General features: G+C 36.0%; 1 protein-coding gene and 1 long non-coding RNA gene across 9 annotated transcripts; one reads left to right on the top strand and one right to left on the bottom strand.

The window, feature by feature from the left end:
* The first annotated feature begins 1,165 nt into the window (after positions 1-1,165).
* LOC127873330 (vasodilator-stimulated phosphoprotein-like) lies at positions 1,166-57,844 on the top strand. 8 transcript variants are annotated; one of them, XM_052417174.1, is made up of 13 exons: positions 1,166-1,312; positions 31,500-31,665; positions 34,411-34,576; positions 36,437-36,563; positions 39,080-39,105; positions 39,816-40,141; positions 41,923-42,069; positions 43,921-44,069; positions 49,649-49,666; positions 50,434-50,454; positions 52,655-52,681; positions 56,622-56,788; positions 57,722-57,844. In XM_052417174.1, exons 1-13 carry the CDS (start codon positions 1,308-1,310, stop codon positions 57,742-57,744), a joined length of 1,368 nt encoding a protein of 455 aa, XP_052273134.1. In that variant the 5' UTR covers positions 1,166-1,307; the 3' UTR covers positions 57,745-57,844. The 8 variants fall into 8 exon arrangements, with proteins under 8 accessions (XP_052273134.1, XP_052273132.1, XP_052273126.1 ...); XM_052417172.1 differs by lacking the exon at positions 1,166-1,312 and adding an exon at positions 18,674-18,932; XM_052417166.1 differs by lacking the exon at positions 1,166-1,312 and adding an exon at positions 19,257-20,502.
* LOC127873335 (uncharacterized) lies at positions 42,336-43,927 on the bottom strand. Its single transcript, XR_008046109.1, has 2 exons — positions 43,752-43,927; positions 42,336-43,139 (listed from the first exon to the last, which is right to left on the bottom strand). It is a non-coding gene; the product is annotated as an uncharacterized LOC127873335 (long non-coding RNA).
* Positions 57,845-72,089: the final 14,245 nt, after the last annotated feature.

Genomic DNA, 72,089 nt, shown 5'->3' on the forward strand with positions numbered 1-72,089 from the left:
AATGTAAAACGTGCGCACGCAGAACGTTAAACATGCGCACATAAACATCAATACGTGCGCACATACATGTAATTCGTGCGCAAATAAAAGCAAAACGTCCGCACGTGTATTGTAAAATATATTGTCCTTTTGTCTATGCCCCCGTACACTGTATTATGACTCCACAAATTATAGTAACACATCACCTATAAAAAAGCAGATCTAAACATGCGTATTTTTATTTTGTTTTCCTTTTTTATCTGTGTGCTCTGACTTTTACATAAATACCAGTTACTGAAAGTGGGGCTATGATCAACATTTATGGAAATGGGGGTTAATTTTCGAATGTTGATGCATATATTGCGATTGCCTGTTGGAAGCATCCTGGCGTTCATGCAAGGTAAACTATGATAGCTCTTGAGTCCACCTTTGCATGAAAACTGCTGAGAAAACCTTATATATGGCATAATAATGCACATACATTGAAGCGTGTAAATCGTAAACAAAGGGATACTTGCGTATTAAGTCTTCAATAACTTTTTAAATATTGATAATGCATCAACAGGTTTTATACCGAGGTTAAATGGATATCAGTAGATCGTCCTGCGCGTAAGTGTAATATCAAATAAGTATGGTAAATGTACAAACCTTTAAAAAAATTCCGACGAAAACATTAAAAAATCATTCGTTAACCGCCATTTTGAACAACAGTTACTATTTTTCTCACTTAAGCCACGCCAGTTACTTGCGTACGATCCACCCCCTGAACTACGGTTTACCAACGAAATGACTTTTTGTTACTTAAACATTCGCGACATTGAAAAGTGGTAATGTCGTTCAACTTTACTTACGTATAATGGATTGCAATTAATGAATAACTAGCAAACTATTACAATAATATAAATAAACGTTATTTATACGTTTCTTATGTTAACACTTAGAACATAAATAGGTCAGTACATAAACAAGGGTCGCAGGTCCTAACGCGATGACGCGGTAAAAAAAATACTTAGTTGTTTGCAACCTGTTGCGATAGTGTAAAAATAAAATTATAAAAAAGAAAAACTCTATACAAACTAATAGTTTATTTAAATATTGAAATACTATCATGAATATATAGAACATTATCATTGTTGTTGTTTTTTTTTTGTATGAAATTTAGTTATTATTCACTGCATGAATAAATTCAATATGGCGTCTGAGTAAAATCAACACGGAAGACTAATACAACTATAACTATTGATTTTAATTTATACGCATATATCTTTGTTTTACGAAATTTGGATGACTTCATTTAAGCTTTGTGCGAATTGGTGGATTTTTTCAAAATGAGGTAATATATGTTAATGTTGTCTTTTGATTTCATGATTAATAATTAGTAATAGCAATGCACAGATGTCAGAAGACAGAACGCCATAGATTAGCCAGTTGTATATCATGCATAGTCATAATAACGGGTAATGTTATTTACTATTGCATCACAATTTTGTCTTAGAAAGGGAATATTGGTCTTGGAAATTCCATAATCCGCATGTTCACTGTTTTCTAATACTTCAATTTCAAGGTGAAAAAATAAATAAATCAGGAAGGCTCGATTGGTCATTGTCTGGTTACCCGTCATTGTCTGCTCAGGTACTACTTAAATGTACCCCGGGTACTCTTAAGTATAGTGAAATGTTTTCCGGTTACGGAAAATATACTGAAACATATCCGGGAATTCTAATGCTAAATTGGTCGTTGTTGGCTATTTTTTCAAATTAATTATGTTAATATTTATGTCAATACTTTGTTAAATGAACTCTATATTATCGAAATCCTAATAAAAAAACATGTTGAGGCAGGTTTTGTTCAAAGAAAATTTTCTTTCGTATTTCGTAGCGCGTTTAACAACATCAGATTTTGGACGAGAATAAACCTCTGGTTCAGTCTAAATTGGCCGGGTACTTGTTAGTATATTTTCAGTACCTGGGGTACATTTAAGTATACTTAAGCAGTGCTCCAGCTAGGATTTGAAAAGGGCAGGGGGGCTTTTTTGTCAAAAGGGCACTTCGACTCGCAGTATTTTGTGAAAAGGGCACTTTCGACACGCAGTATTTTGTGAAAAGGGCATGTTCGAGCGCGCGGGTCTTTCTGGAATGCTTTCTATTGCATGTTCATTTATATGTTATAAATAATTGTATTATTCCCATTATTATTAAACCATTCAAATATAATGTCTACAATGAAGATTAAACTAATTACAATGTAATAAGAGATTTATGAATTATCATATGTAAAAAAAAATAAAAAAAATTTTTTTTTTTGTGGGGGGGGGGTGGGGGCAGGGCGGAGGTTCGGGGGGGCAGGGCGGAGGTTCGGGAGGGCAGGGCGCAGCGCCCTTCGATTTAGGCCTAGCTGGAGCACTGCTTAAGAGTATCTGGGCAGTGTTTTTTTTTATGGCAATTTCGTGGCCGATATTCGGACCCATTCCCCTCCAAAAATAGTATATATTTTCCCCCAAATTTGTTGAAAAAATCCCCTTCAAAAGTAAACAAAAAGAAATTATTTTTTTTTATTTTTTTTATTTTTTTTATTTTTTAGAAACAACTGCCTCATGATAGATATATCTCAAATTCATTTTATAAACAACTAACAAGGTATATAACTTTAATTAATATGATTTTTTATTATTAAACAGGGCCCTCAATCTATTAAATCTGCCTCCGAAATTCGGCGGCAATCCCCCACCTGAAAAGTATACTTTTTTCCCCTTTTGGGGGGAAAAATTCCCCCTAAAAAAAAAAAAAAAAAATTTTTTTTTTTTTTTTTTTTAAATAGAAAGATGTGTCTCATGATTATTATATCTCAATTCTATTTCAATTTGATCTTTGCAAACATCTTAAATTATGAAAAATGCAATGAATATAGTGCAAACATGTACAAATGTAATAGTGCAAGATTAATTTTAAAATACCCCAAAAAGGGAAACGCCGCGAAAATTCCCCCTCCTAAGGGCGGCGGACCCCTTCCCCCAAAGTAGTGTGAGGGCGCTGTTATAAAGAGTTATATTAAATTAGGTTTTCCCAAATCAGTGGACTTCATGAATTACAAATTTTTCCAAAATGGCCAAGAAAAGGCCTGATGTATCTATATTGTGTCAATATTTGTTGATAAAAACATTTCCAATTTGGCCTCACATTTGCCATTTTATTGATTAAAAAAATCCCAATTGGACTAATTGGCTTGGAAAACTGATACTGTGCATGACAGCTGAATTGACTGAAACTAAATTGTTGAACAAATCATTGATATATATTTAAGAAAAAGAACAGAGACATTCAGCTGTGAATATTACATTCATACATACATGTGTATTCATGTAATAAATATCATTACATGTAAAAGAATGACTTCTTAATTTTCCCCTTTGCCTAAAAAAGGACGCGTTTTTCCCCTTTGGACCGGCCCCGCCACCATTCCCCTATAGGTGAAAAAAAACACTGCTGGGGTACATTTAAGCAGTACCCGAACCAACAATGACCAGTTGAGCCTTAGTAAGGGGACAACATTTGAATGGTAAACTTGAAATCATACATGCAAAAGGTCCAGATCTACATGTAGGCGAGACATTCCCGTTTTTTTAGAATACACTGTTACTCCAATATAACCAATAAATGGGGTCCAAGCCACGAAACAGCATTATAAACGGATCCGCGTTATAAATTTTGAGCTCATTTATTGCAGGGAGCTGTAAAAAACAGGTAAAGTATACCCTATAATATAGGTCATGTTTATTGCCATGCTGTGCTGTCATCGGCATATATACCGAATCGTATTGTTAACAGTATACATACCGCTTTTCTAATGTCTTCATTTATCCGATAATCCGATAAAGTAACAATATCAGTTTAAAAAATAATAATCTTGAACATTTATGATGATAAATATGTTTAAAACTTTCATAAACACAACCATATAAATATGCCATTTTTAGAAGTGTAAAGAGAACAGTGCATTATGGGGAAGAGCTTTCATTGGACGAGCGAATTTAAATATAGATTGAATGCAATACGATACATGTACAAAGAAGTGTTTTATTTCGACATACCCATGCAAAAAACGTGGTTCACGGGGACTTTCTGTTACAGGGCAAAAATGAAAGTGAATACTGCGTTAGCATGTAAATAAATTGTCTAGATTAGGCCATCCTTAAAAATTCTTTTGTTTGGCATAACCGGACCGACCCACTAAAATCGGCCCGACTGAATGTTTTTTTTTGTTACTTTCTAAAAAAAAATTTTTGGCTCGCCGAAAATTTCCGCTAAATTTTTTCTTTCCGCTTTTTATCCTTTGCGTCATTTAATTGAATGCTCTTTCAAGGATATCTAGAATAGCAATGAACATAACGCGTTCCAGTATTTATTTGAGTCGCCTATTTATTTGACATATGCATATGCGATTAATTAGACTTTAAATACAATTTAACCGCTCTTGTTTTTCTCGTATCCCTTTAATTAAAATACACTGCTGTCGTTCAGGATAGTTTGGGAGTAAAAAAACTAATTAATTAATTATCACCGTTCATTTCAATTCAGCAATCGGCAGAGATGTGTAATATTATCACCATATTACTAATTATTTAATTATCACTCTGTAATTCAGATCGGTAAATATTCGGTAGAAAGATAAAAAGTGGTCAGTTTAGAAATATTTATTGATGGGTATTGTCACGTTTTTGTTTCATTTGCTTATCTCTTTATACAACTTTCCGACCGGTCGCTATTTTGGAGGCAGACGGCGATATTAAATGTGTATTCAAATTATACAACATCTGCCTATGAATGACCCAATATTATCCGATAGCTCCACCCGTTCTCACGTGTCATTCGACAACGTCATGTCATGTGTAAGGGAGCTCAATGCTGATTGGCCAGCTACCATGCGCACTTCATTAACAATAAGGTCGAGCATGTTTAATCGGGTACAGACCGGGTTTCTTTAACTGTTCAAATTGCGAACACTTTCATTGAAACAAAGAGACAAATATAGAATACCAGTCCGGATTAAAATGGCGGATGTTTTCAACGAAATTTTACTAGATTTTCACATTTTCGCAATTTAGATTTTTCTTGAGCCAAATTCTCAATAGTTTCGCAAATGACTCAAATGGCGAACGACAGCGCGAGCATTGCGAACGTGTTATTATTGGAATAAATGCTCACTATTACATGGCTCGCGCTGTCGTTCGCCATTTGCGAAAGTATAGCGAATTTGGCTCAAGAAAAATATAATTTGCAAATATGCGTAAATCTCGTTAAATTTCATGGAAAACAACAGCCATTTTAATTCTGAGTGTTTTTTTTTAAAACTATTTTTAGCTCATCTATTTTTTGAAAAAAAATTATGAGCTATTGTCATCACCTTGGCGTTGGGGTTGGCGTCCGGTTAAGTTTTGCGTTTAGGTCCACTTTTCTCAGAAAGTATCAATGCTATTGCATTCAAACTTGGTACACTTACTTACTATCATGAGGGGACTGGGCAGGCAAAGTTAGATAACTCTGGCGTGCATTTTGACAGAATTATGTGCCCTTTTTATACTTAGAAAATTGAAAATTATGGTTAAGTTTTGCGTTTAGGTCCACTTTTCTCAGTGAGTAACAATGCTATTGCATTCAAACTTGTTACACTTACTTACTATCATGAGGGGACTGGGCAGGCAAAGTTAGATAACTCTGGCATGCATTTTGACAGAATTATGTGCCCTTTTTATACTAGGAAATTGAAAATTTTGGATTAAGTTTTGTGTTTAGGTCCATTTTATTCCTTAAGCATCAAAGCTATTGCTTTCATACTTGCAACACTTACTAACTATCATAAGGGGACTGTGCAGGCAAAGTAATGTAACTCTGACTGGCATTTTGACAGAATTATGTGCCCTTTTTATACTTAGAAAATTGAAAATTTGATTAAGTTTTGTGTTTAGGTCCACTTTATTCCTACAGTATCAAAGCTATTGCTTTCATACTTGCAACACTTATTAACTATCATAAGGGGACCGTGCAGGCAAAGTTATGTAACTCTGACTGGCATTTGGTCGGAATTATGGGCCCTTTATACTTAGAAAATTGAAAATTTGGTTAAGATTTATGTTTTGGTCCACTTTACCCCTAAAGTATCATAGATATTGCTTTCATACTTGGAATCACTCAAAAACTATCATAAGGGTACAGTAAAAGGACATGTTGCATAACTCTGGTTGTCATTGTTACGGAATTATGGCCCTTTTTTGACTTAGTAACTTTTAATATATGGTTAAATTTTGTGTTTCGATCCACTTTACTTCTTAAGTATCAAGGCTATTGCTTTAAAACTTCAAATACTTTCATGCTATCATGAGGTTACTGTACCTGGCAAGTTGAATTTTACCTTGACCTTTGAATGACCTTGACTCTCAAGGTCAAATTATTAAATTTTGCTAAAATTGCCATAACTTCTTTATTTATGATTAGGTTTGATTGATACTTTGACGAAACTAGTCTTACCTGACATACCACAATAGACTCCACCCAAACCGTCCCCCGTGCCCTACCCCCCCTCCCCCCCCACCTCCCCCCCCCCCCTATTTTTTATTTTTTTTAAGATCATCTCACAAATGACCACCACACCCTCACACTATACCCCCCCCCACCCCACCCCCCCCCCCCCAATTTTTTTTTTTTACATTTTTTTTTTTTTTTTTTTTAAGATCATCTCACCAATTACCACCACACCCTCACACTATACCCCACCCCCCCCCCCATTTTTTTTTTAAACGGTTATGTTTGAAATACTGTCCAACCATCGCACCCAAAAATCCCCCCCCCCCCCCCCATCGCCCACATCCCCCCCCCCCCCGCCCCCGAATTTTTTTTTTTTTTCGCTTTTTTGGAAGATAATGTAATAAATGTCCACAACCCCACACTATACACCCTTCTTCACTCCACCCCTCCCTCCTTTGTGATTGAAAATGAGAGTCCCTTCACCTTTAAAAAGAAAATAGATGAGCAGTCTGCACCCACAAGGCGGTGCTCTTCTTCTCTTTGTTTCCATGAACAATTTGAAGCGCATATGGTAGCTGGCCAATCACCATTGAGTTCGCTATTGGGTAATATTGGGTCATTCATGCGCAGATAATGGAATACACAGTTGATATTGTCGTCTGCCTACAATATAACGGCCGATGGCAAAAGTCGTATAAAAAATAAGCAAATGAAAAGAAGCGTAACACTCAATAAATTATCTTTAAGCTGATCACTTTACAAATTTCTACCGACTATCGATCTGAATTAAAGGATGATAATTAAAAAAATACTTACATGTCGAAGATGTTGCATCTTTCTGTTCTTGATTGAAATTAAAATGTTATAATTACTTTGTTGTTTTTACTCACAAACTATGCTATTGTAAAGTAATATGTCAACCAAATAGTTCATATTAATTACGTATTTGCTAGGTTACTTGTTTTCATTTTCTGTAGTCAAACGATATGCACATTTTATTTCATGTGCAAAATGCGTACAATTTTTTGGACTGTCGTTTTCAGATAAAGTATTTTTCGTCGATTATATTATATTTTCGAAGTTCTTTATAGAAAAAAATAGACTTACGAATACACGTGCGGTGATAATGACGGTGCAGAAAAATCTTTACCAATTTCCTTTCATGAGGCAGAAGACTTGGAGCTCAATTTGATAATTACCTTTCAGTTTGGTATATGTCGGATTTCAATGTCAGAAAAAAAAATTACAAAAAAAAAAATCCCTACCTAACTACCCACCCAAATTTACCTGGGTCGGGTTATGCCAAACAAACAATTTTTTAAGGATGGCCTTATTTAATTAATTTTTCGTACACGAGACTGAAAGATTAAATGCCTAAATACTAGAATGATAATGAAATGACAGAAAAACGTGTTTCATACTGTGTGCAGTATATTTCACAGCCGCTCTTTTAATATAGTCAAACTGCAAGCATATAAAAGTAAGAATGTTTTAATCTTTTTGAACAACTTTAATTTGATAATTATCCCGCTTGCACTAACTTATTGAAATTAGCGCACCGAACCACTCTGATAAGGAATACATGTAATAAACACTGACACACGAGTTTTTCACACCTTTATTGACATTACACAACAGATTAACATCAATTAGCTGTCGGTGTTGTTTAACCTTAAAGCGATTAAACTCGGATAAATGGACGATTGAATAAAGTAATCAAGTTGTGATCGCTGCCATCTTTGAGTTTTCTGAAAATACATGAAGTTGCATGGATTTGAATCAGAAATGGAAGGTTGGAGAAAAAACAGGATCCAAGCACCCCCCGCGTTATATTGGATTCAGCGTTATAACGGAGCGCTTTATATTGGAGTTACAGTGTAGATGTTTCTGTAATTTCTTAATTAAATATGCTATTCAAGCAATATCTGACTTTAACTTAAATTTTCTTAGCTTTTTATTTCCCCCTTTTTACAACCCACTTTTACTACTCTAGTGCACCCGTATGATTGTTGACATCTTTTCAGCGAGCTTTCGATATATATATAACTGATTTTGGTGTACGGAAGAAACCTCCACTGGAAGAAACACCCTTACCTAAAAACGGCATAGCGGAAGAAACCCCCTTTCACATTTTGTAATAGCAGAAGAAACACCCTCGCTAGTTTTGCATATGCGGAATAAACCCCCTTCCATAGCGGAACAAACCCAATTCCATAATGAAATGATGTGTATGCAAAATGTGAAAGGGGGTTTCTTCCGCTATGCCGTTTTTAGGGATTCAAGTAAGAATAAGAAAGTAATTTTGAGTGTTTACGGAGAGTATGCACGATTTTGTCAAATATTTATGAAATTATATAAAATGCGTAAAAACCGATATCTATTCATACGACACACAAACACTTGGTCCAATCCTAATAAAAAGACAAATGCATCGGTTATTGTAGGAAAATATGTAAGAAATATCTTCGTCACAATCAGCTCGGGGCGCTAATTTGTCTTTGCTGCATTTTATGAAATTTGTCTTCCAATGTTTAATTTTTCTTGCCTAGTTTGTGTTATTGTAACATATTTTTATGCCCCCGAAGGAGGGCATATAGTGATCGGATTGTCTGTCTGTCTGTCCGTCACACTTTGCGTTTACGTTTCGAAAAAATGCTCATTACTTCTATGTTGCTTCAGATACAATTTCATATTTGGCATGCATGTGTATATGGACAAGGCCTTTCCATTTGCATACAAATTTTGACCCCTGTGACCTTGACCTTGAACTTAGGGTCCGCGTTTAGGTTTTGAAATCTCGTTTAGGTTTTGAAAAAAGCTCATAACTTCTATCAAGCGTTTATAGGGGGCATAAGTCATCCTATTGTGACAGCTGTTGTTATCAATATAGTACAATTTAACACATATAAAAATCATATAATCTCACTTTAAATTGTGCGAGACAAATTCACACAAGCATCTCATCATTAACAACTTGTGAACAAAAGGCCGGTACACTTCTTTAATCAGCACAAGGCAGTTTGGAAATATGTTCTCGCACCTTAATTTAATTATATTCAAGGTCCTTTAATGTACTGGCTATTTTAGATAATGATGAGAAGTTGTGTCATGATCGGCGCCTTTCATTAATTTTCGAAAAAGTGCGGCTCATGTGAATTTAGACAGAAGAGGAAGACCAGGACAACTCACCAGAGTACGCTATTGACTTTATGCCAACAGTACAGCAATGGAGATAAGACCATCCGCGAGTTCCTGCAGGCAGTCGGTTATAGCATTCGGCTATAATTGTGTGTTTGTAGGGAAGGGTGTTGTTAATTTCTTGTCGTTCACGGCTTTTAATGCATCTGCAATAGTTTGTTTTTAGCTCACCTGTCACGATGTGACATGGTGAGCTTATGTGACCGTGTGATGTCAAGCGTCCGTATGTGTGTGTGTGTGTCCGTCAACAATTTGTTTGTGTAGACAGTAGAGGTCACAGTTTTCATCCAATCTTTATGAAATTTGGTCTGAATGAATATCTTGATGAAATCTGGGTTGGGATTGTATTTGGGTTATCTGGGTTCAAAAACTAGGTCACTAGGTCAAATACTAGGTCACATAATTATAGTCAAATAATAGAAAAACCTTGTGTAGACAATAGAGGTCGCAGTTTTCATCCAACCTTCATGAAATTTGGTCAGAATGTTTATCTTGATGAAATCTGGGTAGGGATTGTATTTGGGTCATCTGGGGTCAAAAACTAGGTCACTAGGTCAAATACTAGGTCATATAATAGAAAAACCTTGTGTAGACAGTAGAGATCACAGTTTTCATCCAATCTTTATGAAATTTGGTCAGAATGTTTATCTTGATAATTTCTGGGTTGGGATTGTATTTGGGTCATCTGGGGTCAAAAACTAGGTCACTAGGTCAAAAACTAGGTCAAAAAGTAGAAAAACCTTGTTTAGACAGTAGAGGTCACAGTTTTCATCCAATCTTTATGAAATTTGGTCTGAATGAATATCGTGATGAAATCTGGGTTGGGATTGTATTTGGGTTATCTGGGTTCAAAAACTAGGTCACTAGGTCAAATACTAGGTCACATAATTATAGTCAAATAATAGAAAAACCTTGTGCAGACAATAGAGGTCGCAGTTTTCATCCAACCTTCATGAAATTTGGTCAGAATGTTTATCTTGATGAAATCTGGGTAGGGATTGTATTTGGGTCATCTGGGGTCAAAAACAAGGTCACTAGGTCAAAAACTAGGTCATATAATAGAAAAACCTTGTGTAGACAGTAGAGGTCACAGTTTTCATCCAATCTTTATGAAATTTGGTCAGAATGTTTATCTTGATAATTTCTGGGTTGGGATTGTATTTGGGTCATCTGGGGTGAAAAACTAGGTCACTAGGTCAAAAACTAGGTCAAAAAGTAGAAAAACCTTGTGTAGACAGTAGAGGTCACAGTTTTCATCCAATCTTTATGAAATTTGGTCAGAATGTTTATCTTGATAAAATCTGGGTTGGGATTGTATTTGGGTCATATGGGGTCAAAAACTAGGCCACTAGGTCAAAAACTAGGTCAAATAATAGAACAATCTTGTGTAGACAATAGAGGTCGCAGTTTTCATCCAATCTTTATGAAATTTGGTCAGAATGTTTATCTTGATAAAATCTGGGTTGGGATTGTATTTGGGTCATCTTGGGTCAAAAACTATGTCACTAGGTCAAAAACTAGGTCAAATAATAGAAAAACCTTGTTTAGACAGTAGAGGTCACAGTTTTCATCCAATCTTTATGAAATTTGGTCAAAATGTTTATCTTGATGAAATCTGGGTTGGGATTGTATTTGTGTCATATAGGGTCAAAAACTAGGTCAATAGGTAGAAAAGTAGGTCAACAAGTAGAAAAACCTTGTGTAGACAGTAGAGGTCACAGTTTTCACCCAATCTACATGAAATTTTGTCAGAATGTTTATCTTGATAAAATCTGGGTTGGGATTGTATTTGGGTCATCTGGCGTAAAAGACTAGGTCACTAGGTCAAAAACTAGGTCAAATAATAGAAAAAACTTCACTAGGTCACTAGGTCAAAAACTAGGTCACTAGGTCAAATAATAGAAAAACCTTGTATAGACAATAGAGGTCACAGTTTTCATCCAATCTTTATGAAATTTGGTCAGAATGTTTAGCTTGATGAAAACTGGGTTGGGATTGTATTTGGGTCATCTGGGGTCAAAAACTAGGTCACTAGGTCAAATAATAGAAAAACCTTGTGTAGACAATAGAGGTCACAGTTTTCGTCCAATCTTTATAAAATTAGATCAGAATGTTTATCTTGATGAAATCTGGGTTGGGATTGTATTTGGGTCACCTGGGTTCAAACACTTGGTCACTAGGTCAAATAATAGAAAAACCTTGTGTAGACAATAGAGGTCACAGTTTTCGTCCAATCTTTATAAAATTAGATCAGAATGTTTATCTTGATGAAATCTGGGTTGGGATTGTATTTGGGTCACCTGGGTTCAAACACTTGGTCACTAGGTCAAATAATAGAAAAACCTTGTGTAGACAATAGAGGTCACAGTTTTCATCTAATCTTTATAAAATTTGGTCACAATGTTTATCTTGATACAATCTGGGTTGGGATTGTATTTGGTTAGTCAGGTGAGCGATTCAGGGCCATCATGGCCCTCTTGTTTATGTATTGTTTGCCTGTTTTATTCGTTAATAAATGCGTGTCTTTACTCTTTTTTCATCAACAATTTGTTTATTGCTTTATAATATATGCTTGGTTGATCTTAGTAAATAAATGTCAATATATATTATTATATTTTTGTCTATTTTATCCTTCAATAATAATTATTTTCCCCCATCATAATTTTTAGCCGGATTTTTTTCGAAAAAATCTCGGCTTATAGATTGATGTTGTCGGGCGGGCGGGGGGGGGGGCGGGCGGGCGATCGGGGTGGCGGCGTGCTCGAAAATGTTTAAGTTCTTATTTCATGGTATAACTTTGGTATGCTTGGACCTAGAGTCTTCAAACTTGACATGAAGGTTGGCCAGGATTAACAGATGACCACTGGTCATTTCAAGGTCATTCATTTGAAGGTCAAGGTCACTGTGACCTTCAATATAAAAAATGTTAAAGTTCTTATAACTTTGGTATGCTTGGACCTAGAGTCTTGAAACTTGACATGAAGGTTGGCCATAACTAGTTAGTAACCACTGGTCATTTCAAGGTCATTCATTTGAAGGTCAAGGTCACTGTGACCTTGAATGTAAAAATGTTAAAGTTCTTATTTCATGGTATAACTTTGGTATGCTTGGACCTAGAGTCTTCAAACTTGACATGAAGGTTGGCCAGGATTAACAGATGACCACTGGTCATTTCAAGGTCATTCATTTGAAGGTGAAGGTCACTGTGACCTTCAATATAAAAATGTTAAAGTTGTTATAACTTTGGTATGCTTGGACCTAGAGTATTGAAACTTGACATGAAGGTTGGCCAGAACTAGTAAGTAACCACTGGACATTTCAAGGTCATTCATTTGAAGGTCAAGGTCACTGTGACCTTGAATGTAAAAATGTTAAAGTTGTTATAACTTTGGTATGCTTGGACCTAGAGTCTTGAAACTTGACATGAAGGTTGGCCAGAACTAGTAAGTAACCACTGGACATTTCAAGGTCATTCATTTGAAGGTCAAGGTCACTGTGACCTTGAATGTAAAAATGTTAAAGTTCTTATTTCATGTTATAACTTTGGTATGCTTGTACCTAGAGTCTTCAAACTTGAAATAAAGATTGGCCAGTACTAGAAGATGACCACTGGTCATTTCAATGTCATTCATTTGAAGGTCAAGGTCACTGTGACCTTAAATGTTAAAATGTTAAAATTGTTATAACTTTGGTATGCTTGGACATAGAGTCTTCAAACTTGACATGAAGGTTTGCAAGCACACTTAGATGACCACTGGTCATTTCAAGGTCATTCATTCTAAGGTCAAGGTCACTGTGACCTTGAATGTAAAAATGTTAAAGTTCTTATAACTTTGGTAGGTAAAAATGTTAAAGTTCTTATTCCATGTTATAACTTTGGTATGCTTGTACCTAGAGTCTTCAAACTTGACATAAAGGTTGGCCAGTACTAGAAGATCACCACTGCTCATTTCAATGTCATTCATTTGAAGGTCAAGGTCACTGTGACCTTCAATGTTAAAATGTTAAAATTGTTATAACTTTGGTATGCTTGGACCTAGAATCTCAAACTTGACGTAAAGGTTTGCAAGCACACTTAGATGACCACTGGTCATTTCAAGGTCATTCATTTCAATGTCATTCATTTGAAGGTCAAGGTCACTGTGAACTTAAATGTTAAAATGTTAAAATTGTTGTAACTTTGGTATGCTTGGACCTAGAATCTCAAACTTGACGTAAAGGTTTGCAAGCACACTTAGATGACCACTGGTCATTTCAAGGTCATTCATTTGAAGGTCGAGGTCACTGGGTTTGCTCATGCCTTGAAAAGTACTTACATTTCATTTTGACCTTTGAACAATATTTCAGTAATTTAAGTATTGCATTGACAAAAACACGAAAGGTACTTTCCTGTCATTTAAATCAAAAATCCGGCTTCAATTCGGTCATCTCCGACCGCGGAACTCTTGTTTTGTTTTATTACCATCTTGATTAATTCTAACTACCAAGTATCTTTCAAATGGGTCAATTATCACAATAACAATGTTTGAGATTCACAGCTTGAATATTTAATGTGTATCATTAACAACTTGTGAACAAACAGCCAGTACACTTCTTTAATCAGATTTTCGCACCTTCATTTAATTATGGATTTAGGATAACAATTAGGAAGGGGGTTTATTCCGCCTGTCTGAAAACTTGAAGGGGGTTTGTTCTGCTATGGAAGGGTGTTTCTTCCGTGTATGCAAAGTGTGAAAGGGGGTTTCTTCCGCTATGCCATTTTAAGGGAAGGGTGTTTCTTCTAAAGGGGATTTATTCCGGTAATCACTGATTTTATCAGGCATTCACAGCATTCACATCATGGTGCAGCGATTTTTATTTCTTCTTTTAAAGTTACGGAAAACGACACTTTCCCAATAAGAATAAAAATTACAATTTTTTATGCCCCCCGGATCGAATTCTTTTAAAGTACCGGAAAACGACACTTTCCCAATAAGAATAAAAATTACAATTTTTTTATGCCCCCGGATCGAATGATCAGGGGTATATTGTTTTTGACCTGTCTGTCATTGTACAATGAACAGTACAGCCAACGCAGAAAAAACATATTTCTCGATCCGCGGCGTCAAGGCGCAATGAGTCAATGCCGATGAAGCCGTATCCGTATGCGGCGGCATGGTGCATTCTTCCGAGGCAAGCTGCAATCCGCGACATAACGCCGAGTTGATGCGCATCATAAAATAAAAATCTTTTTAAAATGACATGTTAGTTAATAAATTTTAACAGAACAATTATAATAATATTTAAAATCATAATTAATTTAATGTATCTATTACTGCATACTTACTATTTTTCTCGTCGCTACTCATTACCCGATAATCCAATATATTCCAGTTAAAAAGCAAATTCTGGTAAATATTTATGATAAAAGTTCTCATGAATTTCAAGAAATACGAACATTCGCCAATTTTCTTAAGTGTCAAATAAATGTTGGCATTTGTTTCTATTTTAAGATGTGATGCAATAATGTCCAATCGGGGATAAAGCACTGTTTATTTGACGCTAGAATTTAAATGTCACCTACTGGTTTCACCGGAGGGGACTTATATGTGCTCTGTGTGTCCGTCAGTCTGTGAGTTTGTCATACTTTTCTGGATCCTGCGATAACTTTTAAAGTTCTTAATATTTTTTCATGAAACTTGAAACATGGATAAATTGCAATATGGACATTATGCACGTCATTTCATTTTGTTCCTACGTCAAAAATTCTGGTTGCTATGGCAACAAATAGACTAGAAATACTGCTGAAAATGGTGGTTTTCTGGATCCTGCGAAAACTTTAAAAGTTCTTCATATTTTTTCATGAATCTTTTGAAACATGGATAGATGACAATATGGACATTATGCACGTGATTTCATTTTGTTCTTACGTCAAAAATTCTGGTTGCTATGGCAAAAAATATGAAAAAATTCAAAAAATTCTGACAATGGTGGATTTTCTGACAATGGTGGAGCTGGTAGGGGACATATATTGCTTGGCAATAGTCTTGTTGTTAATATCGCGTTAGCATTAAAATTTGGAAGCGTGCTTCGGATTACAAATTGAATAATGCTCATTTGAGAATCGAACGAAACTTTACAGCTGTGCGTAATTAATTCAACGATAATTTGTTAAGGCGCATTACTTGTCGAATATATTTGAGAACGTGATATTATATCAGGGAATAATCTAGAATTTACTATCTATGGGTCTCTGAACTCGCAGATTTTAGACCAATGAGACCAAGGCCAAAATTAATGAGTCCACCTTGTAGAAGAATGGGTCCCAAATTTTTAAATGATACCAAGAAGTGTAGAAAAATGAGTCTAAATCACACTAGCTCAATAACTATATTTTGCATTAAACTGTTAATAATCTCAAAAACATGTTGAACCAAAAAAACAAATTCAGGGTTATCACTATCTTGCTTGCCTTCACATAGGCTATAACATTATCTGTTACATGAATGTAACCTGTTTCAACATTTCCACTTGATTCAAATCGATGATAATATTATTGTTAACATCCAAATTGCGAGCTTGATAATATTATTGTTAACGACCCAATTGCGAGCCATTGACCTACCGTTATTTAGTTTAGAGTTGTTTGTTTTGGATTCAGCTTCAACACCTTATTTCGGAGGCATTTTTTCTGTATTATTTATGACTAAGTTAGAAAAAGTTAAAGCAGGTTTACATCCGGGGACTCTAGAAAATATCATACCACACTCTATTTAAAAGGTGGATTCTAATTGGTTCGTATTATACAGCAGCGGCTCGACTAGAGCCAATCAAAAGACTTGTTGCAGTCTTCAAGCCTCATTCCGTTAAACTCAGCGTTCATCGCTACACTTTTGACTCAAACCCAAGATGGTTTGTACTTATCGTGATTCGCGTATGCGTTAACGGATTCGTTTCAGCAATGCGTCTGAGTGGACGCACATATTTCAAAACTATGCGTCTATTTCGATATTTGTGCGTCATAGACGCGGGACGCGCATGTAGATTATTTTCTGTTATATAAATAGTCTATAAATCATATCCGCTTATTAAAAGGTGAAAATAATAACTATGAACGTAGCGTAAATCTAGGTTTCGACGCTTCACAAATGTACATGTAGGTGTATATCTTTGCACTCGATCCGCCGCGTACATATGCGGCGGATTTATGCTTCGAAAGTACGCGAGGTTAATACAGACTCGGCGTCGTTGCGCTGATCGATGCTGCGTGCCTCGGCGATACGTCGCGTGAACACACGACGCGGCCGCTGATTACTAATGTTCTGGCCGTGGCGTAACCGAGGATAATGCTTGTTCCGCGTTGGCTGTACTGTATGTGTCCCAAAATTTTAACCAAAACTTCAACTTTGGTCATAACTTTTGCAATATTGAAGATAGCAACTTAATATTTGGCATGCATGTGTATCACATGGTATCTCATTTTCAGCCATAAAACAGATTATACATTTCTCTGCCATAATTTTAAGGTATATGTACATTGATGAATTTAAAAATAACTTGGCACAAATGGAAAACATCATAAGACAATTCTTATTCATCACATGTAACATTTGTCTCACTACTGAAAGTTCAAGGTAACACTTAAAGTCTAATTTAGCCATAAAACTGTATACCGGTAAAAATTCCTTGCTCAGCCATTACTTTGCCATATATTTATGGGTTTTAAAATAACTTGGCAGAAATGTAAACATTTATAAGACAAACAAAACTGTCTCCCAACCTGTTACCTCAAAGGTCAATGTGTCACATTGGGAGGTTGAAGGTAGAATTTGACCTTAAAAAGCTTGTCCAGACTGTAACTTTGGGAATCATCATACAATTTTAATATAACTTACCTGAAATTACCACCACTAAGAGACGATGCATCCCATGTATTACCTGCCTCCCTACATCAAAGGTCAAGGTCACGCTTAGAGGTGCAAAGTCAAATTTTGCCAAAAAATAGCTTGTATTTGACATTAGTCGAGTTTTGAGACAAAGTGAATTGTGGGGTCAAAATGTTCCCAGGATACATCCCTATGTTCAAATGTACAAAACATGTATTCTATTTAAAAATAATTAAAACCAAAAATCCATTTTTATGAGAATTTCAATTTGCACTGCATCTTTTGCAAATGCAACATGCATACATCTGAAGAATGTACAGTGTATTTACCTGCAGCAAATTGTTATTAAAATGCCCCAGGTGTTAATTGTCTGCTATCTACTGTAATATCTCAAGATGAAAGTTGTGTGTATTACCTAAAAACATGTGCTCTAATCAAGATGATCAGATTAGTTACCATGTGTTCAAATGATCCAGTATTTAGCACCAGGTAAAGTTGAACAAAGAGTATACAATATAAACCATTACCATTCATTATAGTGTTGTTGTTTTTTCATTAAAACAAACACTGCTAAGATCACATTATACAAAGTTATCAAACAATGAAAACTAACTCACCTGCAAAATTGTTTTAATATCCCATTTGAAAAAAAGTATTTTTCTCCAAAGACTGCCTAAATTTCCCAGTTGAAAGTTTTCGACAAAGAAATAAATAAAATAGAAGAAAGATTTATTTTTTAATTGAAACATTTAGTTTATCTCAGTATCCAGGTCCATCACAGGAACCTGTGTGGGTATAATATTAAAATCACTGTTATTCCCAAGTTTTTGTTAGCAAACAAAGCAAACACCAATTTCCAATTTTATACTAGAGATTTAATAGTTCCCAATCAAAACGGCGCGACCCATTTCCAAAATGAAAAAACACTGCTTTTGTAGAAGCACTTTAATAAAACTATTGAATTGATTATAAATTGAATGCCTGACCTGTCATCTATAATAAGCCAACCACTTTATAGTATTTTTCATGGATGACTTATTAATCACATTTCTGGATTTTACCAGCTTTTTATTGCAAATACTTAAACACATGTTTACCTGAAGTTTGTTTTGGGACATTTTGTCATTGTAACATGAGACCTATGGACTATTGTTGGCTAGGATAAATATCTACTGCAGAGTGTATAGGTTACAGATACAATGTATGTGTTAAACTTCAATTGTTTCCTTATTTATTGAATTTATATTCCTGGAGTCAGTACATGTAGATAGACAAAGTCAAAACTTAGAAGATAGTCATTTTGTGTGTACAAATTTCTGCTGGAAGGAATTTATTTAATATTGGACATGGACACATCAGGGGAGAATACAAGGTAATTCTGACCAATATGTTTCAATTCTGAATGAAATTTATTAGTTTAAGAAAATAGTTATAAAGTTCATAATATTATATACAGTGGTATTGTACCTTTGTTAATAATAAGCACAGGCTTGTCAGGAACAACACTTTTTGCCAAAAACTGAAGAATTTAAATGAAAAATACCATAAAAGTGGAAAGTTTTGTCCCCGATTGGACTGTGCTGATCTGTGATGACATTACGCACATGCATTCAACCCAGTTCTCCTTGAGTGAAACTCAATTTAATTAATGACATGTTACTTAGACATGTACACAAGTTGAATACAGAAACCATCAGACCAGAACCAGGTCTGGTATGCTGCTGTACTCACAAGCCGTTGTATGTGAGTCTGAACTTGTGTGAGACTTATTTTGTGTGAGTCTGAACTAGTGCTTAAGAAATGAACAACCAGTGTTATGTTTGTAGACTTCAGGAAGTGCAGAATTCCTATGCGTGCATACATGTAGCAGTTTTTTTTAACTCTTCAGTGAAGAAGGTGTAAATCACTGGATTTACAATGTGATGTACTGTTTGCTGGTGGTGCTGTTAGTTACAGTGTGTTGTGGCATTTTTAATACAATATTATTTTGCATTTGTGCTGCGCTGCTTACACTTTTCAAATAGTGAATTTTTGGGGATTTCATCATGGTGGATAGAAGTTGACTTGTAGTAACAGTATAACATATGCTGTTGAATGATTTGATTAATGAAAACAGATTTAACAAAAAAGGATAAGAAAAATAGCTAATAAATTAACTATATTGTGTTCAATTGTTAACATAAGTTAATAAATTAATAGAATACTATTAATGTGCTACTGGTGATAGTTGGGCAGTTTGGAACATCTTTAATTAATCTAACTTAAAATATTTGGTTAGGTTGTATTTTGTATGCTAAAAAAGTGCATAAAATAGACAGTATTGCGGAGACTGTACAATAACTCACTGGGCACTTGAAAAGCCTTGTTATCAGTTAATATGCTGTAATCAAGTGGATAGTTCTGTTTTTTCTCATGCATTTTTTACTAAATTGCATGAAGGTCAACTGCATCACAGGTTTTATGATGTTTTGTGGTGATTAATGACAGCTACTGTGATAGATGCAGATATAACAACAGAACTGCTTGTCAGCAAAATTGATTGGTTGTGGTTATGTGTAAACCTGTAGGAAATATCTTTATATGTCTCTGCAAAGGACAATCATAGGCAAAATCACAAAGATACACGGTTTTCATTCTGACGGAGAAATGTAATTGTATCGATTTTTACTAGGATTTCAAATTTAACTTAAAGATGTCAGATTCCAGTGACACAGCATTTTTAAGTGTATTAATATCTTCTATTTTTTATATGGCAAGTAAGCTACTTTGAACTGTCCAGTACATTTAGTATTAATTGTGTTATGCTTATAAATAAGTTGTGATCCAATGGATTAAGTGATTACTACTACTGAAATTGTAACCATGACAACTATGTACCCATATATGGCGGGCGCAGACAGTTGGTATCAGGATGAGGAAGACCCGTATACCTCACCATACGGGTATGTACATACCATTGTCATGCATGTGTAGTCCTACATTAGCCTGTGCAGTCTACTCCACCATACGGGTATGTACATACCATTGTCATGCATATGTAGTCCTACATTAGCCTGTGCAGTCTACAGGAAGACCCGTATACCTTACCATACGGGTATGTACATACCATTGTCATGCATATGTAGTCCTACATTAGCCTGTGCAGTCTACAGGAAGACCCGTATACCTCACCATACGGGTATGTACATACCATTGTCATGCATGTGTAGTCCTACATTAGCCTGTATACCTCACCATACGGGTATGTACATACCATTGTCATGCATGTGTAGTCCTACATTAGCCTGTGCAGGATGACGAAGACCTGTATACCTCACCATACGGGTATGTACATACCATTGTCATGCATGTGTAGTCCTACATTAGCCTGTGCAGTCTACAGGAAGACCCGTATACCTTACCATAAGGGTATGTACATACCATTGTCATGCATGTGTAGTCCTACATTAGCCTGTGCAGTCTACAGGAAGACCTGTATACCTTACCATACGGGTATGTACATACCATTGTCATGCATGTGTAGTCCTACATTAGCCTGTGCAGTCTACAGGAAGACCCGTATACCTTACCATACGGGTATGTACATACATTTGTCATGCATGTGTAGTCCTACATTAGCCTGTATACCTCACCATACGGGTATGTACATACCATTGTCATGCATGTGTAGTCCTACATTAGCCTGTGCAGTCTACAGAAAGACCCGTATACCTTACCATACGGGTATGTACATACCATTGTCATGCATGTGTAGTCCTACATTAGCCTGTGCAGTCTACAGGAAGACCCGTATACCTCACCATACGGGTATGTACATACCATTGTCATGCATGTGTAGTCCTACTTTAGCCTGTGCAGTCTACAGGAAGACCCGTATACCTTACCATACGGGTATGTACATACCATTGTCATGCATGTGTAGTCCTACATTAGCCTGTGCAGTCTACAGGAAGACCCGTATACCTTACCATACGGGTATGTACATACCATTGTCATGCATGTGTAGTCCTACATTAGCCTGTATACCTCACCATACGGGTATGTACATACCATTGTCATGCATGTGTAGTCCTACATTAGCCTGTGCAGTCTACAGGAAGACCCGTATACCTTACCATACGGGTATGTACATACCATAGTCATGCATGTGTAGTCCTACATTAGCCTGTGCAGTCTACAGGAAGACCCGTATACCTCACCATACGGGTATGTACATTCCATTGTCATGCATGTGTAGTCCGACATTAGCCTGTGTAGTCTACTCAGGTTAATCAGGGACAACTATTTTTAATTTTTGTTAAAAAGTCTCTCCCCTACGAAAATCCAGTTTAGAAGAAAGTGTCGTCTTTTATTAGCCTATGAAGACAGCACAGGCTAATCGGGGACGACACTTTGGGCACATGCATTAAGCAATTTTTGTTCCAGAGTGTATCACTTTTTCTGGAACAGTCATGTTTATAAGTTAACTAATTATTACTGGTAATATGATATTGCAGCCTGCTAGTCCCCTTTACAAATCACTTTGGTTTACTTGTTTCAAAATGATTATAATTACCGTATGAGAACCTATATATACAGCATTTCTTGAGTGCTGCAGAGGCAATATAAAAGGTTCATTTTCATTTCACTCAGGCATAGAATTGTGTTTCAAATATCAGCCTTATATTGTATGCCTGTCAGTAATTACCAATCCAAAAGATTTGATTGGCATCTCATGTCTTTGTTCATTTAGAAATTGAAAAGAAGGATTAATTTTTCTATGACAATGTCTTAAAAACATTTGTACACATTATAAAGTTTGTGATAAGCGCTTGGTGTACCTTGACCTGAATGTATGTGGGTGCAAATCCAGTTGTTATTGTTAAAAATGAATATTTGTCAGAGAATCACTATAACAGGCCGCTGATGTAGATATTAAAATTGTCAATATCCAATAAAAACAAGCTGTGTGTGTCTGAATTAGTTTTGACAATTTACGAGTAATAATACTAGGGATGCAAGAGGTTTACTGGTTAGTAACTGCAACAATCAATTAACCGGTTAAACTTTTTGGAAAAGGTGAACAGGATTTTTGTTTCATTATGCTTTTTTTTTCATGGATTTAATCTGACAATTTTATTTTTTGCGCTCGACTAACTACTAACTTACGCTGGCGTCTTAGTTAGAACAACATGCCACACCAAGGATGGTTCTAAATAACGTGTCAACAAACACAGTAATAAAGCAATTAATCAGCACCTTTGTGGTTACAAACAGGGGGGTGCATTTTGATAATTAGCACTATTGTTTTGTTTAACCAACAAAATTGTATCCTGCAAACAGCGGGCAATGCAGGCTATTGGTGTAGACATAAATGACCCATTTATTTGACTGGTGATAAAAATCAGTTGATACGTTGGATACTTTGATAATAAAATGAAAATGGGAAAAATCATTACACGCACCTTATGGCGTGACATTGTACATTGGGGGCAAAGGAAAAACATGTGGACGTTTTATTTGAAGCTAGAATGTGTGTTTTTGATTACAAAATTTGTATTCTCATTTGGTAATTCAACAAAACAGTTATATTTATAATGGATTCAATATTTAATTCCAATATTAACTTTTTTTAAACGCTTTCCCTGTCGAAACGATGTTTTGATTATGCATGAAAAGCACAATTTCCAGGAGGATTACACCCGGTTAGTGATAACATTGGAAATATAACTGATTCCGTATAATTGAATACTCCGGATAATTGAATATTCGGACGTGACAAATGGGCTATGCAATTAAGCGAAATCGACTGTATAACTTATCTTGACTTTGTATGTGTATCAGAATTTATCATCAACAATGCCACCACAACCGTCTGAGGCAAATATTAATTAAGAAAGCAAATTATTTAACTATTTCAATTATATAACAACAAACAGTTATTACACAAATGAAATCATTAAATTTAGTTACGTTGACCTTGAAGAGTCTCGAAAACAACCTCTGTATATTAAGAGAAATTGAGAACATTTAAAAGGAATGAACAAGGAAATCCAGCATTGTTGTGAGCGATACATCGCAAGCGTAAAGTACAATGTAAGGGGCCCACCAAAAATAAAATAATGATACATGAAAATGAACACATTTTATTGCTATTTTATTAAGAAACTGAAATGGCCGCTTATGTAATTTGTGCAATTGATTTTCAAGTACTTTCTTCCCTATAGATAGTACATGTACATGTATGAGAAATATGACATTTCTTTTTGTAATAAGATATTATTATTATTAACTTGCTGTCATTGTCTGAGTGTTGGTCATTAGGATAAAATAATGACCTACTAATGAATGCTTCATCATTGAAACGGTGTCAATGCTGATCTCAATGTGATCCCAGTCAGATATTTGATGGTCTGGCTTTTGGTTGTTGCAAATGAAGAAATTGGGGAGAAAGTCAGTAGACAGTTTGCTATTGATTTGTCCAGTAGTTTAGGGGAAACGAACCATAAATGTAATCAATGGTCCCTGGAGTAAGATAGGATGTCATAATGTACAACAGTTATCTGTGTAAATAGTTATCTTTTTCAGGAAAAGTGTACATGTAAATATATGTATTGATTGAGCCAGTTACATGTACTTTGTGTGCATTATAATTAAATAAGTCATGTTAAAAATGATGAGAGGGTGTTGTTGTTTTCCTGACATAAAACTGAGCCCCCCCTGTGAAATAATGGGCTTCATGCATGAGCGAAAAGTTCAAGATTACTGATTAGCCTTTGCAGGCTTCACAGTAAAAGCAGAGAGTGTTGTTTCCAATTTGCCTGTGCTAACTGCACGGGCTTACAATGTATCTGGGACAATACTTTTTGCATGTGTGTTAAGCACCATTTTCCCAGAGCAAAGTACAATTGAATGCTATTTTGTCTCATCATCTGCATTCCTCAGTTTATTGCATCTTGCTGAACTGTAAACCCCCATATGGTCGGGTTAATGTATTTTCATATCATGTTGTATGAGATTTTTATCTTCATATTCCCAATATTTGTCAACTATTCATCACATATCAGAAATAAGCCAGACTTGCGTCTCTCTATCATGTACCAAAATATACTTTACGTTCAGAAGCTGCTATGATATGATTTATTACTGTATGAATCATACATGTCTACGTTAAACACTTGGCTCCCGGAACATTGTGAGTAATTCTTGGCAGGAAAGTCCTACTTAAAACTGATTGTTATCTCAAAGTTTTATCAAGCATTTATTAAGCTTCTGGTATGTGAGAAAGTAATCCAACATAAGCTACTGTTTTATACAGCAGAACACATTCAGCAATTTGAATTTCATGCTCAGTTGGCATTATCAGTGGTGGTAATCTTGCAATCTTACCTTATATTAAAACATGTACATCTTAGGAAGCCAAATTACTTTTTCACATACAGATTCTCTTATAACACTTTATGAGAAAGCCTATATTTATATAGAATAGAATTAGCTTAAATGACTGTGCGAAATATTTGAGAATGATTTATTAGACATGGATCATTGTTGCATAATGTTTTTTGCAAAAGTAGAATTTTAAGAACGTTCTTGAAATTTAATGAACACCTTAAAACACTAAATGTGAATTTTAAGAATGCTGGAATGTATTATGGTAACACTTTAAACAGCCCTTTGTTCCTTACTCTGTAAATTATGCCCAACATCTGCATATTATGTCCCACAATGTGTGACTACCTGACAGGTTTCATATCTCCTGGCCTGATGTTGTGTGTTCCTGTATTGTGATGATATCCATCATTCCCTAAGTGGCCAGGTGCTGCTCTGAAGGATTGATGAGAGAATCACTGGAAATAATGTAGAACTATATCTGAAACATTCTCACTTATCTCTCTTCCCACTTATCTCCCTTCCATTGATTGACATAAACAAACAAGTTTGTGCTTATTATAGACAGGCAAAGCAGCATTTCAATTCCCATCCAGACATTATGATAAAAGAGTAAATTTGAGTAAATACATACAACATAGAAGATAGTTTGACCATTTAAGGGTTATTTGCAGCTCACATTCACTATTTTTATGGACAACACTTTTATCTAAGTTGATTGCTGATGAGAAATTTTTAAGAGCAAAAGGTACATGTATATATTTTTATGGACAACACTTTTATCTAAAATGATTGCCGATTTTTAGCTCACCTGAGCGATAGCTCGGGATAAGCTATTGTGATCACTCAGCATCCGGCGTCCGTCCGTCCGTCTGTCTGTCTGTCTGTCTGTCTGTAAACAATTTGTAAACATCTTCTTCTACTAAACCATTGAGCCAATTTCAACTAAATTTCATGTGGAGCATCCCTAGGTCATGGGACAAAAGAATTGTTAAAAAAAATTTGATCACATAACCAAGATGGCCGCCATGACCATATATGGTAAAAACCTTAAAAAATCTTCTTGTCAGAAACCGCTCATCAGATTTTCAAAAAATTTCACAGGGATGACCTTTGAAGGCTCCCCTGAAAAAGTTGTTCAAAGAAATTTGATTCGTCAAAAAACATGGCCGTAGGAGCTCGTTAAACTTTGCATGTTTATTCGTTTTTGCCTATTTTGTGAAAACTTTAAAAAATCTTCCACATTTTTTGTCCGATCCTTTCCAAATTTGCACAGTGTCTTTATATCAATGAGGACACGAACCCTACAAAAAATGAGCATTATTGGTCCATGAAGTACAGAATTACCTCCCCTTGAATTGAGAAAATGGTGTTTATGCAATAAAGTCCAAATTTTTCATCCAATTCTTTCCAAACTTGTAAGGATTTAGCATGGTTCAAACAAGGGAAACAACTACGGTTTATGCATGTTCTTTTTATTACAGATTTGCCTCCCTTTAATTCATTCAAAATCTCATTTTACAGCAGAGATTCCAAATCTGACCTGTAAATGAGCCCCATATTTACTGCCAGTGCTAGGTTACCTTTTCCCATTTGATCATTCTTAAGTATTGGTCTTGTAATGCTGCTACTGCTTCTGTTACTGCTACTGCTACTGCTACTACTACTACTACTACTACTACTACTACTACTACTACTACTACTACTACTACTACTACTACTACTACTACTACTACTACTACTACTACTACTACTACTACTACTACTACTACTACTACTACTACTACTACTACTTACTACTACCACTACTACTACTACTACTACTACTACTACTACTACTACTACTACTACTACTACTACTACTTACTACTACTACTAGTACTACTACTACTAGTACTACTACTACTAGCACTACTACTACCACCACCACCACCACCACCACCACCACCACCACCACCACTACTACTACTTCTACTACTACTGCCACTACCAGAGTCTTCCCCAGGCCATTTAAGCGCCCCTTGCCGGGGCGCTTGAATTTCGAAATCAGAGTCCCCGGGGCGCTTGAAATTTTCCGATCAGTGTATTTTTCAGTAAAAGAAAGTGGAGATTGTCCAAAAAAATCAAGGTTTCCCTATCAGTGTATCAATATTCCCTGTTTTAAAAGAGCACTCGGTACCTACTTTCACAAGTAATCGCCATAAACACCACATGGGGTAATGGATAATCCACTGATAAGAGAATAGCATGACGCGCGTATCGTTTATTCTCGCAATACACGGTCATTTAAATGCTGACAAGGATGTATCTGGTAACTTTCCAGTCGTCAAACTGTGAAGTTCATCGTCCAATCGGTTACGCGAATGCTTATGAGGGCGGGGTTAACTATCGACCATTATTTTTGATTGACGTCGGGCATGAAGTAAGAGTTTATCGCAGCTTTATTAGCAAGTAGTTGTACCATTTGAGTAATATAAAACCGGTCATTAGTACAGTACAGAACATTAAAGACGGTTTCGGGCATCATCATCACACCTTTTTACTGTAAACAAGTGTACCTATGACTCATAATTAATACGAGGAATTAATTGCAAGTGGTAAACAATTAATTCTTATAGCGGTTACAATTATGTGATAACAATTTATTTAATTCCAGTACATGTATATTTCAACATGTCCATTTATAAAACTGATTCACCTCGTTTTTCTGACATTTATTCGACACGTAATGCGCTTTAACAAATTTTCGTTGAATTAATTACGCACACTTGTAAATGTTTCGTCCGATAATCGATAGTTAGAAGACTGATGATGGCAACCGGCCGTGATCCTCGTGGACAACGTGAATTTCATGCATAATTCCGTCAAAACATTTATTCGACTCATAAAGTGTGTAAACAAATTATCGATGAATTAATAACGAAACGGTTAATATTTGTTGAAATCTCAAATGGGAATAATTAAATTTGTAATCCGAAACCCATTACCGTAATTCTATGTTAACGCGTTTTTAATCTGAAACACACTTCCGAATGTAAATGTTACCGCAACGTTAAATATTTTTGCTTCAAATTAGCAGTGCAAATTTATTTTGTGTCGAATCTTTTTCTCAATTAAAAAAGCGCGAAAATTATGCAGCATGTATGTACAACGTCGCGTTTATTGCATACAAATGGCGTGTATTGAGCGTTTTAACAAGCACACAACAGGTCAGGGGATTGACGCATATTCAGAGGCAATATTTCATCAAATCTATAAATAGTCACTTAAAAAATGGCAAGGTTTGTGTTAAAGAAATAACTGAAAGCTTTTATCGTAAATATTTACCAGAAAGAGATTGATAAAAACGGAATAAACGGGATTATCGGGTAATAAATAGAAACTTGAAAAATAGTAAGTATACAGTAATAAGAGTCGGGTGAAACGGATGTATTGGGGAATCGTTCGAGTCGGGATTTTACTATCTGTGCGGAAAAGTTTTAAAACAATTAAACAATATAAAAAAATATATTTTTAAATGACTGGGGGATTTTTTTTGAAGAGTCATAGCGCACCAAATGACATCTTTTGACGCTGTTTTTCCTTGAGTTATAACGCACCACAGAACGTGAATTGACACGTTAAATTTAAAAAAAAATCAACGTCGGGAGGGGACACCCCTCCCGAACCAACCCCCGGGGCGCCTGAACAAATTCCTGGGGAAGGCACTGCACTACTACTACTACTTTTACCACTACTACTACTACTACTACTACTACTACTACCACTACTACTACTACTACTACTACTACTACTACTACTTCTACTACTACTACTACTACTACTACTACTTCTACTACTACTACTTCTACTACTACTACTACTACTACTACTACTACTATTACTACTACTACTACTACTACTACTACTACTACTACTACTACTACTACTACTACTACTAGTACTACTACACCACCACCACCACCACCACCACCACCACCATTCACAGTGACAAAAAACGTATTCACACAATGGCTGCTACTACAACTTATAGCCCATATAAGGGGGCATGCATGTTTTACAAACAGCCCTTGTTTCTATGGGATTTTAACCACAACTGTTCATGTTTATCTCCGACACATATTTTTAGGTCACCTGTCATGAAGTGACACGGTGAGCTTATGTGATCGTGTGATGTCCGGCGTCCGTTGTGCCTGCCTGCGTGTGTCCGTGCGTCCATCCGTCAACAATTTGTTTGTGTAGACAGTAGAGGTCACAGTTTGCATCCAATCTTGATGAAATTTGGTCAAAATGTTTATCTTGATGAAATCCGGTTTGGGATTGTATTTGGGTCATCTGGGGTCAAAAGCAAGGTCACTAGGTCAAATAATAGAACAACCTTCTGTAGACAATAGAGGTCACAGTTTTCATCCAATCTTTATGAAATTAGGTCAGAATGTTTATCTTGAGGAAATCTGGGTTTGGATTTTAGTTGGGTCATCTGGGGTCAAAAACTAGGTCACTAGGTCAAATAATAGAAAAACCTTGTGTAGACATTAGAGATCACAGTTTTAATCCAACCTTTATGAAATTTGGTCAGAATTCTTGATGAAATCTGGGTGGGATTGTATTTGGGTCATCTGGGGTAAAAATCTAGGTCAAATAAATAGTAAAACCTTGTGTTGACAATAGAGGTCACAGTTTTCATCCAATATTTATGAACTGTGGTCAGAATGTTTATCTTGATGAAATCTGGATTGGGATTGTATTTGGGTCATCTAGAGTCAGGAACTAGGTCACTAGGTCAAATCATAGAAAAACATTGTGTAGACAATAGAGGTTATAGTTTTCATCTGATCTTAATGAGTCAGGTGAGCGATTCAGGGCCATCATGGCCCTCTTGTTTCTTTTAATTTTTAAGAGCAAAATGTATATGTAGTTGTAGATTACAGCCAAATATGTTGCACTGTTAACTTAGGTAATGTTTTAAAGATCATGCAGCTATTGAATACTATGAAATGAGTGCAAAATTAAGAGTATAGCCTCAATAAGGTATTAAAGAAAGTTGTAGTTTTGTCCATTCTTGCTGATGACATCCTGGATTGCAATTCTTTTAATATACTTACTGAAATAGCCCACTGGGCTTCACATTCAAACTTATGAGGGAATCACTACAGGAGCAACAGTGTTGCAAATATTTTTGCGCTATAGTTTTGCCTCGTTTTTGGATATGAAGATTTTGAAAACGGCAATTATTTCAACTGAAGATATTTTTTATTTTTAGGCCCCCATGGAGGGCATATAATAATAGCACTGTCTGTCTGTCTGTCCGTCACACTTTGCGTTTAGGTTTCGAAAAATGCTCATAACTTCTATGTAGCTTCAGATGTAAATTCATATTTGGTATGCATATGTTTATGGACAAGACCTTGACCTTGAACTTAGGGTCGGCATTTAGGTTTCGAAAAATGCTTTAGGTTTCGAAAAATGCTCATAACTTCTATCAAAGCGTTTATGGGGGGGCATATGTCATCCTATGGAGACAGCTCTTGTTTTGTTATTTAAACTGTCAACATGACACACATGTATCAGCAAACTAGAAGCGCCAATACAAAAAAATTGCACCTGCTTGTATGGAAACATGAATGATAAATATTTTTCTTATGACCATTATTGGTTGACCATGTTGGTGTCTCAAATTTGTTGAGTTGGTAAGTAGCTCAGTTTGAAGGTTTCAAAACAAAAATGAAGGTATTACATGTTGTCCTTTCATGTTGCTGCTTTCTTAGCATAAATTCATAACACGGCAAAATCAAAGCTCGTAGCTACAAAATGCCAACTTTTCAGGAGAGAGAAAAAACCTTCTCATTTTTTTATAACGATGTTTTAGAAATTGAAATTCTGTAAAAATACCAAACAAATGAAGCTGCAAAATACGTAGACGCGTAAGTCATACTGATAAGTCATACTGACAGTCAGACATGGTAGCTACGATATTTTGTCACCACAGTTTTGTCATTTTTATGAGGTACGACAATTCGTCCTGATAGGAAACCTCGTAGTTGCAAATAAATTTGTTTATAAAAATGTTTTTGTAAATTTGTCCAAACGAAACGACGTACCGATATGTGAAATGGCGTCGCTACGACTTTTCGCCGGGAAAAAAGCCAACAATCATTCTACAACATTTTGTCACGTGGCTTTTTCAAGGGCTCTGATTGGCGTAGAGCTACGAGATATAGCACAAAACACGCGCCAGACTTTATATATTCGGAAAAAATGAAAAAAATATTTTGAAAATTTTGGAGCTACGAGGTTTGAGAACAACAGCGACGTTATATTGGTGTTGTTGTATGTGTTTCTTTAACAAGAATGTTTTCAAACACTTTTACCCAGAGAAACTCGCAGTCTGTTCAGGTTTTATGCTGTTTGCTGCTCAACAGTATCTAATGTTTGGAAATGAAGCCTTGAAAAATTAAATAAGTATGAACGGTCAAATTATATTTGATATTCTAAATGACTACAAACTGATCAAAATGCGTATCGAAGAGAGTTAAAGGGTTAAAGCTAAAATTCTCTCCTTCTGTTTCAGTGAAGTCCCAATATGCAGCTCCCGGGCAAATGTGATGACGTACGATGATGGCTCCAAGAAGTGGATCCCGTGCGGTAACGCACCTGGCCTGTCCAAGGTGCAGATCTACCAGCACACCGTCAACAACACCTTTAGAGTTGTGGGCAGGAAACTAGCAGACCATGAGGTAACTAAAAGTAAATGGGGAGGTAACTTACGTCAGCAGGGTAGGTATCTTACTTCAGCAGGGGAGTAACTTCTGCGGGGTGTTAACTGACTTTAGGAAGGGACATAACTTACTTCAGAAAAGGAGGTAACTTATTACAGCAGGGAAGGTAATTTACCTCAGCAGGGGAGATAACTTCTGCAGGGTTAGTAACCTACTTTAGCAGGTGTGGTAACTTATTTAGCAGGGGAGGTAACTTTCTTCAGCAGGAGAGGTATATTACTTCAGCAAGCGATATATCTTACTTCAGCAGGGGAGGTAAATTACTTCAAATAGGGAGATTACTTACTTCAGGAGGGGAAGTAACTTACTTCAGCAGGGGATATTATTTACTTCAGCATGGGAGGTAACTTTCTTCAGCAGAGAAGGTAACTTTCTTAAGCTGAGGAGATAACTTACTTCAGCAGGGGAGGTAACTTACTTCTTTAGGAGTGATAACTTTCTTCAGCAGAGGAGGTAACTTTCTTAAGATGAAGAGGTAAATTTCTTCAGCAGGGGAAGTAGCATACTTCATCAGAAAACGTATCTTACCTCCGTAGGGGAGGTAACTTTTTTCAGCAGGGAGGGTAAATTACTTAAGAAGTAGAGGTAACTTACTTCAGCAGGGGTGCAATATCATTCTGCTCCTTTCAGCGGATATCATAGGTTTAAATGCCCAAAATTGCTAAACAAATAGTCCAGGACTGAAATTGATCTGATAAATAATGAAGGCTTTTGATGAAATCAGGAAGTGAAAATTTTTGTGTGCCTGTCAAAGATGTTTGAATTTGTTTAGGTTTATAATTGGTTACAGAGACTGATGTGCAGTACACTTTGTATATTCTGTTCCTTGTTAGAAACATTATTTCACAACTGGTTGAGGAAGCATTTGCACCATTAAACAAGTATATTATCTTGGTTTATTGTATACATAAAGGAAGTATATATTGTTATCAAACCTGCATGTTGTCACTGGATGTTACAAAACTTATTGAATGATTAGTCATTATCAAATAATTGACATGATTTGTTCTTCTTGCCATTGATAAAATATGCAATTTTTAAGACTATTGTAAGTTTGATATCTCTTTTGTCTGTATCTTTGTTAGTGCTCAATTGTTTGCTTGGAAAATGTAAAACAAAAAGTACATTTAGCAAAATGAAACTAAGGGGTTAAATGTGAAAATGGAGCTTGTTTGTCTAATTGGGGAAATACTGTTAAATTTGTATGAACTTTGAAATTCCTTTTAGTAATTTTGCACCTGCATTTATAACCTGGAATGGGCATTAAACTGCTTTTTCCAATTCTTATACCAGACGCACTCTCATTGAGCATCGATCAGTTTATTAAAAAAAACCACAAGGATTCAGGCTCATAAAAGGACATAAGGATTCAGGCTCATAAAAGGGAGTAATGACAGCAAATATGATAACATTGTCTAATATTTTTCTGTTAAATTTAATTAATGACAATTATGACATGTACTTGGTTATAGCATACTTTTTGGCCAGGCTACCAAAGTACAGTGTACTAGAGATAGTTGCATGTCTGGGTAACATACTGTAAAAAGTTATGTTCCTTATTAAATGCATGGTCAAATCAATATAATGTCTCGTAGAATGACTTGCATCATCTCATGCAGTCTGTTGAATCATTTATTGATGCTGAGTGTTCATCTCCTCACCTTGGACAGAATCATGAGTCATTTAAAAGTGATGTCACTCGAGGAGACACTGGCTATGGGAAAGTTTTCATGGTTGTGATCGGAATCGTTAGTTTCGTTAAAAACAGCTTCAAATTTATTTGTACATGTATTCACAGGAAATGAAGACTGTTGCATAGTAAGTTTAAGTAATTTTACAGTAATTTAAGTTTGCAGCTTGTAGGCTTTCAATAAAGTTGAACTTTTACACTTATAATTTTTACTATTTTTATTAAAACATTATTTTAAAAGACATAAAAAAGTAAGGGTCACCACATTAAACTTTTGGAACGTATGACAATGAGTTATGTATTTGGCTTAGTCTACTGTCTGTTAATATAATGCTATGTTTTGATGTAAAAAATATAATAAATAATGATTGACATAATTGCAAAATTCAGGTCTCTTTATGAAACTTAAGCAAAGTTACTGGATTCTAAAGAAGTGATTTTTAGCTCGGCTGTTTTCAGAGAAAACCCGAGGTATTGTCATAGCCAGCTAGCTCGTTGTGTCCGTTGTCGTGTCGTCCGCGTCGTGCAAAAACCTTGACATTTTGTCAAGGTTTTGAACATTGGCTCTAAGATCAAAGTGCTTCAACCTACAAATTTGAAACTTCATATGTTGCTGCATCTTGATAAGTTCTACACGCCACGCCCATTTTTGGGTCACTAGGTCAAAGGTCAAGGTCACTGTGACCTTTAAAAATAAAATAAAATTCTGACAAGCTTTCATTGATTCAAAACTGCACCCGTAGCCGAGCGTGGCACCCGTTATGAGGTGCTCTTGTTAAATTTCAATTTCAATCTGAGAAGAAGAATATTATTCAATATACATTTGTGTATTATGGTCGTAATGACATTGGCATGAAATGAAATAACCTCCATATCATTCAGTAGTTAAATGCATGCAATTCAAAATATATGCACTAATCAAACTAAATATAGATTGCTCTTATGTTAAAAAATGAAAAATTATGCATTCTTAAATTATGGCATTTATATATGCGTAATTATGTGTGTTTCAGGTGGTAATAAATTGCGCAATACTGAAGAACTTGAAGTACAACCAGGCTACGCCCACATTTCACCAGTGGAGGGACAGCAGGAGCGTCTACGGTCTCAACTTTGCCAACAAAGAGGATTCAGACACATTCTCCAACGCAATGATGACAGCTCTGGACATTCTCAACAGTAAGGACTTTGGGGTGCATCATGGGCCTACATTTTCTTATAGAATAGAACTGATCCTCGCTCTGGGAAAACAGGGTTTAATGCATGTGTGTTACGTGTCATCCCAGATTAGCTGGTGCAGTCTGCACAAGCTAATCAGAGACAACAATTTCTGCCTTAACTGGATCTTTGCTTAGTAGAGACTTCCTTTAAAAAAAAGATACCTTAAAAGTGGGAAGTGTCGTCCCAAATAAGCCTGTGCAGACTTCACAGGCTTATATTGGACGACAGTTTAAGGACAGTTTTTTCCCAGAGGAGGATCGACCTGTAGCTTTATTTTGTTTATATGTTACTGCGAATTTGTCTATAACATGGGTTTGCATAAACAGTTCTTTTTTCAGTCAGCGTAACAAATACTGACAGAGAACCATTGGTCATTGGGTTTGATAACCGGCCAGGCCACAACTTGGGTGATGATTGTGTCATCAAACAATTTATATGGCCATTCATACCCTTTGTTAAATTCAATCATGACAGCTTTCCCTTACTTTCATGAGTATATGCGCTATATGAGTACTATTTAACCAGCTTTCACTGGAAAAGTACAAGTAGGTCAATTGACCGCTGTGATATGACTGAAATACTGTTGAAAAAGGCAAAAAGGGTAACCAAGGGTAACCAAGCAGTAAAAGAAAACCTTGAAATAGTGAAATACTATGAAAACTTGAACCCTTTCAACTCAAAGACAAAGTTAAAATGGCTATGTGCAACCAGCATAAAACAATTACATCATGTGAGTGAGTGAGTCACATTCTGTTAAGGTATTATGCTGTTTGCTGCTCATCAGTATCAGGGTTGGAAAGGACAGCTTTAAAACTTGACTTCAGTAGTAATGGTCTAAAATTTAATTTTATTCTCTAAGAGCCTAAACGCATGTAAAAGTGTGTACAGTAGAATTGCAATAACTCGAGCTGGCGATTTCTCGAAAACTGGCGATTACTCGAGCATTAAAGAAAGTCCCTAGCATTTTCCTTTAATGTCTATATAAAAATACCCGCGATAACTCAAACATGCGATTTTCGATAGCTCGAGGTCGTGTGCCGGTCCCTGAAAGGCATTTCACACCTAATTAACTGGCAATTATTCGAGGACGCTTTCTCGTCTGGTCGGTGCTAAAAATATTCGAGTTGTGAAAACAGCGCAATCAAGCAGACAAAAGACGCTCGATTAGGTGTGAAGGTAGTTGCAGTTTGAGAAACACTGCAAATTGTCATCCTTTGAGAAGCAGATCAAAGCTACACAGTTTTAATGATAATTAAATAATTACGAGCAATCGATAATTATCGCGAAACGTCTTCTGCCATCAGTTCCGGGAAGCTAATCGGTTGCGACAATCTTCAATCCTTGACTTTGCACAACACAAGTCTGACTAATGTACATAAAATGCAAAGTGTGTAGTGATTATGTTGTTTTTAGTGTGTTTTTTTCATGCGCATGTACGTACCTTGTGTGCTTTTTTTAAATAGTTATGATACATGTACAGTGAATATTAATGAGATATTTTTGATTATATATATGTTTTGTGTGTATGTTGAAATAATTAAATGAATTTACGATCATCTTAATTGTTTTATTTATTATACTGTAACCTTAAGCGATTTTTACAAAGCCTTTTCTTTCTCTAGCACCGTCTTAAATGTAAATAAAGCGTTTGCGGTCAGAATTTAGCATTATCAACCGAGACAGTAAAAACAAATAATACCATGGATTACTCGAAACCTGCGATTACTCGAGCATCGATGTCGGTCCCGTGCGTCCTCGAGTTATCGCAGTTTTACTGTATTTGAGTGGTGAAAGGTTATGGGCTCTTTCTTGTGGCAGATCAAAGCAGACCGACGTCTGGCCCTCCCCAACCACCAATGAATGCGCCACCACCTAGCTACCAACAGATGAATTACACACAACAGACAAATGGACCGCCAGCATTCAATGATCAAGTTGAAATAAGGTTTGCCTAGAAATACTTGTATAAATATAACAATGCAATTGAAATTAAGTATAACTCAACAATATATAGTAAGTTCCCTTAAAAAATATTTAATTGAAGGTGTACTTAAGGAGATTGATATACCGTGGTCTTTATAGATACACAGGGTTCGACACTAAGGCACGTCTGACAGACATTGTCTAGTAAGATCGGTGGTCAGGCTAGTAAAACTGCGGGCTAGCTTGTCCGACTGGTCGTACTTAAAAAAATCTATACTGATTCATTGAACTATAACTAACTGCTGTAAAAACCTTTTTTCTTAATGTGTAAAATTACTCTCGTATCTGTTATTCACATCAGAACAAAACTAGTGTATATAAATAAACGCAAAGCATTCACATGATTCATCGCTATTTTTAGACGCGAAGGAGGGCTTCCCGCAGAAATTGCTTTTTTCCATCGGTCAAGTTGTCATAAATATTAATGATTTTCTGCAGTGTCATAAAACTATACAGCATGTTTTTACCACTTCTATCGAAAATCGGTATCATCAATGTAAACATTTTGGTGTAGCAGACGAGAGAATGTAATTTAAAGAATGGCTTTGTTCAAGTTCGGATTTTCGTGCGACAAATCAGTTAATAAAGAAGAATCCGACGGTAAAACTGACAGGAAACGTAAATATTAAGAAAAATGAAAACGTCAATTTTATCCTAAATGGAAAATAAAATTTCCCATGGCTATAACTTGACGAAGAAAAGCAAAAACTGTTTACTCTATGCATCAAAACACTTTTCTGGTGTTCCCTGATTATTTACTGATAAATCCCGATTAAACAGTTACATGACACAATTGTGTTTATTTGCTATGTCATTTATGGTCTAGTAGACATCAGATTCGGGCTAGTACATTTTAAGAGAAGCTGGTCCGATGGTCTTGCTGTAAAAAAAGTTAAAGTTGGACCCTGATACAGAAAGTATAGTATTGCTACTTAGTCAACAACTGAGGGCTTGCTGTGGGAAAATGGGGCTTAATTCATGTGCATGTACATAAAAGTGTCATCTTAGATGAACCTGTGCATTTCTCAATAAGAAGAGACTTCCTTTGGATTTTTTATAAGAACAGGCTTCATTTAAACGAAAAATATCACAAAAGTGGAAACTAAAGTTCTTGATAAGTCTTCACTGCTGTACACACACGCATTAAAACTGCTAACAGTGTTTTTTTTCCTTCTTTGGACGGGTCCGGTAAACGGACCCGTTCCCAACCTGCGGACCTGTTCCCAAAATGAACTGGACCCGTCCCAATTTCCAGGATTTTTTTTTTTAATCCTCAATTGGGAATTTTTGAGTCTCATTTGGGGAAAAATATAGCCTTTTTTTTCATTGGGAATGGGGCTGGATACGAGCAACGATTTTTAACAAAAAAAACTCTTAAGCACTTTCATGTACACTTGAATGCGGTAAGAGGGTTTATTGTGTTGTTTTCTTTATACTTGTTTGTTGATTTAATTTGCAATAATGAGAATTAAATCAGCAGGATTCATAATGCACATCTTGTATTCAGCAATTTAAAAGGGTAAAATTATGCAACTAATTTATAACACCATCTGTGTTCCCATAGCATGATATAGTTTGTGCAAGACTGGACTGTAAATAAAAGTTTATGTTGCTTTCCTGTGTCATTTAAAGGTGACAAAAGTCAAACAAAGTCATTAAAATACCATTCTTCAATTGAAACAATTCACAACTTGATTTTTCCAAATTGAAAGATTTCGAGACTCGTTTTTTTCCCAATTTGGTGATTTCACGACGCAAAAAATTCCCAATGGCATGGGTACCAGATTGTTCCCAATTGGGTGAAAAAAATCACTGGCTAAAAAAAAAATTCCGCAGCAATTGTTATTTAAGATTCAAGGGAAGCTACTCTGGTATGAGCTATGGTTTGCTAGGCGCTTGCGGTTAATAAGCATCTCGGTGATCGCGACTTTCTTAAAATCTTTCCGTCTGCACGACCAAAAGTGTTCATCAATCATAGACAAATTTCTGAAGAGGACAAAAGTGCACTGCCAACTGGGCCAAGGAATTAAAAGATAAAATGAAAAAAAAACCCTGAAGAATTGAGAATGAGATTACATGACGGAAAATTTTAAAAGGTTGCATTTAGCCTTGTAAATGGCAACTGAAATTCAAGCTTGTTTTTAACAATTTTGAGTTTCAAGTCAAATTGCTGAATATTGAATGCGTGTTCATGCCTATAATTATTGAGATAACTGTTTTGTTCCAATGATTATGCTTTTTTAAGTAGCCAACATATAATGCACACTTTTAAGCACTATGGAACAAGAAATGTATTGTTTTAAATAAAATTATAAAAAATCCCAAATTGCGAGTAAGTTTTTCATTTTGCAAGTGAAAAAAAAATCAACTTGCAAAAGATGCAAGTGCCTTTATAGGTTCAATTCGGTCCTGTGTAATGAAATGAATTCTGTCATTTATTGTAAGGGATCATTCTAAATAAAAGCTTGTGTGTTTCAGACCACCAAGACAGCCATCTGGAGGAGGTATGTAAAGAATGAATGAAATTATCTGCACGTAAATTAACTCTATATTTGTATGCTCTGCATTGAGTGTTCAAAGGTGGTGATCCCAGTTTTGATCATTGTATGTTTACTTTACTGAAAACGATTTTGTATCAAATACCATATATGACTTTAATGTTCGAGAGTGCTTTGTGTTAAAAGGAATACATAATTTTGTTTTATTAACGGTATGCTGAGACCAACCTGGTATAGTTACACGTGATATATGCAAGAGGGATCCCCATTTAGTGTACTTTTATCCATTTATTACAAGCACTTTAATACCCCCTTATTGCAATTTAAAAAGTTGGTGCTGGTCAAACATGGTCTACTTCAAGAATTACTCCCATTGTTTGCTTTATTATAGTAACATAACATTGCCATTTAAAACAAATTTAAGATTTATGGAAATTACTTATGCTACAAAATTAGCTAAGAACACAGTGTAATGAACCTCCATTGGTGTAGTATCGGAAATGAATCTGGATTGAGAAATACTGATGTTAGGTTTAATGTCTTTTTTGCCTATTGTACTTAAGTCTCAAACTATTAAAGCACTTGGAATAATTTTGTCAAGATCTTTAGTTCATGAATCTGTTTACCCATGAAATCAACAAAAATAAATGTCCAAGGAATGCTTATGATTTTACAATAATATAAGTTCTTTTATTATAAACTGCATGTGATTTCAGCTCCAGCAATTTACCAGACATATCAGGAGCCACCAGCGCCAGTATCAGCCCCCGTGGCACCTCCAGTGTCAACAATTCCCACCCCTCCCGTTGTCCTTGCAGCGCCACCATTCTCGGGGCCACCATTACCACCGGCAGGGGGCCCACCACCCGCACCTCCCCCGCCCCCCGCGGGCGGACCTCCTTTACCTCCAGCAGGCAGAGGTCCCCCTGCCCCTCCCCCGCCCCCTGCACCTCCCAGCATCGAGGGTATGGGTGGAGGTGGGGGTCTGGCGGCGGCCCTAGCTGAAAAGGCCAATAGGCTGAAAAAAGTCAGCACTGAACCAGTAAGTGCTCAAACTGTTTTATGACATAAATTCATAATTGTTCATGTCCATTCTTAGCTCACCTGAGCTTAACATGTAAGGATGATCACATTTTGTCTGATGGGGGTCGTCAAAAAATGATTCCAGTCAGTTTATAACATGACTGCCAGAGGGTGTTGAAGTTTATCTGGTGTGACTTTATTTAAACATTGTGGACAAGTATTAAATCACCTCTTTACCCATTCATCATCTTACTAGCTCAGATGGTGTTTTATCTATGATCATAGATTTCTCCTGAGTATAAATCTTTTTCAAAACCGGTAAAATACTTGACGGCCATGAGGTAATGCAGTTTTCTTGGTATGACATGATAGTATGTACACCTGTCTTTTATTTCATGAATTAAAAATGGTCAACAAACCAAAATCATTCCTTTTTGCCTTATGATCACATTCAAATATTTTCCGACCCTCATAATATCTGTGAATATTTTTGTAGGCCTAAGCAGTTTTAGGGGTGTTATTTTACAAGATGCACTTATAAATCTTTCTCCCTCATAAGCAAAGTGAATATTGCTGTATACAACCAGACATTCCCAAAAGTATTTGAAGTCCATAGGACATTCCTTCCTTTGGACTTAAAAAAACGTGCAGGACCGGACTGGGATTTATAGGACCAAAAAATCACGTCACCAACCCAAATTTATTGACTTAATGATAATTGGAAAAATGGAATGGAAAATAACACAGCACTGAACAATGTACACTAACAAATCACAACACACACTCACAGTTTTCTAAAGAAACATATTTAAACCTAAAATTAGTTAAAAACAGTTTAATTTCTCAATTGTAATTAAATAATTGTATTCTGGTGTGTAAATTGCTGTTAAACAAATGTTTTGAGATACTGGTAATTAAGTGTGATAGTGACAGAAGAATGTAAATAAATTATTTTTACACAAAAAACACACATTTATACTTGTTAGGAATAAATGAAGTTCATGTACATTTACCTTAAACAACATAACACATGTGGGATATCAATTACATAATTTAACATAATAAGTTTTAAAAACACAAAGCAATTATTGGTATTTAAAAAATTTCAATTACAAATATTTTCCGGTCGCGAAATTATATGACAAATCAGAATTTAACTACAAATGTCAACCGACTGGCCACTAAAATATATAAATCAGTGAAAAAGCAATTTTAAGAGTAAATTTGATCAGGAACAAACTGTTAATAACCCAATAACAACGATCTGAGTTGCACCGTTTAACCGTAAAAACTATTGGCACAACTCACAAAGGAAAGGTTTGGTGCGCATGTTTAGTAACATTTCTTGAATGTTAACAAAAATACAATGTACTTTTTACTGCTCATATTTCATTTTAGCTCTCTTTTTATTTTCAGGTTTTAATTATATGAAATAAAGAAACTTTTGCTATTTAATAATTTGGACATTAGGATGGGCAACATAGCATTTTCAATCGTACTTATCTTAAAAACGTCAGTCAGGTCCGACGGTCCGGCACTTTTGGGAATGTCTATGTAACCAGCATTAATCAGAACAGCCTGCTAGTAACTCGCTGTCTGTTAAGATTTAATGGTGTTAGCTGCTCATCAGTACTAGGGGGTTTGTAATGAAGGCTTTAATACTTGAATTTAGTAAGAAAGCTCGTAGTTAGATTTCATTTGATTTTCTAAGGGACAACGGGCATGTTAAAATGTGTTTCTGAGTGGTAAAGGATAGTCAGCACATTTTTGCAATCAATCAAATGTTGCATGATTTTCCAGGCAGCCCCATCTGACAGTGCTGCCTCAGGTCGACCCCCTGCTGGGGGTGGTGTGGCGAATGCAGGGAGGAGTGTTGGGGGCGGCGGACCAGTAGATCACATGGCCGAACTGGCAAAGAAGCTTCAGCGGAGGAAGAATATAGAAAATGTGAGTGAGGTGAAGTACAGTCCATTATAGCATGGGCATTAAGAATTAGCCCCGCTCTGTGGAAACTGGGCTAAGCACATGTGCGTACAGTGTATTTGGGCTTAGATTTCCTTTAACCCTTTCCCCATCAGAAGCAAAGTGAAAATGGCTTTTGCAACTAGCATAAAACCAGAACAGCCTGCGGGTATTTCGCAGTCAGTTCAGCTTTTTTGCCGTTTTCTGCTCATCAGTATCTAAGGGTTGGATATGAAGACTTTGAAACTTAATATAGTAAGAAGTCTTTAATTAAATTTGACTTTCTAAGTAACAACAAATGCATCAAAATACATATCCAAAGGGTAAAACGTAAATTCCATAAAAGCAAAAAAAAAACATGCATCACGCCCAGTTTTTCCAGAACGCAGATTAATTATTCACTTGCAAAGACTTTTCTGGGAAAAACTGATTTAACACTGTCCTTGAGGTAATCTGTATGTCTGTACATCCACTGTCCTTCAGGTAATCTGTATGTCTGTACATCCAATGTCCTTGAGGTAATCTGTATGTCTGTACATCCACTGTCCTTCAGGTAATCTGTATGTCTGTACATCCACTGTCCTTCAGGTAATCTGTATGTCTGTACATCCACTGTCCTTCAGGTAATCTGTATGTCTGTACATCCACTGTCCTTCAGGTAATCTGTATGTCTGTACATCCACTGTCCTTCAGGTAATCTGTATGTCTGTACATCCACTGTCCTTCAGGTAATCTGTATGTCTGTAAATCCACTGTCCTTCAGGTAATCTGTATGTCTGTACATCCACTGTCCTTAGGTAATCTGTATGTCTGTACGTCCACTGTTCTTCAGGTCATCTGTATGTCTGTACATCCACTGTCCTTCAGGTAATCTGTATGTCTGTACATCCACTGTCCTTCAGGTCATCTGTATGTCTGTACATCCACTGTCCTTCAGGTAATCTGTATGTCTGTACATCCACTGTCCTTCAGGTAATCTGTATGTCTGTACATCCACTGTCCTTCAGGTCATCTGTATGTCTGTACATCCACTGTCCTTCAGGTAATCTGTTTGTCTGTACATCCACAAACACGATTTTGTCTTGCTAAGTACTATACTTACTTCTTTTGTTCTTTATGAAGTCGTGCGTGTGTAATTTGAATCATTCTTCATTGAAAATTGCTGAAGTTATGCTCATTTATAAAGGCTATCAATGTAACTGTATCTGTACATTACTTATCATAACCACTGCAACACGTGATTGAATTTCAATCTTACCTCAATGTTCACATTTATTGTTTACATGCATCTAGTAAACCTCAAACTTTGAATAATCCCTTGATCTAATGACGAAGATGGTGTGATGAAATGAAAATGTATGTATCCATTTTCATGTATTGTACAATTGTATTGCTGCATTTTTCTTTCGCTTTTAGTTTTAAGCCTTTATTTTGGAAAAAGGTGCTAAATGCATGTGTTTAATGTGTTGTCCTTGACGACACTAATCCCCTTGACTGGGTTTGGCTAAAAAGAGACTCCCTTGAAATAAAGTATGCCATTAAGGTAGAAAGTGTCGTTACTGATCAGTGTGTGGGGGGCTACATATGCTAATCTGGGTTGACATTTACATCCACTAAGCCCTGTTTTCCCAAAACACAGCTCCATTAACCACTAGCTCATACTTTACTTGGAATAATCATTTAGCACTATCCGTCTGGCGGTCTGTACATCTGTGAACACAGTTGTGGCCTTCATCTGCATATCTGTGAACACAGTTGTGGCCTTCTTGTGTCTTTCTAAACACTACACATTCAAACTTGCATTTATCGTTGAATTGATGCCACATTTATTTCCAGCCTCAAGAAGCCCCCAGTGCTCCCCCACCCATCCGCACGGTGAGCCCCTCACCGCCCCAAGAAAGAGTCTCTGGGCACGCAGCATTTGATAAGCCTGCAACCAATGGGAACAAAGCCAATGGCATGCCCTCACCTGTCTTTCCTAGAAGGTAATGTAAAAAAACATAGTTAAAAAAAGCCATTGTTTGTGAGGCCTAAAATCAATAGTTATGTTTCTGATGACCCTGTTTCTGATGACCCAAATTACCCAACATAGTTAACTAAAATTGATGTTTTTGTTTTAACATGGGTAAAAGAATCTAAAATGTTGACATAAAACAGTTTGAAATTGTCTCTCTTTTAGACTCATCTACCACAAAAACTTCCATGAAATTTATGGCGCAGTCATTAAATATTTACATTGCTTTGGTCTTGAAAAAACAAGTGATAAAAAAGGACAATAATGTTAGGCTCTGAAGATACATAACAATTGTTTGTGTTGGCCTTATTTATTTTGATGGCAATATGTGTTAATATGCAGAGGCAGGTATTCCTGTTAATGGCAAATAGACTATCCAGAATGACATAGCAATAATCATCCAATAAATCAGTGCATAGTTTGTTACAGTGATTTACCAGTTGTTGCAAAAATGCAATCCAGCACATTGGCATTATTTAAATACATGAACATTCATTATGTCCAAGAACAGCCTCTAACACATGGTTGACATGTTCACAAAGGTATAGGCTCACTTGCATTCGAGTCTAGTTCTGGAAAAACTGGGATTAATGCATCAGAATAAGTCATACCAGATTAGCCCGTGCATGACGCACGACTCCACCTAAACTGGATTTTCTTTTAGAGAAGACTTTCTTTTAACAAATGAATACATATAAGCAGATAGCATCAATCCTGATCAGCCCATGCAGTCTGCACATGCTAATCTGGGATGTCACTTTACGCACCTACATTCAGCTCAGTTTTCCGAGAAAACAATCATTTAAAAAACAGTGAACTTTAAGCACTTTAGTATTTTATCTTGTGTCAGTACATTTAATTTATGCTCTTTTTGGGGGAGCATATAGTCGCCGCTTCCTCTGTCCGTCCGTGTGTTTGTCCGGGCTATTTCTCAGCAACTAATGACCGGAATTCAATGAAACTTTATGAGAAGCTCTATACCAAGAGGAAATGTGCATATTATCAGCGGGTTCTGGTCGGATGAGTTTTCACAGAGTTATGGCCCTTTGAAATTTTCCATTAACTGTACATATAGTGCAATTCTTGTCCGGGCTATTTCTCAGCAACTAATGACCGGAATTCAATGAAACTTTATGGGAAGCTTCATTACCAAGAGGAGATGTGCATATTATCAGCGGGTTCTGGTCGGATGATTTTTCACAGAGTTATGGCCTTTTGAAATTTTCTATAAAAACATTTTTGTCCCCCCCAACTACTGTGCCCTCAAGACGTTTCCTTTTATCTGAATATATAGTGCAATATTGTGACCAAAAAAAACTTTGAGGAGCATCACCCGTCTCCGACGGTTTCTTGTTTAAAATATGCTTTGTTTTATTAGTTGAATACATTTTCCCTGCACAAAGAACAATGATTGAGATGCATCTGTCTGTGCTGTATGCTAGTTATGGTTGGCTTCAGTTATTCTTTGTATATATATATATATATATATGAAACTTTTGTGTTTTGTTGTATTCTTATACCTGTATGAATGTCTTTTCTGTTTGCTTAAAGTGTTTCAATTGCCCCAAATGGCTTCAACGTAAACTAGCATTTAGTTATCTGTTTGTTGCATTGTGCATATTTAATTTGCATATATAAAAGCAACGAATTTTGAGGTATTAAATATATGCATATGTTTTAAACATAATATTTTTCTTGTGGAGCATAAGAACATCAAGGTCAAGGCTGGCACTCATTAAGCCTCATAAAAAACACCTTGTATGTGCATATGTTAAAGGCATACTTAACCTTGTATATTCAGATCTCAAAGGCAAACCAAACTGTCTACATCATTCAGATCTAAAAGCCACACACAACCCAGTACATTCAGATTTCAAAGGCACAGAAAACATAAACATACAGATAGCAAAGGTACAAAAAAACCTTGCACATTCAGATCTCAAAGGCACACACATCCGGGTACATTCAGATCTCAAAGGCACACACATCTGCGTACATTCAGATCTCAAAGGCACACAAAAACATTACATTCAGATCTCAAAGGCACACACAACAGGGCACATACAGATCTCAAAGACACACACAACAGGGTACATTCAGATCTCAAAGGCAAAGAAAACATAAACATACAGATAGCAAAGGTACAAAAAAACTTGCACATTCAGATCTCAAAGGCACACACATCCAGGTACATTCAGATCTCAAAGGCACACACATCCGGGTACATTCAGATCTCAAAGGCACACAAAAACATGCACATTCAGATCTCAAAGGCACACACAACAGGACACATTCAGATCTCAAAGGCACACACAACAGGGTACATTCAGATCTCAAAGGCACACACATCCGGGTACATTCAGATCTCGAAGGCACACTCAACCAGGTACATTCAGATTGCAAAGGCACACACAACAGGGAACATTCAGATCTTGAAGGCACACACAACCGTGCACATTCAAATCTCGAAGGCACACACAACCAGGTACATTCAGATCCAAAGGCAATTACATCTGGGCACATTCAGATCTCAAAGGCACACACAACAGGGCACATTCAGATCTCAAAGGCACACACAACAGGGCACATTCAGATCTCAAAGGCACACACAACAGGGTACATTCAGGGCACACACATCTGGGCACATTCAGATCTCAAAGGCACACACATTCAGATCTCAAAGGCACATACATTCAGATCTCAAAGGCACACACAGGGCACATTCAGATCTCAAAGGCACAGGTACATTCAGATCTCAAAGGCACACACAACAGGGCACATTCAGATCTCAAAGGCATCATTGATCTCAAAGGCACACACAACAGGGCACATTCAGTCTCAAGGCACATTCATTCAGATCTCGAAGGCACACACAACCATTCAGGTACATTCAGATCTCAAAGGCACATTACATTCTCTCAAAGGCACATTTCAGATCTCAAAGGCACACAACAACATTCAGATCTCAAAGGCACATGCACATTCAGATCTCAAAGGCACACACAACACATTCAGGGCACACAACTTTCAGATCTCAAAGGCACACACAACAGGGCACATTCAGATCTCAAAGTACATTCAGATCTCAAAGGCACACACAACTGGGCACATTCAGATCTCAAAGGCACACACAACAGGGCACATTCAGATCTCAAAGGCACACACAACAGGGCACATTCAGATCTCAAAGGCACTCACAACAGGGCACATTCAGATCTCAAAGGCATTCAGATCTCAAAGGCACACACAACAGGACAGATCTCAAAGCACACATTCAGATCTCAAAGGCACACACAACAACATTCAGATCTCAAAGGCACACACAACATTCAGATCTCAAAGGCACACACAACCAGGTACATTCAGATCTCAAAGGCATGCACCAACAGGGGCACATTTAGATCTCAAAGGCACACATAAGATCTCAAAGGGCACAGATCTCAAAGTGGATGGAAACAGGGCATTCAGATTCAGGCACACATTCAGATCAAAGGCACAGATTCTCAAGAGGCACACACAACCACATTCAGATCTCAAAGGCACACACCAATTCAGATCTCAAAGGCACACACATCCGAAAGGCAATTCATTGCATATTCAAGGCACAACAAAGGACACATTCAGATCTCAAGGCACACACAACAGGGTACATTCAGATCTCAAAGGCACACACATCCGGGTACATTCAGATCTCGAAGGCACACTCAACCAGGTACATTCAGATTGCAAAGGCACACACAACAGGGAACATTCAGATCTTGAAGGCACACACAACCGTGCACATTCAAATCTCGAAGGCACACACAACCAGGTACATTCAGATCCAAAGGCAATTACATCTGGGCACATTCAGATCTCAAAGGCACACACAACAGGGCACATTCAGATCTCAAAGGCACACACAACAGGGCACATTCAGATCTCAAAGGCACACACAACAGGGTACATTCAGGTCTTAAAGGCACACACAACTGGGCACATTCAGATCTCAAAGGCCCACACAACAGGGCACATTCAGATCTCAAAGGCACACACAACAGGGCACATTCAGATCTCAAAGGCACTCACAACAGGGCACATTCAGATCTCAAAGGCACACATAACAGGGCACATTCAGATCTTAATGGCACACACAACAGGGCACATTCAGATCTCAAAGGCACACACAACAGGGCACATTTAGATCTCAAAGGCACACATAACAGGGCACATTCAGTTCTCAAAGGCACACACAACAGGGCACATTCAGATCTCAAAGGCACACACAACAGGGCACATTGAGCTCTCAAAGGCACACACAACCGTGCACATTCAGATCTCAAAGGCACACACAACCGAACATATTCATATCTCAAAGGCACACACAACCGTACACATTCAGATCTCAAAGGCACAAACAACCAAGCACATTCAGATCTCAAAGGCACACACGACAGGGCACATTCAGATCTCAAAGGCACACACAACCGTGCACATTCAGATCTTGAAGGCACACACAACTGGGCACATTCAGATATCAAAGGCACACACAACAGGGCACATTCAGATCTTGAAGGCACACACAATTGGATACATTCAGATCTCAAAGGCACACACAACCAGGTACATTCAGATCTCAAAGGCACACACAGTAGGGTACATTTAGATCTCAAAGGCACACACAACAGGGCACATTCAGATCTCAAAGGTACACACAACCAGGTACATTCAGATCTTGAAGGCACACACAACCAGGTACATTCAGATCTCAAAGGCACTCACAACAGGGCACATTCAGATCTCAAAGGCACACACAACAGGACACATTCAGATCTCAAAGGCACACACAACAGGGCACATTCAGATCTCAAAGGCACACACAACTGGGCACATTCAGATCTCAAAGGCACACACAGCTGGGTACATTCAGATCTCAAAGGCACACACAACCAGGTACATTCAGATATCAGAGGTACACAAAACTGTGTTCATGCACATACCAACAGATATAAGATATGAACCTTGTTCTTGCAGATATCAAAGGCTTACTCAACTGTTTTTATAAAGATCTTAAAGGCACAAAAACGTGTATGCACAGATCTCAAAAGCACACAAAACCTTGTATACACAGATCTCAAAAGATACAAAGCTTGTATGTGCAGAATGTTCCGTAGCTGTATTATAAATCTTATTTTGTATGAAAACATTTTGTTTTGCTCAGAATAATGTTTTACTTCCATTCATTCGTTTTTGACATGATTGAAATTCATGTTTTGATGTTTTATACAGAAATAGGATCATATATAATAAGCATGAAAATATAACTTAAGTTTGTGTAAAGATTTTATTCTGGATCTTTTTGAAGACATTACTGCTGACACAAGTTTCTTTTGCATAATGTATGGCCTTCAATATGTGTTTTTTTAGAAAGAATAATGTTCATCATGATAATGACTGCCATCAAACTCAATTGTGTATTCATTATTAATCAAATGTACATGCAGTTACTAATAACAAAAAAGTAAATTAAAAAGCATAAATATGTAATAATACTTCCTAATTATTTGCCAGTGCCGTTAACAAGTTTGGGTAAGTTTCAAATGTAAACCTCTCATCTGTCTCTAGTAACAAACTTTTAATGTTGGATGCTTTTTTGGTTTAATATTTATTGGTACTTTGATGTTTTGTTTGTTTTTACCATATTCAAAAAGCGTAATGCAATTTAAATCCATAAAAATATTGAAATATCTTAAACAGTAGGCAGTTAACACGTCATGTTTTTGACATTAATAATTAGTTGTTTTATTATAATGTTTATTTTCCTTTGCTTCTCTGTCATTTTGAATAAGGTTATGTTGATGTAAGTGTTGTTACCTTAAGAGCTTAAGTGGAGATCTTCTCAGATGCGTCTATGAACATGTAAACACTATGTATGAGCAGTGGAGATCTGCTCAGATCCGTCTATGAACATGTAAACACTATGTATGAACCTTGCTCTGGGAAAATGGGGTTTAATGCTTGAACCTGCGGTATCGCAGTCTAATGATGGATGACACTTTCTGCTTTTATGGAATTTTTTTATTAATAAGACTCTTCTAAATGAAATTTCAGTCCAAGTGGAAAGTACAATTCAGAATTAGCCTGTGCTGTGATGACTCTTTACGCACAAACCTGGTTTTCCCACAGCGTGGTTCATATGTATCCTTCAACTTAATTATAAATAATAATAAACAAATGACATGCTTTTACATTAATTAATTCTTATTGAATAAGTATGAGAAGCTTAACTCTTTTACTTGAACATTTGGCAAACATTCTGTTCTCTTTTTACATTTTGACTATAATTATTACAAAAGTACACTTCCTGCTCGAATCAAGTAAGTGAAAATCAAAGTTGAACTGCTCAGCTTTATAATTACAATATAAGTGCATGGTGTATGCTTTTAGTGGCAACTGTTGAACTCTGCATTTTAACTCTTTCCCACTTAGAAGCGAAGTGAAAATGGCTATGTGCAAACAGCGTAAAACGAGAACAGCCTGCGAGTAACTCGCAGTCTGTTCAGGTTTTATGCTGTTTGCTGCTCATCAGTATCTTAGGGTTGGAACTGAAACCTTTAAAACTTAATTCTAAAAAGAAAGGCCTTTTATTTAATGTTACTTTCTAAGGGACTAAAAATGCGTTAAAATACGTATCTAAGTGGTAAAGGGTTAATTAATACCGGGTAGCATGCTTTCTCGCATCAGTCGTGGTGCATCTTGCAGTGTCAACATTTAGCTCATTACCACTTGTTACAACTCTCAAGGCTACATAAATGACTCAACCTCGATGAAACTTGGTCAGAATGTTTATCTTGACAATATTTAGGCAAACTACAAATCTGGATTATGTGTCCAAAAATTATATCAGACTGTAAAATCTTTAAAAACTCATATTACCACTCAATAAGCCATATATATTACATAATCTTGATGAAGCATGGTCAGAATATTAATGTTAACAATATCAAGTCCTTGTTTAAGTATGGGTCTAGTGGGGTCAAAAACTATATCAAGTCTTTAACAACTGGTGTATCAGCATATCATTTGAGCGCTTAAAGGCCATCATGGCCCCCTTGTTTATCTTCTATGTTATGTTTGCGTTTGGTTGGAATGCTTCTGCTTTTAATAAGCATGTAACATATATGTTAATTATATATTTTTTCTTTTTCCCAAGGAATTGTACACATTGTACATATAAAATGCCTTTGTAAAAAACAAAATTTAATGATGTACAATAAACCTGCATATAAAGAATCATTAACAAATTAGAATTTAATATTATTTATTGAGCAAGATGCCAATAAAAGCATTTTTTGGACCGATGTTAGTCCTATTCCGGTTTCACTTGAGGCGACTATAGGTTTTCAACTGTTTGTCAATCTGGACCCTGTGATTACTCAACAAGTGCTGAAGCTTAACCCTTTCTCAATCAAAAGCAAAGTGGCTATGTGCAAACAGCATAAAACCAGGACAGCCTACCAGTAACTTGGAGTCTGTTCAGGTTTTATACTGTTTGCTGCTCATAAGTGTCTTTGAATTGGACATAAAGCCTTTAAAACTTAAATATAGTAAGAAAGGTCTTTAATTAAATGAAACTTTCTAAGGGACTACACATGCGTTAGTCAGTAAAACTGTTGGGGCCCACGCCCCACACCTCTAGTCGGCTTAATGCCTACTAGACCGCCAGTGCACAGTCGATTTCACTTGTTTAAATTATCCATCAAGCCTTTATTCTTAAGAAAAAGTATATAGTGACAAATTAAGGGGGTGGAGCTCTAAAATATAGTAACAGATTAGCCTGTGTAGTCCATACAGGCTAAAAAGGTCATACGGTCAAAATATGTATCTAAGTGATTAAGGGTTAAACATAGCATGTGGATAGAGGGCAATATGGAAAATATGCATATTATTCCAGTTTTTTTTGTCAGATACAACTTGTGGTTGCTATGATTATAGAAATAATTTCAAATCTGTCTGAACAAGCTGGTACCTGCCTCAATTCAAAACTTAAGCTAGGTTGTTAAAACTCAGTATTTGGATAGGAGGTATATGCTTTCAAAGAAAAGTCTAATTTAATGGAGATACAAGGGTAAAGATAATGTGGAAAGAAAATTATAGGCTATATTAAACTTGGAAGAAACAAGGCTGAATTTCCTGTAGTGAACATAATACGATTTACCTAATATGCAATTAAATACTCTGAAGCTATGCTTGCAGTATGTGTTCTATGTCCTGGACTGGTGAGTTAGGCAATAATCTACATTGTATGTGTTAAGGTGTTTGTAATATTTGCAGTTTCTAAAATGTGACAATAAGCGACTAAGAGTTGAAAGTGCAAACCTGTACGGTAATTTCTAAAATCTGCAAAACTGGAATTTGTGAAACTTAATGACCTTCTGTCAAAAAAGAAACACAATGAGAGTAGTTGATAAGAAAGAGCTCGTACACAAAAACTACAACAACATATTGCAGGTTATGGTTGATAGTCCTTGAGTTTTGCATGATAATTGTTATGTTTGTTATTATTTTCTTTGATAGAGGACCCGGGTCTCCAGCATTCGTCAGGTATACTTGTGTTTCAAGGTGTTAAATTTAATCTGTGTGCTTGTTTTTTTGTTTTTCTTAAAGGAGCCTTTTAAATTAGCATCGCTTTGGGAAAATAGGGCTTAATGTGTTTGGGTAAAATGTTGTCCCAGATTAGCCTAAGCTGGATTATTGCTAAGAAGAGACTTCATTTGAGCACAAAATACCATTAAAGCTGAAAGTGTTGTTCCTGATTAGCCTAATCTATGACAACACATTAAGCCCATGAATTAAGCCCCATCTTCCCAGAGAGAGGCTTAAAATATTACTTGATTGACCTAGTGCTACTTTTGTGTGTTTTGTTGTCTTTTTATGCCCCCCTTCGAAGAAGAGGGGGTATATTGCTTTGCACATGTCGGTCTGTCGGTCGGTCTGTCAGTCGGTCGGTCCACCAGGTGGTTTCCGGACGATAACTCAAGAACGCTTAGGCCTAGGATCATAAAACTTAATAGGTAGATTGATCATGACTCGCAGATGACCCTTATTGATTTTCAGGTCACTAGGTCAAAGGTCAAGGTCACAGCGACCCGAAATAGTAAAATGGTTTCCGGATGATAACTCAAGAACACTTATGCCTAGGATCATGAAACTTCGTAGGTAGATTGATAATGGCTGGCAGATGACCCCTATTGACTATCAGGTCACTAGGTCAATGGTCAAGGTCATGGTGACCTGAAATAGTACAATGGTTTCCGGATAATAACTAAAGAACGCTAATGGCTACGATCATGAAACTTCATAGGTACATTGATCATGACTCACAGATGACCCCTATAGATTTTGAGGTCACTAGGTCAAAGGTCAAGGTCATGGTGACCCTAAATAGTAAAATGGTTTCCGGAAGATAACTCAAGAACTCTTATGCCTAGGATCATGAAACTTTATAGGTACATTGATCATGACTCGCAGATGACCTCTATGGATTTGAGGTCACTAGGTCAAAGGTCAAGTTCACGGTGACCCGAAATAGTAAAATGGTTTCCGGATGATAACTGAAGAACGCTTATTTCTAGGATCATGAAACTTGATAGGTAGATTGATCATGACTCGCAGATGACCCCTAGCGATTTTCAGGTCACTAGGTCAAAGGCCAAGGTCACGGTGACCCGAAATAGTAAAATGGTTTCCAGATGATAACTAAAGAACGCTTATGGCTAGGATCATGAAACTTCATAGGTACATTGATCATGGCTGGCAGATGACCCCTATTGATTTTCAGGTCACTAGGTCAAAGGTCAAGGTCACAGTGACAAAAAACATATTCACACAATGGCTGTCACTACAACGGAGAGCCCATATGGGAGGCATGCATGTTTTACAAACAGCCCTTGTTTTCAAAGCAGTAAAATCTGATATTACAAACTTAACATTTTCTTAATTAACATTTCGATATTAAGCATCATTGCAAGCTACCTTGAAATCCAGCCAATTTCATTTATTGCACATAGCTATGATATATTGGTATATAACATATTGCAAAATATAGTGTACACACAATATTGCTGCATTAAATGTGGAACAATGCCATAGTTCTACTGGAGGAGATTTAATATGACTCTACCAGTCATGTGCAGACCCCCCCCCTATGTAATATTAATATGAATTAACAGTTAATGTTTCTGTAGTTCAGTTCTAAATTCATCCAAGTATACAAACAGTGTAATCTTTGAAAAGGAAGCAAGTTTCTGTATTGATTAGATTAGATAAAAATAAGCTTTCTTTTAGAAAGAGTTCTGTTGAAATCTGGTTGTTTAAGCCAACTAACTACAGTGTACACATTTCAATATATGTTTTTAGCTCTACTGCCAAAGGCAGAAGAGCTTATGGGATGGCATGGTGTCTGTCTGTCTGTGTGTGTTAGACTTTTCTTGTTTATCCGATAAAGTCCACAGTTTTCATCCGATTCTTTTCAAACTTGTTCAGTGTCTTTATATTAATGAGGACTCGAACCCTATTGATTTTCAGGTCACTGGGTCAAAGGTCAAGGTCACAGTGACTAGAAATAGTAAAATGGTTTCCGGATGATAACTCAAGAATGCTTAGGCCTAGGATCATTAAACTTCATAGGTACATTGATCATGACTGGCTGATGACCCCTTTTCATTTTCAGGTCACTAGGTCAAAGGTCAAGGTCACAGTGACTCGAAATAGTAAAATGGTTACTTTTTCTTGTTTATCCCATAAAGTCCACAGTTTTCATCTGATTCTTTTCAAACTTGTTCAGTGTCTTTTTTTTAATGAGGACTTGAACCCTATTGATTTTCAGGTCACTGGGTCAAAGGTCAAGGTCACAGTGACTCGAAATAGTAAAATGGTTTCCAGATGTTTACTCAAGAATGCTTAGGCCTAGCATCATGAAACTTCATAGGTACATTGATCATGACTGGCTGATGACCCCTATTGATTTTCAGGTCACTAGGTCAAAGATCAAGGTCACAGTGACTCGAAATAGTAAAATGGTTACTTTTTCTTGTTTATCCGATAAAGTCCACAGTTTTCATCCGATTCTTTTCAAACTTGTTCAGTGTCTTTATATTAATGAGGACTCAAACCCTATTGATTTTCAGGTCACTGGGTCAAAGGTCAAGGTCACAGTGACTTGCAATAGTAAAATGGTTTCCAGATGATAACTCAACAATGCTTAGGCCTAGGATCATGAAACTTCATAGGTACATTGATCATGACTGGCATATGACCCCTACTAATTTTCAGGTCAAAGGTCAAGGTCACAGTGACTCAAAACAGTAAAATGGTTTCCGGATGATAACTCAATAATAATAAGGCCTAGGATCATGAAACTTTATAGGTACATTGATCATGACTGGCAGATGACCCCTATTGATTTTCAGGTCACTAGGTCAAAAGTCAAGGTCACAGTGACAAAAAACGTATTCACACAATGCTGCCACTACAATTGACAGCCCATATGGGGCATGTTTTACAAACAGCCCTTGTTTAAAAAGAGCAATATCAAAGCAATAAGTCTAGAATTACTTCCCCTTGAATATGAGAAAATTTTGATTAAATTATTTCCAAATTTGCACAGTATCTTTGTATCAATGAGGACTTGAACCCTATTGAATATGAGCAGTATCGGAGAAATAAGTACACAATAATCTCCCCTTGAATTTGAGAAAATTCTCCTTGTTTGCGCGATTAAGTACACAGTTTCCATCTTATTCTTTCCAAACTTGCACAGTTTTTATAGCAGTAGAGCGATTCAGGCCCTCATGGGCCTCTTGTTTACAGATGGTAACTGTATTAAACTATAAAAACTTCTGTTCAGTTGGGACATTAAGTTGCTGATGCTCACAATTATAAACCTTGTAAGGTTTTTTGTTTGTTTTACTTTTGACTCTTGGCTGCAAATGTACAGATATATAACACTTCTGAACTATGTGTTAATTTCAATACTCTTTCTATTACCGTAATATATATCTCCATGCCAACAAAAACCGTTTGTCAAATATATATGTAGCTGTAATATATTTTTAAAAATGTACTAAACCAGCATAGTTTAATGGATGTCTTAGCAGTTAACATACCCTTGTGTAATAAAAATTCACTTATTATTAGTAACTTAATTAAACGTGAGAGTAAAGTATTTGTTCTGTTCCAGGTATTTCAGTATTTGAGACTTGGGAAAGCAGGGTGTCATGCCAGTGTCGTCCCAGATTCCCAGTGTAGTCTGCACAGGCTAATGAGGGAAGACACTTTCACCCCAGTCAGGATTTTCGTTAAGAGAAGACTACCTTTCAATGAAAAATTCCATAAAGCTGTGTCATCTCTGATTAGCCTGTGTTGACTAAACAAGCTCATCTGGTAGAACCATGCATAAAGCCTGTTTTCCCAAACGGCAGCTCACATGTGACAGTGAAGTGTTGTTCTTAGTGTTCTATTGTAATATCTGCGTATTTTTCAGGAGAACTGATTCATTGAAAGGGAGCCAGGTAGATGGAGCAATGCCGCCAAACAAGACTTCAGATGAGCCCAGTGCAATCTCCAGCAGTGAACTTGAGACACTCAAACAAGAAATTCTCGCAGAGATGAGGAAAGAGATCAATCAAATGAAACAGGAAATTTTAGATGGTGAGTATTGATTATGAGTACCATACTTGACCATGTATAAAACGCAGTTTTACAACCCCAAATTTCAATTGAAAAAGTTGATGCGCACTATACATTGATACAATGCTATTCTGAGTGCTTATTTACAAAAACTTCATTGTGCTAGCCTAAATATGTGTAATAGACATCATGTTTGGCATTTAAATAATCGGGTGCTTCTTATACATGGTTGCGCTTAATACATGGTAAATTACCGTATTTTTGCCGTTTAATGCCTCTGGTAATGTATCTTACACCTTTTGAAATAGTTCTGTCTGTATGGCCCCTTTGGAAGTTATATGTTTTCAAATTTATTTGTAGAAATACCTGAAAAAAAGTTTTGTATGTACAAAATCTTGATATTTTGAACTATTTTGGATTTTTCTATACCACAAGTAAAACCATTAGGACACTTTTCCTCTTTTCTTCTTTCCTATGTCTCTTCTGTTTTTACTTACGGATTCCTTTTGGTCTGGAGCTGTTGAATTGAAAAAATTGTGTTATATTATTTATTATTTGATTCAACCATAATGGAATTTTCTATTGATGTGATAACTAAAACCAGATAATTATATTTTTGAGATGAATAATACTTTATAACTACAATAGCCTAATATAGTACCATTACTGGTACTTTTATTTTCAGCACCAGTATATCAACATATCTGTGCATGTCTGTAAAATTTGATCCCAGATTTGACTGTGAAGTTCGCGCAGGCTAATCAGGGACGACACTTTCTGCTTTAACGAAATATTCAGTTTAAAGGAAGTCTTTTCGAAACAAAAATGAAGTTAAGGCGGAAAGTGTTGTCCTTGATTTGCCTGTATGGACTGCACAGGCTAATCTGGGACAACACTTTAGTTTAGCCTATTAAGCAAGATTCAGACTCTTATGATTTCTTTTTCTCGTTTCAGCTATACGTGACTCAGCTAGATAGAACCTAGCAAGAATTATGACAGTGACATGGTTTTTATTAGATGGAAACTTCCTGATATAATGTGGGAGTGATGGAGCTGCAATAGAATCAAACGATATTTGTTTGTTCAAAATCATTGAGGTGCGAAGCACTTGTATGCAAGAGAGCATTTCAGTAGAACAGAGTGTACAAGTGATATGATAACTTGTATTTTGGACATATGGAATATAGTGTAAAATCATTTATCAGTAGAACAGAATGTGTAAGTGATATGGTAACTTGTGTGTTGGACATACATTGTAAAAATCATTAATATTTTGTCAGTATAAAATTTCTTGGTTTGTCAAAAAATGTCTTTTTAGGACACATTAATTTGTAGATTTCTGATGTTTGGAAGAAAAAAAGAGAAATCTGCGGCGGTCACTTACCAATGTTTTTGTGTTAAATTTGTGGATCTGTCGACCCAAATAATCTGCAAGAAATACATTTCGTACGAATTGTAACGATTTAATAGAAATCATAAATAACTAAACAATAGTTTCAATGTCTAGTTTCCTGGTCATCGACTCATTCATCAATAGTCTGCCTGTGAGTCTGTTTATAGTATTGTTGGAAAATATAGTATTTTTTGAAAGACATGTTTAAAGTCTTCCATATTGAAATTATTTCAAGTATGTAATTGCTATGGATTCAATTTCGTATACATATTTTATCGTCTTTCCTTGTCCACACTAGCCATGTACAATTACACTTTGCTTCCTAATTTGCTTCTTTTTTTTTTAAACTGGTAGTAATGTATCATTTATAAGTGAAATATATGCTTAACACTTTTGTTTGCATTCATTGCTTATGATAACTAGATCTTAGTGTATTTGTTAACGTCACAAATCATAGCACATATTGTGATAGAAAGGCATCAGCGCATTAACAAAAGAATAAAATACTTATTAACCTTAGTTTAATGATATTTTATTGCAAGGACTCAATTGCTCATACTAATCCATTAAAAAAGTAACCAGCAATAATAATTCCTGAAAAGAATTTGTAATAGGAATACATTTGAGTCTAGGTGTAGGAAAACAGGGGATAATGCATTTGTGGTTAGCGTAACGCCAGATTGGCCTGTGCAATCACCACAGGCTAATCAGGGAGGACACTACACACTTGCATTAAGCTCAGTTTTCTCAGAATGATGCTCATTTATTACATATAAATGATCATTTCATACGAATCCTCATATCTCTATTCTAAAGAACTGGTATAAGCTAAAAACTGAGTTACCTTATCTTAGAATTTCAATGGGAAAGACAAACATTCCAATTAGATCAGAGCTGCGTAACTAACAATTAGTTATGGTAGGGAATTCAAATGACATCAGTTCCCAATTGATACAGTTGATTGTGTCTATATTATAATCAGATATGTAAATTCTGTATTGTGTGTACACAATTAAACATGTAGTCTTGATGTGAATTTATGTTTGTTTGATCATCTCTATTTACTCTTGATATGTGGAAGATAAACAAATATTAATTGTATCAAAGCAATACAACTTAACAGTATTTGTACAACTTATAAATAAATCTCTCTATATATATTTGTGTGAGTATAACTTCTTTTGTGTTATTTTCTATGGTGCTTTCATTTATATGAATTATTTAGTACACATGTATGGATGCACTTATACATTGAATTAGATTTTATTACAACAAAACAATTGGACAAAACTACTTTATTTGATAATAATGAATGGTAAGTGTTGAATTCAAAGTAACAAAATGTGTAATCAAGTTCGTAGGACCTGGTTTGCATTATGTTACATTATAAGTTCTTGCCATCCAGAAAGTGACAATTGATGATAATGATGTCATAAGATTGAAAATTAAATAAGAATCTTGCAATGTCAAGTAGTAATTTGGAAGGGTATCTGACAGGACATGTAGCAAAACATTTCAGTCATGCTCTGTAAAAAGAGGGTTAAATGCATGTGCATAAAGTGTCGTCCCTGATTAGCCTGTGCAGTCCACACAGGCTAATCAGGGACGACACTTTCTGCTTTTATGATATTTTTCATTTACAGAAAGTCTGTTGGTAGCAAAAATCAGGTTTAGGCGGAAAGTGTCGTCCCAGATTAGCTTGTGTGGACTGCACAGGCTTATCTGGGATGACACTTTACGCGCATGCAATAAACTCCCTTTTCACTGAGCATGGCCCATTTTTAAGTTTAAAGCCATATTTTGTGGTTTTACAACTGGCATATGATATTCTAAAAAAGTGGTAACAAAACAGTATAATATTCATGATGTGGAAGTGACATCCGTTTGTTTGTTTCTCTTTGCTTTAATTGAACCAAAAAAACAGCTTTTTTCAGCACATAGTGTAAATGCATTATGTAAGTTAATTGTTATGATGAAATGTTTTTATTTTTATATGTTATTTAGCCAGTACTATTTGAACATATGCATTATTTGCTCATTGTGTATAAGGAAGGTGTTTTCTTTATTTCCTGTTGTGTTTATTGGCCTGATGCCCCTTTTCTTTCCAAATGTATTCATAAATGTGACAAAACAGATAAATGTTGGCCCCTTTCTTGTCATTATTTTATGCAGTTTATTAGACAGTACGTATACACTAAACTCTTCACATGTATGTATCTCATGTTGTGATCATTTAGTTTTTGCTTCTGAAGTAATATTGCTTTTGGTCGCAATTGTGAATGTTATATATGAGCTCCGCTGTTTGGAAACAGGGTTTAATACATCTGCCTAAATAGTCGACCCAAATCAGCCTGTGCAGTCCTTGGCACTTTCCGCTAAAATGGAATTTTTTGTTTGAAAAAGTCTCTTCTTAACAAAAATCCAGTCTAGCCTTGTCCTTGATCAGCTTGTGAGGACTGCACAGGCTAATCTGGGACGACACTTCAAGCACATGCATTGAGTCTGGTTTTCACAGAGCTTGGCTTATATAAAGATCTCATCGTATTAACCCTTTATGCTGAGCTGAGTTGATATTAATCAATGACATTTAATGAAGCAATTGAGAAAAAAATAACCCCACATAATATTGTTGAAAACAAATGGAAAACCAACGAAACTGCAATTTTTTTTTTGAGAGGTGATTAAACAATCACCAGCTAAAAGCTTAATAAAATTTGTAAACTGCTAATCAGCATTATTCAGATTAATATAAATGTGTCATTAATAAAATACTTATTGATGTCAGTGTGTGTTGTACAACATTTTATCCCACTTTTACAGGGAATTCGGTTGATTAAAGCCCCGTTGATTAAATTTCTGCTATAAACCACGGCACGAAATGATTTAATTTTTTTCGACAAAATGACGTCATAAATCCAGCGAAATTATCCAGTTAAACTAATTTTGTTTAAATAAAAAGGTTTATTGAATAAAAAGTGGGATAAATAGAATAATAGATTAGTGTTGATTATAGATCAGGATTATCATTCTAAGCCTTACATGATTAACCTGATCTATAATCAACACTAACCTACTATTCTCTATTTAAGTAGTCACTTCAGCTGCCATCACCATTTCTAACAATATATTCTTCCATATTCTGTTAGTTGTAAGTTCGATACTTAATATACTGGCCTGGCTCTGGACACACAGGGTGAAATGCATGTGCAGGAAGTGTTGTCCCAGATAGCCTGTGCAGTCTGCTCAGGCCAATCAGAGGGGATACTTTCCATCTAGACTAGGTTGTCGTTAAGAAGAGACTGCCTTCATATTAAAATTCATTTTAAGTGGAAAGTATTGTGGCTGATTAGCCTGTGGAGACGTCATGGGCTAACCTGAAACTACACTACACCAAGATGCATTAAGCACTGTTTTTCTAGAGCGCCTGCTCGTATTGCTTACATGTAGTTTTCTAGCCATATCTTAAAGATAGTCATAACCTCATCAAGTACACATCATGCCTTCATCCTTACTGCTCATATCTTTTAATATGTACTTGTTGTTGTTGTTCATTTTTAACAGCTTTGTAAATTACCTCTTCAGGGGTGTGATTTCTCCTCCCTTCAGCTGATTTCCTTTCTTTAAATGTCAAACTAATGTTTACAAATGGTTATCAACTATTATGGGTGTATTATCAAATGAAGATATGAATTAAATCCTGTTAGGGGGTAGGGCATTTTCCTCCTAAGAGGTCTTAATCTTAAATTACACACCTCTGAATTGAGCTTGTGATCAATTTTCTCATTGGCTGGACAATCTCATGATTAAAAAAATGATTGGACAGAATCATTGTCCAGGGCTTTTTGGGGGCTCAATTTATAATTTGTTATTGGGGCTTTATCTCTATGGCAAAACGTTCCTTTTTTCCTCCAAAATCCAGTCCAAAAATGCCAAATTGATGGTCTGACTTTGTGATGTATAGTTAAAGAGATGATTAGTCTAAAAATAAAGAGTTTGGATGTTGTAATATTCATTTTACTGAAAAATTATGTTTGGAATTGACTGATTTATGTAATTTTTAACACTGAAAGCTTGAAATTGTTATATCAAACAAGTATTTTGTCCTCAATTTCAATTCCAATTCCACTTGTTTAGATAATATTCCCAAAATGATGAATTAAATCCTGTTGTCAGAAGATACAAACGAATAATAATTATACACAAACAAACTTGCGTCAACAATGTTAAAGCATTCATAAAGCTTTCATAAAGCATTGCCCATTTTAATCATAAGTTGCATTTGGCATCGAATTATACAAAATGTTCTTTCAGTTTTTTACACTTTATTTAATAGGGATATATAGTTTCTTAATCGTTTGTGCATATAATAACATAACATGCCATAGTTAGAATATTATAGCAATGATACTGTTTATCAATGCGTAGTTGTATTTCACATATTTGCACCAATTCTTTATTTTACACTGTAATATGTGTGTACAATGTGATTGTTTTATGTGTACTATAATTTCTTTTGAAATATGTGTTTGTTAAGGAATTGTTATATCCATAAATATGTATATGTATCCTTGTTTTTTATAATTTAAGCATTTTTATTTTTGCTAGATTTCTTTTTCAAGTCCTTTCATTGATTTGAGGATAAGACTCTTTGATTGTGTTCATTTATTTCCTTATTTTCTGCTCAAATACCATGTGCTACATTAATAACAACAACTACAAACATAAATTTTGTATTATTAGTTAGAAGTGTACATTGATTTTATAAAACATATGGCTCAGTTTTTAACAATACCAGACGAAAAGCCTTGCAGTTTACGTTAGTTATAAGCTTTGTTGAAATATTCAATATTGTGACACGATTGCCAAATGTTCTTTGGAATGTATGCACATCCCTCAAGTTAATACATTATGTATTGTTTTTTAGCTTAAAGATATGCTTAGGAATGTAAATCAGATCTTTCTGTTTGTTAACCACTTCCCACTCTTTGAAGTTAAAATCGCTATATGCAACCAGCATATAACCAGAACAGCTTGCAAATAACTCACATGCTGTTCAGGTTTTTTGCTGTTTGCTGCTCTTCAGTATCTTAGGGTTGAAAATGAAGCCTTGAAAACTTGAATCTATTAAACCGTCTTTCATTTGATTTTCTTATGGACGACAAACTGGTAAAAATTCATATCTAAGGAGTAAAGGGTTAAGATTCTCTAAGTAATTATGTTGGGATTTTACCATCTTATTGTCCACAGTACTAAAACTTGAAATTTGCCAAACTGTATTTTTTATCACGGTATTGACATGCACCAAACATCTTTCATTTAGAAGTGGTTACGTGTGATGAATGGCATAGTTTGAGGTACAGCACTGACAGACTTTGGAACCACTCTGAAGCATGTTAAACAGAAATGTATATGTATTGTACTGATTTTATTTCACTGTTATCTCAACAAAAATGCACTACATTTATTTCACATTACCTAGCATGATTGATAACTTTTGTTTTGCAATATATGTGTAAGGCATATCTTTTCTGAAAGCATATGCTATTGTTTGTACATTTATAGAAATATGACTTGATAATGAATGAACTTGACCTGACAAATGCTTTGCCATTATATTTATCATTTATATTATGTATAATAAACTTACAATTTTATAACAAATATGATCTTTGGTTCATGTGTTCAAAACAAGTGTTGATTATAACACCTGTAAAAAGCATTCAAATTATCCTTCTAACCTGGACTACAAAATCTTGGGAACACGGTTCCAACCCCTAGCAAACAAGAGGGTCTGAAAGGCCCATATTCACTCACCTGAGATTTTAAGGAACTAACCTGTTTTGTGCTGCACCAAGATGTCAATTTTTATGAAGAGTGAACATTAAATGTAACTTAAAGAGTTCTAACAACGTTTTACTATAGCCATAATAGGAAAAATTCCCCACTCCCTGGCGGCCACGATTTTCTAGATATCGTTGGGACAAATCTACTGACCAAGTTTCATGAAGAGCAAATAATAAATGTGGCCTCTAGAGTGTTCATAAGGTTTTACTACAGCCATATAAAGAAAAATTTCTCCTTCCCTTGGTGCCCATGTTTTTCAACCACCCGCAACCATTTTTGAAATTGTCCAAGATGTAATTGGGAAAAATCTTCTGACCAAGTTTCATGATGATTAGACAATCAATGTTGCCTCTTAAGAGTGTTAACAAGGTCTTACTTTAGCCATATGGAAAAATGCCCTGCCGCCTGGAGGCCATGTTTTTCAACCAACCATAACCATTTTCAAATTCGTCCAAGATATTATTGTGACAAATCTTCTGTCCAACTTTCATGATGATCGGACAATACATGTGGTCGTAAGAATGATAACACGTTTTTACTATAGCCATATAAGGGAAAAGCCCCCCCCCCCCCTGAATGCCATGTCTTTCAAGCAACCGGAACAATTTTCAAAACCCTCTAAGATAATCATTGGGCCAAATCTTCTGACCACGTTTTATGATGATTGGACAATAAATGGTGCATCTTCAGTGTTAACAATGTATTACTATAGACATATGAGGAAAAAATGCCCCTCCCCCGTGGCGGAACAACCGGAACCAATTTCAAACTCGTCCAAGCTTTCATTGGCGCATATGTTTTGACCAAATTTCATGAAGATCGGACAATAACGGATTACCGTTAGGGCCATCGTGGTTACACATTAAAATCCAGAGGGCGACAATGCGATAGTGCAATTGTACGATGGCGACAATGCGATAGTACGATGGCGACAACGTGATAGTAAAATGACGACAATGCATTGTCGCCATCGTTCTATCGCATTGTCGCCATCGTACAATCGCACTGTGGTCATCGTATTGTTGCACAGTCGTCGTCGTATTATCGAATAGTCGCCATCGTACTATCTCACTGTCGCCATCGTATTGTTGCACTGTCGTCATCTTATTATCGCATATTCATACTGTCGTCATCGTATTATTTGGGTTTATGGACGTTTCGTGCCACTTCTAGTTCGTGCCACTGATATTTGTGTTGAAAAGGGGTAGACGTTGTTGTTGTTGTTGTTTTTTTATCGAGTGCACCGGGATTGTCTCCCATATGGCCATCGCCCCCAGAAAGACGTGTTAGTTGGTTACGGGGGATAGTGCAAGATACAGGCGACACCCCGTTCCAGAGGTGACCCTGGGTCTTTTAGTGCCCGGTGTATAGCACCTAGTACACTGCACCTCGGTTTAACGTCTCATGCGAAAGACGAAACAAGTAGACGTTTCGTCCAACTGATAATATATAGGCGGATAGGTGTGAATAATGCCGTATAGGTGTGAATGATATTGGGGTGTATATAAATGTAGAATATAATAACAATTTTGACAATTATAAATAACAAACAATAAAATGATTTATCGTTAGTATACTAATATTTGTAAATACTGTAATATATGCGATAAACATAAAGTGTTTTATTTTTATGAATCATGTGTATGTGCTTGTAATAATAAAATCTTGCATAGTTCACTATGTTTAATAAATATAAAACATGAAATGCTGTTATTTTCTATGCTTCAATTGTGTGTATTATATACATAAATAATAATATATAACATGAATGAACAATAATACAATTTAAAATAAAGTTGGTATTTTTCTTTTAAGAAAAGCTTATGCTTTACTATCGACTCACAAACTTTCAATTAGCTGTATGTGTCTTTACGAAATAAGCAAACAATTTATTACCGAATCGGGCCTTTAATTTACCGACACGGGCCTTTAATGGCCAATTAGTAACCTATTAGTAAACAACTCATCGCTTCAAAGAAGTGCACGGGCGGCTCTTCAAGATCTGGGAGAAGTACGAAGACGATGACATGACAACTACTCAACTGCTGAGAGCGTGCAGCCATATCATCGGGCTGAGCCCGAGCACAACCCAGGATGACATCCATGATGAGGACTTCTGAAATGCAATACATTGTATATATGATTTGTGTATGTGTATGATAGGATAGTATGCTGTTGTATTTGTGTTTCTATATTTGTGCACTTTTGTATATGTGTATTAAAACAATGTTTGAATATATTTATGTAATCAATCTAGATATTGTTAAAATATATGCATGCATTCACTTCTGATGTTGTTAATGTCAATTTATTGCAAATGTTTGTATATATTTATGTAATCTCTGCCATTTTTTTAAATGTATGTATGCATTCACTTCTGATGTTTTAATATATTTATGTAATGTATTGTTAATGTATTATATGAAGCTTTTAAATTGACTCTAAAACAATCTTGAAATAAAACAATGTTGTTTTCCCATTGAACAGATGTTACAATCAGAGGTGCGAAAGTTTGATTTCACACCTATACGGTATTATTCACACCTATCCGCCTATATATTATCAGTGGGACGAAACGTCCAATGCCGTAGCGGATCCGTGGTCTAGTGGTAACACACTGGCTTCACAATCCAGAGATCGCTGGTTCGATCCCCCGCTGCACCTAACCTACTAACTTGTCTTTCGCATGAGACGTTAAACCGAGGTGCAGTGTACTAGGTGCTATACACTGTGCACTATAAGACCCAGGGTCACCTCTAGAACGGGGTGTCCCCTGTATCTTGCACTATCCTCCGTAACCAACTAACACGTCTTTCTGGGGGCGATGGCCATATGGGAGACAATCCCGGTGCACTCGATAAAAAACAAAAACAACAACAACGTCCAATGCCCTCCTACACAAATATCAGTGGCACGAACTGGTAGTGGCACGAAACGTCCAGCACCCGTTATTATCGCAATCGTATTGTCGTCATCGTACTATCGCACAGTCGCTACGTACTATCGCATTTTCGCTCTCTGGATTTTAATGTGTAACCACGAAAGCACTAACGGTATTCCGTAGACAATAAATGTGGCCCCTATAGAATGTTAACAATTAAGGCAAATGTTGACGCCGCACGACGGACAAACGGCGATCACAAAATGTCAAAAGCTAGCCATGAGCACATATTGTGCTCAGGTGAGCTTAAAACTATTAATAGCATCTTTATGGTCTATTTAGGAACATGTCACCAAGCCAATGCTGACATAATACAAGGGGATGTAATAACTTTCATTTTTTAATTAATTATGTCCCTTTTGCTGAAGTGGTGTGTATTTAAATTAACAACGAGCATTGATCCAACTCACCGTTGCACATTAAATTAAATTAATTAATTTAATGAACTAATTAACGGCGGCGCTAATAAAGTGTGAAGGTGGAAATTAAGAAATAAGATATATTTTCGCATGACACTGAATACACACGATACATGGATAAAATATAAATAAGACACATTTGAATCTTTCATTTCTCCAACAAAATAGCACGTAGTCACATATATAAGATAGCTTAAAGACCAGAAAACAATATAAGTTAGACACATTTGCATCTTACATATCTTAAAAAAAACAAACATGTGAATCTAAAGCAATACATTTATTACTGACACTACCTATTCTATATGTTGGCGGACAGCATAAGTTCAAAGAAGGAACCACAATTAAATAAGATCCATTTTCGAATGATAATGATTGTATAGCAAGAAGTCATATATTAATTTTAGCTAAACTTGCATTAGTTAAAATAATTGTGTTCATTAAGTTCACATCAATCTGTTCTGTAAAAAGAGATAGAACAGATTAAAGACGGCGCTAATAAAGTGTGAAAGTGCGCGTGCCTTTGAACGTTGAGTTAAGCGAGAGGTGCGAATGAAATTACACATAATTAAAAACTGATACTATTGTGTCACCTTGCATTGTGCTAACATCAATAACTCAAAAGTGTCTCGATGCTCGCGCAATAAATGGTTTTAATGGAACCATTAAAATCGCTATTATTAATACAAAGCACATTAACTAAAATTCATGCTGCAATTTCTATTTAAGAGTTTCACGTCAATTAGAAAAACTTAAAACATTTACATCAATTTACGTATAAGATGATAAACAGCATGAAGTGCTTTTCGGTTGGTACATTGCCGATATATTTATAACTTGCTACCAGTTGATTATAACTATATATTTTATTTGATATTTTACATGACTGTCTTAGTCCTCTAAGCCGAAATGATCCGTAAACTAAAAAAGTTTCTTTGTGTCGTATTACTTAAACTAAATTTTGATTCACATTCGTGCATCGAATCATTTCTGTCGGTCATGTCGGTTGATATTCATTATTTTTCTGGGATTGTTTTAGTATGATGCTGCTGCCTTTGCAAATATAACAGAATAGTTTATTTTTGACTTAAGCATGTGAAGCTCATCGTTATTAACATACATATAAATAACAGCATGCGTTGAAGTACACACAAAAACACACATAATTTTAAAGAATAAATAATCTAAATAAACACGAAATATATTTCGTGAACATATTTCGTGAGAATGGTACATGGATGGGTTTAATACACAGTGGTCACACAATGTTATGCATATAGGTTTACAAAAATATAGATACAGTTACATATTTCTGACCTTATTTTTTGTGTGAAAAATGTACTTCTATTTAACACTACATATATATGACATTTTCTCTTATTTTAAAGCATGTTAAACAACACATGGCTAGCTTTCTTAATACAGTTTTGTTTGTGCTATTAAGTAGTTTAATAAACATGAACATATTCGGTCGGATTCTATAATATTTCGGAATTAATGCATTCCTAACATCATTATAATAAGGACATTTAAGAACAAAGTGAAATTCATCCTCGATGTCATTTAGGTTACATAATATACATTTGCGTTGATCTCTGTCAATAAGTGTATATTCAGTTATTATCCTTTATAAAAGTGCGGCTCGTGTGAATTTGTGAATAGCAGAAGCATTTGTCTGCTTAATTAAGATCCGTGTTAGTGTTCGTGTGTCGTATGAATAGATATCGTTGCAGGAAATTACAATGATCCGTAAATTTAAGATCTGTACAGTATTGACGAAATCAGAATGAAGTATCTGGCTTATTTGGTATTTTTCCACACATGTTTTTCTTAACTTTTATTTAATTTAAATCCGTTTATAGGAACTCTATATATATATATAGCGAGAAATTGAGTGCTTTTCGGTCTTCACAGGAAAAGCATTTCGGTCGGTATATTGCCGATATTTATCCAATTTTGTAGTATAGACATACAATCATATAACCATTAATTAACTAATTAAACCCGTTAACACACACTAGAAACGATATATTGCATATATATAGCGAGAAATTGAGTGTATTTTCGGTGCTTTTCGGTGCTATTCGATGCTTTTCGGTACTTTGCGGTGATTGTATGCACCCGTAAATAACTATGTATAGACATCGTGAACAATACATAGTGAGCAATCTACCCATATATACAATATATAATCATATCATAATATATATATATATATATATATATATATATATATATATATATATATGTGTACTGTGCACGGTACTTACCGAAAAGAAAGGCGCAACTTCAAAAACGTCCCTCTCGTACATAAACTGGAGCGTTTTATATCCAGAATACGAGAACACTGTGTACGATCCCTTACACAAATAATCAGACAAGTACTTTGTCTGGCTATGTCCCACTACTAAAGGCATTGTTAGTAAATAAAATCAAACACAACAATTCGAGCACAAGGTAAATTAACACACTTTATATCAACACCGATTCATAAAATGTTTATATGATTTATATCGTGATCAAAGCTAGACTTGTATTGCAGTTATGATTTTTTTCTTAACAAAAAACTTCTTATTTAAGTATTCGGATCGGAACGGTTTGACAACAAGCTGTATATCTACCCAAGACCCAAATCTTCGATTGACAGTAAGTAAGAACAACATGCCAAGAGCAGATATACAAGGGTGGCACTAACCTGTGATCGCGACCATTGTATCCTTAATTGGCAGTTGTTGTTACTGTGTCCCCGGAAAATTTCAGGGTATTGCATGAACCATGTCACGAAATTGACATTTAACTGGTAATATCAATGTCAAAAGTAGCAGTAACAGACATAGTTACCGTGACTTAGTGGTCTAAGGTGCCCATCTACCTACCCAGGGGTTGTGGATTGATATGGCATCTTTTCATATTGGTATTAACACGGCCGTAGGAATAGGTCCATTGTTTACATTACAATGGTATCAAATAATGTATGGTCGGTTGGGAAAGTGATGATTTTATCACCTTTTCCGGGTAGTCCTATAGGCATTTGCGCGTGTAAAAAACGTTAAAATAGACTTTGACCGCGATTTACAGGCTGAATCTGAACCTGCCTTAAAATATTTTTAGATGGTTAGAAACTGTGGAGGTTCTCCTGTACTACAATACCATTATAATTAATATCGAGTCAATAATACTGTTTTATAACCCCGTTTACCTTTTCCGGGTTTTCCTTAAGGCATTTCCGTGTGTAAAAAAAACCGTTAAAACAGGCTGACTTTGACCGGGATTTACAGGCGGACTCTGACCCTGCCATAATTTATTTTGACATGGTTAATAAGTGTGGAGTATCTTCTTTACAACGGTACCATTATAATTAATATCGGACGAATAATAATGCATTTATAACCATTTCGCTTTGATGCTTCGCCTTATTTCATATTATGCTTTCTCACAATATTTTTTACATATTTAGAAACAGTGGAACAATACCGTAACAACGGTACCAAAAATGTATGGTCGGTTGGGAAAAGGATGCTTTTATAACCCCTTTTAGCTATTCCGTGTTTTCCTCAAGACATTGTTCTGTGTTAAAAAAAACACGGTATTTTTCGGTCAACTTTTACCGCACAGCGATTTACAGGTTAACACTGTCCCTGCCATAAAATATTTTAACATTATTAGAAACTGTAGAGGATCTTCTTTACAACGGTACCATTACAATTAATATCGGACGAATAATAATGCATTTATAACCATTTATATCGGTTCCTGGTTTTCTTTACGGCATTAGCGTGTGTAAAAAAAACCCGTTAAAACAGGCCGACTTTGTCCGCGATTTACAGGCCGACTACGATCCTGCCATAAAATATTTTCATATGGTTAGAAAATGTAGAGGATCTTCTTTACAACGGTACCATTATAATTAATATCGGACGAATAATAATGCATTTATAACCATTTATATCGGTTCCGGGTTTTCTTCTCGGCATTTGCGTGTGTAAAAAAAACCGTTAAAACAGGCCGACTTTGTCCGCGATTTACAGGCCGACTACGACCCTGCCATAAAATATTTTGATATGGTTAGAATCTGTAGAGGATCTTCTTTACAACGGTACCATTATAATTAATATCGGACGAATAATAATGAAGTTATAACCATTTATATCGGTTCCGGGTTTTCTTCTCGGCATTTGCGTGTGTAAAAAAAACCGTTAAAACAGGCCGACTTTGTCCGCGATTTGCAGGCCGACTACGACCCTGCCATAAAATATTTTGATGTGGTTAGAATCTGTAGAGGATCTTCTTTACAACGGTACCATTATAATTAATATCGGACGAATAATAATGAAGTTATAACCATTTATATCGGTTCCGGGTTTTCTTCTCGGCATTTGCGTGTGTAAAAAAAAACGTTAAAACAGGCCGACTTTGTCCGCGATTTACAGGCCGACTACGACCCTGCCATAAAATATTTTGATATGGTTAGAATCTGTAGAGGATCTTCTTTACAACGGTACCATTATAATTAATATCGGACGAATAATAATGAAGTTATAACCATTTATATCGGTTCCGGGTTTTCTTCTCGGCATTTGCGTGTGTAAAAAAAACCGTTAAAACAGGCCGACTGTGTCCGCGATTTGCAGGCCGACTACGACCCTGCCATAAAATATTTTGATATGGTTAGAATCTGTAGAGGATCTTCTTTACAACGGTACCATTATAATTAATATCGGACGA

Source organism: Dreissena polymorpha, chromosome 3 (assembly GCF_020536995.1).
Source record: "Dreissena polymorpha isolate Duluth1 chromosome 3, UMN_Dpol_1.0, whole genome shotgun sequence".
NCBI lineage: Eukaryota > Metazoa > Mollusca > Bivalvia > Myida > Dreissenidae > Dreissena > Dreissena polymorpha.

Excerpts from the sequence above, each read along its gene's own strand:
- LOC127873330 (XM_052417166.1), top strand. The coding sequence starts at position 20,423 with ATGACAACTATGTACCCATATATGGCGGGCGCAGACAGTTGGTATCAG. Across the intron at positions 36,564-39,079 it reads AATGATCAAGTTGAAATAAG|ACCACCAAGACAGCCATCTG; the intron begins GTTTGCCTAGAA and ends TGTGTGTTTCAG. Across the intron at positions 39,106-39,815 it reads AAGACAGCCATCTGGAGGAG|CTCCAGCAATTTACCAGACA; the intron begins GTATGTAAAGAA and ends ATGTGATTTCAG.